Consider the following 72,089-nt stretch of genomic DNA (forward strand, 5'->3'; position numbering starts at 1 on the left):
GTCGAACATGAAGACCGAGGATTGTGGATGGTATAAGTCAATAATTTCTCCTCTATATTTTCGACCACAAAATCCCCCTTTTGAAAAGGTGATCGTGCAAAAACACCCCTGCCTGTTCAAAGTAGTAAGAGTTACAAAAAAAAAAAATATGCTAGTGCTCAAGAACAGCTCATGAAACACTTCTCTATATGGCTCAAGGAATACTGCTGAATACTGCTAGGTCTAACAAATGGGGTGCAGTGTTGCCAGATTGGGTTGACTGATTTCTGCCAATCACCCTGCCGTCTTCAGCAAAAAACCGCCCGATGACGTTTTTCTCATAGAGAACCATTGAACTCAAAATGCTATTTACCCGCCTACAGCTTATTTTCCCCCGCCGAACGATATAAAAGAAGCCCAATTGGGCTGGCAACACTGATTGGGTGGCATTTCCTCACTGCTAGCTTGCCTTCTTATGATAACTCGTTTGAGCTGAGGGATTTCATATTCTAGATCTTCAGTGCTGAGCCGGCAGTCTGTCTTTTACTGTTTTGCATGCGTTGTACCTACATGCCCATCGTGTCTCTATAAGTCTTTGTAATTCCCGTGTCTGCCCGATACATCTCCTGACATAAAAACATATTGTAGAGCTTCTGTAACAGACAAAAGAAACATCGGCTTCAGGAAGGCATTTCACACTGTCAATCAAAACTAAATTTAAGCAATGTGCATTACAATGGATATAGAAGGCCATTGGTGGCTCTGATTTAATACGTGCCTGCACACCATTGTTTTTATCATATGCCTTAAGGCCCGATCACATTATAGACGGCATGCGCTGCGCTCACCGCTAGGTTGCTCTTGGTTGAGATAACGTTCTACGATTTTTGTTGTTACCGCTCCTATTTCTATGGTTACTGCTGGGCTCCGCGCAAAAGACCATTCACTTACAGCGCGCCGCGGTCAAAGTTCAACATATTTCAACTTTTACCGCGGCAAGCGCAACAGCGGCAAAGCGGCAGAATGCCGCTGGCGCTGCGCTTTGCTGAGCACAGCGGCAGAGCCGCTTTTGCGCTCTCAACCCATTGAAATGAATGGGTTACATAGAGCATGCCGCTTATAATGTGATCGGGCCTTTAGGCCCCATCATATGCCTGTCCAACTAAATGGCTTCTGTAGTCCAGACCATTATCTGTATGGTTTTCTGAGAAAGCGATGCAGCATCCAGGCGCTCTGCAGCTTCAAAGGTGAGAACTTTCTAACACAGAGCCATTGTGGTACTATCTAATTACAAAGGACATCTGTTCCTTTTTACCTATGTCTTTGGTCTCATCAACCATAATGCTAAAGCCTCACTTTGAGAAACGTCAGCAATTATTGAGCTACGCACCATTTCAGCCAGGCAATCAAGAATCTCATTTTGTGTTCCATGACCGAGATATGTGCCATTTATTTGGCTCGTCATTTTTTTCTTGACCGTGCTGTCATGCTTTGCAAGCAACTGAGAGAAACGTTCCTTTACTCTGACCCTCGGATTCATCGTGTCCTCTCTGGGACATGTTTTGTGTCGCTGTGATAAGAAGCGTGCCACAGTTTTAATATTTTATATTGTCTTTAATCAATCTCTGATAGTCTGGCAGAGAGAGAACAATTGTCTTTTTCCAATTTTTTTATAGTCCTTCCAAGTTAACATTCAATTAGCATGTGCTTCTGATTTTGCATGACATGCAAATCCCCCGTCTTTAAATCTCTAGCTCTTTAGCTCTCTTCCAGTGTTTGAATTCCTCTGATGTAAATACTGAATCAACGGCAGACGGCAGACTGGAGTGCCGGCAGGCGTATCAGAAGGCAGCATCTTTTGTTTGCGAATATCCCAGCCATTTATGAGTACTATTCCAGTCTTTCATGAAGCTTCTTCATCGATCACTGTAAAGGATCCGTGGGAAAACCTTCAAATGTGGCTGTGGGTCTCTCTGCCCTCAACTGGGATGCATCTAGGATGAATCAAGAACAGGAGACAAAGCCTAATGAATATAAACAACTTACCTTTGACAGAGTTTATATAGTTGGCAGTTAGTTCTGGCCTGTCTGCTGATGTGGAGATGTATTGCTTCTGCAATGGGGTCTCTATGATGTCGTTTGCTGCGACGCATGTTCTCCTAAAGCAATGCTTACAATGTATAAAATTGTATGATGTATAAAAAGAAGATCAAGGCTTTTTCAAATACCTGCCTAGTATAGTTATAGTTTGCTGAACCATAACATTACAGCAATCCTATAGTGTTGTCTAAAGAGACCAGTGGAAAGTTGTGGGGATATCATCTACTGCCTTAAATCTGAATTATTTTAACTGCACATCTGCATTGTCTTCATTCACACTCAACAGGATATGCACATTTGGCTGGGAAATTATGCAAAATTTGTCCATACCGACAGCTGACTAACTGTGCTTTAGATGTATTAGCATGCTAGGTCTGTTTACAAGTCTACATAGCATGTTTATACTTCAAATGTTGATACCATTACATCATACACGGGTTTTAAAGTTGACTCTCTAGGCAGCCGAAAGCAGCAGGCAATCAATAGGCTAGACTCCCAACCAAATAGACTCCCTAAAAATGCTTCCTGCAAGCCTGCAGTTGTAGGCAATTTTGTCTATGGCACAATAGGCAATATATAAGTGAAAGGTCTGTCGTTAAAGATGTGAATGAACTGTCGTCAAAGATGTGAAAGTCGTACGAAAACTATTTGTGTGTGTTAGCTTAATAACACTAATGTTACATAGGCTACAGTAGGGAATCAGCTAATGCATTAGCATGCTATTCTCCTAAGTATCACGACATCTATGCACTACTATCATCACTGCAAACTATGTTATCTGTGTAGTTGACTAAAATAAAAATGTTTCAATTAAAATATCCGTGACCAATGACACATTTGACATAGTCGAGAGGGGAGCGTACCTATTTTCCCCGGGTCCTATGTTCCCCGGGTCCTATGTTCCCCACTTTGTATGGGACCGGGGAACATAGGACTCTTTTTTTTAAAAAGGGTCCTATGTTCCCCACTGTTCCCAAAAAGGGTCCTATATTCCCCTCTTAGTATGGGACTGGGGAACATAGAACCCCTTTTCAAAAAAAGGGTCCTATGTTCCCCAGTCTATTATTATGACCGCCACACAGTGAAGCGGCGGGTAGGTCAGGTTTAGTCAGATTTTTTTTTTTTTTCTTCACATGCGCAATTTTCCGTCAAGAAGTTCCGGGCTACTGAAAGACCTGGGTGCATGAAACTTGGTGCGCATGTAGCCCCACAAGCATAGCATGGTACCATTGTTTTTCGTTTTGATCCGTCGCCAACTCAACTGGACCCCCGTAAGGAGGGTAGAATGAAGAATATAAATAAACTAGAGAATGTAATTCCAAGGAAATTACGAGTGCATGAAAATGCAAAAATGTACAGATAAATCATGTAGATATGGTTACTAAGGTGTTGCTAGGGTAGACATGGTGGTTTCATAGGTTTTGAAAGTTGATAGTGCGAAGATAGACAGTTTGAAATTGAATTAGCTAACCTGATTACCAGATTAGCTAACCTAACTATGTTAACGAGGTTGATTAGCTAACTTAGTTGATGATTTCTAGCAGTTATGCTAAAAATGTTAACTATGCTAACAATGCTAACTATGTTAACAATGCTAACCAGGTTGATTAGCTAACTTAGCTAATGATTTCTAGCAGTTATGTTAAAAATGCTAACAATGCTAACCATGCTAACTAGCTAACTTGCTAGTGATGACTTATTTTGAAACATTTGTTGCTAGGGTATCCATGGTGGCTACTATCAGGAATAAAGAAGTTACTGCAGTATAATCATGTTGGTTGCTATGGAAACTGTCATAAACGCTTAATTTTAATGGTTGCTATGTTGGTTGCTAGGTACATAGTGGTTTCATATAGTTGACTGGAGGCATAGTTGATGATAACTGACAGTTGGAATGGTTGAACAGTTAAATAGTTGAGTAGTTTCAATGGTTGAATGATTTCATAGTGTTTTATTGCAGTGAGGACTTTTATTTTGAAACAGTTGTGGACAGAGGAAGTAGTGAAACAGTGTATGCCTGAGAGAGAGAGACAGAGAGCTACTGCACCTGGCATGGCCACCTGGCATAAGATTCTAATAGCCCTATTATGATGTCATAATCACAATGTTAAGTCTATGGGGGGAATTTTAATAGTTTTTATTTAATAGTTCAAAAAGTATAAAAGTTACAAAGTTGAAAAATACATAGCTGAAGTCACCTAAGTAAGACCTACGCAGCGCAGTTTGAACGAAGTTTCTACGTGGAACGGTTGAAGCTGAATTGGACGCACAAAAAGCGTTAGAAGAATAATATCACCTATGAAAAATAAGAATAATTCGGATAACAGTACTAGACTGGTGCCAAAATCCAGAATTGTGACACCCTTAGGCATTTTTGAGACAAAGTTGGCAACCAGTCTTACTTTGTCAATTTGGGTGTGCTGAATTCAAATCTGGAATATGCCAAGCTCTATCTGACCTCTGGTGACCTCCAGAGGTCATTGAACTTTGGGGCTGTAAGCGACCCAGCTGAACCCAGTCTCTCAGCTTCATAAGCTTACTGTGCGTGAACCCCTTTGTGTAGAAGCATAATCTTGGTCTCAAATTAAAGGTAACACTCTGAGGTTTCTTGTAGACTTTTTGGCTTGTATGTCAGGTGTTCTGATATAGAGTAACTACACAAAATATGGACTAATTACACAAAAGCATTTACTTTGTTGGTTCAATGGTTGTATATAAGCTTGACTATACATCTGGACAACTAATATTGGATAAAACAACATGAAGATTCAATTTCTATAGATTCTTGTGAATATTTCAGTACCCAATATGTTGCATCTACTTGTTGTAGTGCAGTTACACTGCAGCCAGATGTCATGGCACCAAAAGCGGAGGAGGGCATTTTTGATTAAATTTAATTGAAACATATAGTCCAATCTTTCAAGTTCTAGTTCTAGTTCAAGTTCAAGTTTATCGTCATGTACTCATAAAAAATATTTATAAGTAATGAGATTCATTGTGCTCAAGTGTCCAGAAATAAATTAGAAAGAAAAAATAGATAAATAGATAATAAACAAAGAGGGGTTGGGGAGCACCAAGGGACACCCAGGAGCAACAGGGGCAAGGAAAAACTCCCTTGTCCAGGAAGAAACCTTGGGCAGATCCAAGGGGCCAACCCAACTGCCTGGGGTCGTGCTAGTAGAGGGAGCATGTAAGTGTGTGTGTGTGTGTGTGTGAGTATGTGAGGGCAAGGGAATCCTAAGGGCAGGCATGTGTGATGTCTTGGGTGGAGTGGTAGTGGGTAAAAGGGGGGGGGGGGGGGGTAATAGTGGTGTACTGTATGTATGTAGGGGTTGGAGGGTTAAGGGGCAGCGTATATGTGTAGGGGAAGTGTGCATTTGTGGGGGGGGGGGGCAGTGTATTGTATGTATGTATGTGGCATAAGATGCTGGTAAGGGGCAGTGTGTGTGTGTGTGTGTGTGTGTGTGCTGGGGGGGGGGGGGCGCAGTGTGCTGTGTGTGTGGGGCAGTGGCATACTGATGGTTCAGAGGGGGGAGCAGTGTGTTGTATGTGGGTCATTCCGTGTCAAATCAGATAAGATTGTTGCTGCACCGTCTCAGATTTTGTTCAAACTTTGTGTATATCATCAATGGGTCCTAAAACCAAGGCCTGTGAAATATTTCTGTGGAAATCATCTGTCTTCATATCTTTTTTAGACCTTGAAATTCTTTCATTTTTACAGCTTGAAAAACACATGCCATGTCTGGGCATTAATATCTTGACAAATATGTTCCCTAGCCTCCCCAAATTTTCTAGGGTGGAAGATCAACTCATAATAAGCATGTGTAAACAATTTAAAGTCTGTACTAAATGTCTCTTGACTCTCGAAAGGGCCCTCAATTTTGGAAAAACGTGCATTAAGTGTGATATTTAGGGTATTAAAAAGCTGTTTATCTTTTTCACTTGATATCAGTCACTATTTCCTCTTCAAATACGGCAGTTAATTAATGTTTTCCCACAATTTGAAGTCTCCACAACAAATAACCATGACAATAATAACAATAAAACAAGGCATGTTTGTATTTTGTGTCATTTTCATGTAACTGAAATGCTATGTGGGGTAGGTAGTAGGATCATGAAAATCTATGTGGAAATAGAAAAGTATATGGACATGTAGTGTGTAAAGTTCTAATATTGCATTTAAGCCCCATTCACAGAATAAATGCATGTAGTTACAGGTGTTTTGGTAACACCAGAATAAACATTTACAATAAAAATAAGTGAAGTTTGGCACCCCCCTCTGGCGAAACAGTAGCATTTTGCTACTTTTACAAGGCATTAACTCTGGTTAACATAATTTCAAGTACATAATTCGGTGTATTTGATATACTTTTCAATTTCAAGGTATTAGGAATTTCTGCTTCTTTTTGAATACGAGAAGTAAAATAAAGCCTTTCCATTCCATTCAAATAGCTACCAGAGTTAATGCCTTAATGCTACAAATTGGATCCATTTTCAAAGCTGCAGATTGTAAATGTGATCTAATCAATCTGATACTACTTCTTGTAGTCTCTAGAGGAACATGACAATCACAAGCCAATGTATGACAACACTATTTCACATGAGTAACTCTGTTAAGGCACAAGAGCAATCGTCTCTGTATCCTCGAGAATGCATGTGGTCTCTCTGCTGCAGAGTCTATTATAGCACTGGCCCCGCCTTCTAGATCAACTTAAAATTAGGTCAAACTACAGGGTTCTACGTGCACAGTCTTACTATTTTTTAACAACAATTTTTATGGCTAATTGCTGGCATCTCATGAGAACATTCATGCGACTCAATTTCATGAATCAGAAAGTATAGTGACCTCTTGGTGGAAATCAACATAAAACAGGCATTCTGGATTGTTTAAGGCTTGTGAAACCTTCTCGATGTAAGGAATAGCTTTATACATTTGAGTTAGCATAAAGTTATTTTTGTTGATGTATTTGGCAAGCCTAGGTATTTTAAAACATGTTGAGTGCTACTACCACGTAACGGTGCAAATGCGAACTGTTAGCATGGAGTGCCAGGAATTAGCCTGACCTTAGCGCAGCGTTTCTCAAACTGTGGGGCGCGCCCCACTAGTGGGGCGCAGAGACATGCCAGGTGGGGCGCGAGCTGACGTGAAAAACCGGAGATTTCTTTTTAATCTGTAGCCTGTGCCTTCCTTTATTGATAATTACGAGAATGCACCTCCATCTCACAAAACAAACACAAACAAGGTAATCTTGTAGGCCTATCATTGACCAGATGAAAATGTTAGTCTGTCCTGGAACCATAGTCCGAAAAAAATGATTGATGTCTGAATTTTAATTGCAGCGGAAACAAAAAAAACCCCGTTTATGTTCGAGACGAGCGCAGTAAAATTGAAGGATATCTTGGCTATCTGTCCGACGACACAATTGCTGTTCTGCGATCTCGAAGAACAACTGCTTGACAAACGCAAACACTCATGTTTTGCCTTGCAAATGGACAAGGCCACCGACAGTTACAAAGGTGGTTTAGTTATTGCTTATGTCCGCTTTGTTAACTTGATAGCGGGCGAAGATATTCTATTCTGTGAGTATGCCAAAAGTAGGGCCACTGCAGATTAACTATTCAACATTGATCTCAACAATTAGTCTACCTGGCAGAACAGGACATCAAATGGGAAAACTGTGAGGGACTTTGCTCGGTTGGCGCACAGACGATAGCAGGTAAAAGAAATGCTATCGTCGTGATAAAGAGGGTAGTGCCCGATGCGCAACAGACGGACTGTTTCATTCAGGGAAGCGCTCGCGTCAAGGCTTGACCTGAATAAGATTTTGAACGAGGTTGTGAGAGTGTTGAACTTCATTTATAACACAATGGTAGCATATAGTTGGCCCTTTTGCTGTATTATTGGAAATCAGCTTTTTTTTGAAGCAAGGATTGACACCTTGTCAATGACAAAAAACTGACGTTATTGGTCATTGATTTAGATTTTTATTTTCTCTATTTTTGAACTGATATTTATCTTTAGTAGCCTAACTGTTATTTGTTAGGCCTACTGATGTATATTTAGCAAGTGACGTTATAAATATGAAAATTTTGAGCTTGACCTATACTTTCTATAGAGCGATGATGGACAGGTGGGGCTCGAGAAAGCCCCCTTGATCAAAGTGGGGAATGAAAGAAAAAGTTTGAGAACCACTGCCTTAGCGTAATGGAGATTTCAGCCCAAAAACCGACAAAGACAAAATTGTAGCTTTATTCCTTCCAGATGCCACCAGAGGTCTTATAGATGTTTGCAGTTGAAAAGATTTGAATATTCACCCCACATTCACAAAATGGCAAAGGCAAAACATGCGATTTTTGGTTGTTAAGTTAAATGACCTCTAGAGGTCACCAGAGGTTAAATTGAGTTTTTAAAATGAAGGATTTGAATTCAGCACCCCAACATTACCAAAAACAAGGCCATCTGTTAACTTAATTCATAATTTTAGTGTATTTGAGTGCTTCTGAAGCTTAGGAAGCTAGGTTTAGGTGGGAGGTGCGTCCATATTTTGTGTAGTTACTCTATATCAGAACACCTGACATACAATCCAAAAAGTCTACAAGAAACCTCAGAGTGTTACCTTTAATTTGAGACCAAGATTATGCTTCTACACAATGCAGAGTAAGCTTATGAAGCTGAGAAACTGGGTTCAGCTGGGTCGCTTACAGCCCCAAAGTTCAATGACCTCTGGAGGTCACCAGAGGTCAGATAGAGCTTGGCATATTGCAGATTTGAATTCAGCACACCCAAATTGACAAAATAAGACTGGTTGCCAACTTTGTCTCAAAAATGCCTCGGGCTTCTTAAATAAGCACATTTTTCAATTTTGGCACCAGTCTATACATTTTCATGCACTCTAATAAATATTTTCCTTGAAACACAGGGGGCATAGTGACTTCTATGTTAAATTCCTATAGAAGCAGGAAGATTTTTCATATGTTTTTATTTTTAGGCCTAAAGGCCAGTTATTTCATGGATCCAGGATACTATGCATCCTGATAAGTTTTCCTTTGCCTTTGGAATCAAAATAGCCCCACATCACCACATACCCTTCACCATACCTAGAGATTGGCATGGTGTATTTTCCAGTTAGCCTAGGCCTATTATCCTGCTTGATTTGCATTAAGCTCAATGAGTTATGTGGTGATGTGGGGCTATTTTGATTCCAAAGGCAAAGGGAAACTTGATCCATGAAATAACTGGCCTTTAAAAATAAAAACATATGTCAAATCTTCCTGCTTCTATGGGAATTTAACATAGGAGTCAAATACTGCCCCTGTGTTTTAAGGAAAACATTTATTTATTTATGATACATTCTCCATTCACAAAGAACATTGATTGATGTCCTTAAAGGTTGGATTTGTACTATTTTTTTTAATTTAAGGCATTAAGATACATTTTTAAAAGGATATTTCATATTCCTCTTTTTAGTCAACTTTAGCATGGGGTCAAATACTTATTCTCCCCACTGTATACGTGTGTGTGTGTGTGTGTGTGTGTGCCTGCATGTGTGTGCATGTACTGTATCTTTATGTGTTTATGCGTGCGTGTGCATAGTGTACAGTCGCTAAATGTACACATATTCATTTATTGTATGGTCCCTCAATTACACAAAACTTGGCATACATTCAGAGGGTGTGGTAATTTTCCGTGCAGTTTTGAACCTGTCAACCAAAGATACCTGCAATTACAATGCCTCATTTTTGCTTTTTCATTTTTAACTAGGTGGCTCTATGCATGAAATGAGTGGTTATGGGATGGATTGATATGGTCCTGATGATGGTATGGGGTTTAGAATTCTATTGGCTGGAGTTTTTCGAGCCCTGCCCGTTCCGCAGATGATTGACATGTTTAATGTTCCGTGGCTCACGAGTCACCCTCTTCTTGGCTGTGCAGCCTGCAACTGGCAGCTAGGTGATAGTGACACGTTAGAATCTTTGGTAACGACGGTGGTGCCAAAGATTGTGTGGATACTTTATAACAAGCTTTTGGTGGTACGTGCGGCAGCAGCTCATTTGAAAAAACACTGAAACACACTGAAAAAACAAACAAACAAAAAAAACATATCCAGCAGGTATGGCCAGTGGAGTGGTCAGAGTTCATGGCACAGTGGCCACGGCCACCCCTGACCACCCCTTGATGGCGCCCCTGAGGCAGTGCATCCCAAAATGCTCAATGTTAACATTCAAATTCATTCAGCATGGGCAGAGCTTTCAAAAGTCGCTTGTTTCGTTGAGAGGTGGGTCGGTGTGGCTATGTGTGTGCACTTGGCCTAAAATGGTTGAAATAATGTATACCTCCTTTGTACAGATACAATTTTCATTTTTTCATCACTGTGTGCATTATCCAACACAGCCAAGAAAACATAAAGCAGGTTCTGATTGGTTATCCTGTGGAACTCTTTGTAGAGCTACAGAGAGCTGGGCAGATCCACGGCTCAAGGGGCCAACCCAACTGCCTGGGGTCGTGCTAGTAGGGAGCATGTAAGTGTGTGTGTGTGTGTGTTTGTGTGTGTGGTGTGAGGGCAAGGGAATCCTAAGGGCAGGCATGTGTGATGTCTTGGGTGGAGGTGTGGGGGGGGGGGGGGGGGTAATAGTGGTGTACAGTACGTGTGTAGGGGTTGGAGGGTTAAAGGAACACTTCACCATTGTTTCATATTAAACTATGTTATTCCCTTAACTAAGACGAGTTGATGCATACCTCTCACATTTCAATGCGTGCACTCACTGGGCCTGGCTTGTGGCACTACTTTGATAGCACTTAGCTAGCGCAGTTCATTCATTAGATTCCAAACAGAGATGAATTTAGAAACGACTACACATCTCCATGTTTTCCCTATTGAAATGCAACTTGTGTTACTTGTGTTACTGTATTTCAAAAAACGTTGAAGTGTTCCTTTGAGGGGCAGTGCATGTGTGGGGCTTGAGTTGGGAAGAGATCTGATTGGCCAGCCCCAAACAATTTGACGAATGAAGCGTTTTCTCTTCTTACGCTTGGAGCTAGTTTAGGCTGTGCTTACATGAGTGGATTTAAACACACATTTGCAAAACAGATGTTGGCATGAAGACTTTAATTTGATCAGATTATATAAAATATAGAGGTGGGCATAGATTAATTTTGTTAATCTAGATTAATCTCACTGTAATCTTGAAATTAATCTAGATTAATCTAGATTAATTTTAGGTGCACCAGCGCAAAATTTAGGTGCACCCACATTTTTCATTGCCTCGCCTTTAACGCTAAAAGGTCACATTTGTATTGCTGTCCTTTCATATAATGATTTTTTAACAACAAAAAGTCTAGAAAAACCTTGAAACACAATATTTTACGATTTTTTTCTTTACAAAATTATTTATATAAGCCTATTCTACATACTGAAATGTCTGATATTCATGACAGCACACTTTATGCAGATTGCAGCCTACTATTCATATTACAACTCTGCCTCTTTAATTCAGCTGTCTGCCTGAAACCTCAAAATGTAAACAAAGTAGCATAGTTGGCTAGTTTATCATAGTTTACTAGTTGGACTGCTCAGTTTCCCCACGTGTGTTTACTGTAAGTTTCAATGTGGGCTAATACTTTTTCTCCTTTCGAGTTTTGGAGTTGGAAAACATTGATATTGAGATTATCATCCAACTCATGCAAGAGTGACTTGAATGTAAGGGTTTTAATCAACTTTCTGCAGCAATGATGCTAACCGGAATTTATATCAATTTAGCTAACGTCTTCTATATGCATCATTGCTTTCACGATAGTGAATGTTTTATTTGGAATAAATGTGCATGTCGAGGGGCGGGTCGCGACTCGCGAGTGTCCATTGAGCGCGCACGGGAGAGTGAGGGAGAGGGAGAGGGAGAGGGAGAGCAAGAGAAAGCGGGCCAAGGAGAGGGGGTTACTTCTATTAGGAATGAGCGATCAGGTGCCGATTCGGGAGGGGTCTGAGTTTATCGTCCATGTTGGGAGGAAGTATCATTGGTTACTGTTTGGTAAAGCTGCACGCATAGTCTACAATGACAACTTGTGAAAGAAAGCAGCCGAGCAGCGTCAGGTGCACCAGTGTGACCTAGACTTTTTTCAGGCGCACTCTTAAACATTGGCGTTCGCGCTAAGATATCAATGTGAAAGTGATCATAGCTTGCGTGGTATAGACCCAGCCCCCAGCCCAACTTTGAGAATAGATTAACGCCGATATTTTTTTTATCGCCCGATAAGAGTTGCACGATAACGCAGCACGTTAACGCCGATAACGGCCCACCACTAATAAAATATCAATATTATAACTAATATTACAGTCTAGAAAAGCAATTTCTTGTTTTGCTTGATTCACAAAATCACATCTTGCATATGATAGCCTAGTAGGCTACAATACAGAGGCTAAATCCTCAGTCTCCTTGCAGTGTGGTCAAAGTTTTCAACATGGGTTTTGCTAAAGACAAGCTTGTGATTACAAGTTATAGATGCTTGTGTCACCAGATACAACAACAAAGTGGCAAACTAAAAATTGAACAATAATATACAACATCATGTAATTCATCACATCCAATGAAAAGAACACAGATGGGATAATTTGTACAATTTGAAAGCCTTCTTAAATAAAAGCACATGCTAAACAAATATATGTAAAAACACAGAGACAAAAACTTCATATTTTTTTCAATATTGTTGAAACACACACAGTATGTCGACTACAGAGCAAGATGTACTGTCAAGATAATCTAGCTCAGGCCTATTCAGCAGCCTATAATATTTCAGTGGCCCACAAGATGCCTGCAAATCTGGCTGCCATGTGCAATGCTCTGTGTTGTTTTATTTTCTTCTTACACTATCATATACATTGCATTTGACACACACACTCACACATCACTCTCACACACACACTTACAAATGCATACATTACAAAGAGACCACAACGGAAATAAGCCCTTGGACTTTCTTGTGTTATCCTTTTGTCCTGCTGCACTTTTGTATACCTACCCCTGTGCATATGCATATGGCAATAAAGAATTTCAATCAATCAATAAAACAACAGCGTTGATAGACTGTAACAGTATGCAAGGTCAAGCCTGCATCAACTAAGACATATCGCTATCAAAATCCCCCAAAACTTAAATTGATCAGATAGATAGATAGATAGATAGATAGACTTTATTGATCCCCAAGGGGAAATTCAGGATCAAATGGGCAGTCTAGTAGAAATGGATACACACAATAAGTCATGCACCAATATGTTTACTCGGTTACCCACAAAAAACCCATCTGGCCAAATTAGTACAGAAGTTGAATAGCCTCGATCTAGCTTGTGAAGAAATATGCTTTTTTTCAGATTCAGATTTATATCAGACCAGGACTGGTGATAGATCCTGAATTGACCTGCGAAACAGCAACAAACAAACACACTGGCCCTCATTTATCAAACGAGCGTACGATCAAAAACAGGCGTACGCTTGTTTCCACGCAAAGTATGGCATTTAGAAATGTGAACGTGATCGGTGGCTACGCTCAAATCTCACGTCTAGTCTGAACTCGTGTACGCAAGTTTTTCAGGCAGCATGCATCGCGCAGCAGTAAATCGGCGGTGCATTAGAAAGTTGAATAGTTGAATTGATGGACTATCTCGGACATAACACCTTTCCTGAACATGTGCAGCCTATTTTCTGTAATGAAGCATATTATATTGACACATTTTCATGGCTTAGAATAGCCATAGGCGATGATTACTTTCTCTTTGGCAAACGCAACATTCATGAATTAGGCCTAGACATATATATTTTAAAAGGGCACATTTCAGTGTCGTACGGTTTTGTAATGAATGTATTTATAGTATGATGCGTTCTCTCTGCGAAAATAAAGTCTGTTGCGCTCAAATCGCTCTAGTTTCCCGCCTTCCTTGATGACAGCTTCTAGCTGTCAAAATGAACACGGTTCAGCTGGACATCACTGTGGCTCGAGATCACTAATGATTTTCTTGGACGTATAAAGGCCCGATCAGATTACAGGCGGCATGCGCTATGAAACCCATTCATTTCAATGGGTTGAGAGCGCAAAAGCGGCTCTGCCGCTAAGCGCAGCAAAGCACAGCACCGGCGGCATTTTGCCGCTTTGCCGCTGTTGCGCGTACCGCGGTCAAAGTTGAAATAATTGAACTTTGACCGCAGCGCGCTGTAAGTGAATGGTCTTTTGCGCGGAGCCCAGCAGTAACCATAGAAATAGGAGCGGTAACAGCAACAAAAATCGTACAACGTTATCTCAACCAAGAGCAACCTAGCGGTGAGCGCAGCGCATGCCGTCTACAATGTGATCGGGCCTTAATGCACCTTCATGTCGTAAATTCTAGGGGCGCGAGGCCATTAAAATGAGCATAATATAGGGGCGTAATATTTAAATCACGCTTGTTTCCAGCCGCCACATTTATCAACAAATGTTCATTCTTACGCTGGAATAGGAGTGATACGAAAGTTTGATGAATCACACGTGAGCCCCGTCGTATGATTTCTGCGCTCAGATATACGCTGGTTTCTACGCTCTGTTGATAAATGAGGGCCACTCAGAGCAGCTAACCCACTGACTGACTACCTTTAAACACACACAGAGCAGCTAACCCGACTGACTGACTACCTTTATAGCTCCCCTCCATTTCCACCGAGTGACGTGAAAACACCCATCATAGAGCATGCTCCCAACTTCTCTGGTGCTCCAATGAAATATTTGGAATAGAGCTCCACAGTCCCGCCCACAGCCTTGCCCGGAAGAAAAAATCCAATACAATTTCTCCATTGACAACTGGAGAATAAGCCATAAAATCGTAACCGTCCACGGTAGACTTAAAACCAGCTACGATGTGACTAAGCGATTATACCTGCTCATATACTGTAGATGTCAAAAGTTAACGGGGCATCAACCTTGTTTTGAGAAAACAATGTTTTATTCACGATTTAACGAGAGAGTACTACACTACCCAACACCCTAACGTGTAAAACTGGTGAAAGCAGAGCCTTTGATTGGCAGAGATCGCCGTTGCCATGGCAATCCCAAACAAACTGTACTCAACTTTTCCCGCGCCTATCGTCCGGCTTTTGTCTTGCTGGAACTTCAAAACTTGAAATGGCTGCAGGGCTGTCAGGACCGATGTGTGGTCTTCCGAAAAAGAACGGTTTTCTCATCTTGAAGGTTGAATTTACTCAATGGAAACGGTAGGAAGTAATCTTCCTCTTTTCTTAAATTAATATGGAACCATGTTAAACTACCGTTAGGCTGCAAATGTTGGAAATGTGTGTACGTTTGCAAAGCATCACGGGATTTGAGTTCTCTAATTCGGAATTTAAGATATGTACACAGTCTTGTACCTTTCGCTTTTTTTTTACATTTTCTGTTCATTTTTTCACTCGAAATTATAAGCTATATGCTTATGAGTCACATCGTAGCTGGTTAGCCTAAGGCATGGTCTAAAACTCTTTATATCCGGATTTTTCCAGAAGTCAATGGGAAAGATGAATGAGAAATTCACTTCCGGGCAAGCACCTCTCTCGGAGGAGGGGCGGGACTGTGGAGATCCATTATCCTGACAAATGTCAACCAAGAACATAAGCATAACATTAATCCTGATATAACTGCTCACTTCAGACTGCATGTCGCATTGCAAAAAACATCAGATCAACATTGGACCACATATGGAAGAAGCCCCAATTCAAAATTGGAAAAAGTCAGATTTCACGTAGCTTGTGCTGTTTACACTGTTCAGATCATATATGTGTAAAAAAAAATCTGATTTGACCTCGCAGTAGGAGCCAATCAGTCGTTCAAACATCCTACAGTTCATAATCCTCTCCACTAGATGGGGCCATTTTTTCACTGATTGGATATTTAATGCCGGCCTTACATTATACGATTTTCAAGTGATTTCACAGTCAGCGACTACATTTCCAATTTACTAACTTGAGCTGTCCATACAAAGCCCGCCCAAACAATTTGATTAGATCTTGTTTAGGCATAGATGCTTGTTTCACGACGGAACAAAACCAGTCTAAACTTACCGAATTCAAATTTAGTGAGCGGGGCTAAGTTCAGACTGGATCCAGGCTATCTTCCAGTTGAGCATCGCAATACATTTAAGACATAGACACAATTTACAATAACTGAAATATTCACATACATAAAGAACTATAGACTAATACAAGTATTAATGAATGAATTAGTGTATCAGCCCAAACTGATACATTACTGGTCAAATGTCCACAACCATGGCAACCCGGACAGGGACAACAAGGAGGCGGACAATTGCACTACCCTATCCCATCCATAGTATTCTATTCAATTGCACTACCCTATCCCATCCATAGTATTCTATTCAATTGCACTACCCTATCCCTATCCCATCCATAGTATTCTATTCTATTCTGTTCTATTCAAATACACAGAGGGTGAGGGGGGGGGGGGGGGGGGGGGCATCACAGCCCACTACAAATACACAGAGGGGGGGGGGGCATCACAACCAACTACAAATACACAGAGGGTGAGGGGGGGGGGGCATCACAGTCCACTACAAATACACAGAGGGGGGGGGGGGGGGGCATCACAGCCCACTACAAATGCACAGAGGGTGAGGGGGGGGGGGGGCATCACAGCCCACTACAAATACACAGGGGGGGGGGGGGGCACATTCAAATACCTACCAGGCTGAGCTCGGAGATTGTAAAGGAAGGGTAAAGGACTATAGAGTCGGTGGGCGGGCTTAACATAATGGTGATGGACATGCAACCAGAAGTTGTGACCGTTAAGCATCCTGCTACTTGAAAACAAGAAGATGATTCGTTTTGCCTACGATGAGTTCCCAGACCCTACATCTTGGCGTGGGTCTGGCAGGTCAGGCTAGTACGCCATACCATTCTCTACTACTGTCAATACTGCACTACCTGTCTATACGGTGTACATGACATTGTACTTTTCTGCTTTTTTGCATTTCTGTACTTGTACTCTGCACAATGACAAAAATGTTGAGTCGAATCAACTTTCAGCTGAGCCTTGTTAGCCTAGTCAGTCTTATAATCTGAAGGTTATGAGTTCAGTCATCACACAGGTCATGATGCTTGTTTATCAACTATAGTGATCAAGCGTGGTTATCATGGTTACCCATAAAAAAACATGATAAAACCGTGGTTAATTTCCATAAGGCCTCCACCTTTTTCATCTCACCTCCCGGCCTTATGAGAGTCCAGTCAGACACACCATCAGTGCTGTTCTGCTGGTAAGATCCTCAACGAAGAGGTGCCAGGAAAAAAGTAGGGAAACACTCTCTCTCTGAAAGGATGTGTGATAGTGTGTATATGACTGTTGAGGTCAAGATCAGAGAATGACAGCTCTCCTTTGTCCCAGTCCAGCTTCACTCTGACCCGCTGGACTTTCTGCTCTATCGTGAGGAGAGTGGGGGAATGTGGGATGGTATGTGTTTTATATTCACCATTTTTATAATACACATACCAGTGTCCACTCAAGGAGCTAAAATCTCCTCTCTTCAAGAGGGACTCTGTCATCATACCCAAGGCCCAAAATGGGTTGTCTCCAACCTTCACATTCCAGCAGTGAGTCCCTGAGTCGAAGCCCTGAGAGCCCAGCACACTGTAATATTGATCAAACCTGTTGGGATTATGTGGAAGATATTTCACACTGGTCATGTCTTCAGATATCACAAGATATGGGTGTGCAGTGTTGGGATCCAGAGTCACAGGAGCTGTAGATAAAAGAACACACACATGAGCTGAACACAGCCTGGTATTATGATGAAGATCAATTTAAGTGTATTATTACATACTGTGTTAAGGCTAAAAAAAAATAAATAAATAAGGGATTACTTACAGGGGAGCTACACCAGGCGCGTAACTGAAGAGCTCGCGACGCGTATGTTGCAGCCGGTTGCAGCAGTTAATAATCACTGTAGTCAATGGAAGTAGCTACACCAAAAATTGATTTTACGCATTGCGAACGGAACGCTTCAGTTACGCGCCTGGTGTACAGTTATAGTTTTTCACAATTGCTAAAACACCTATTTCAAACCTTCCACCCTGTTCTCCTTTCTCAAACTACATTCACAGAATGCCAGTTGAAAGTAGAGTTGTCACGATACCAAAATGAGTAACCACAATACCATACCTAATACTATACTTGTTTGAGGGCGTATTCACACCAGGAAGGTCCTTTAGTGCACTTATTTGGTCCGGACCAATTTCTTTTTCTTTTTTCTTTTTTAGTGCGGTTCGCTTTCACACCGTGATTAATTGCAACCGGACCAGAATTTATAAACAAAAGCACATGTGCTAAGGTTGTTCAACCATTGGCTGGTAAACGTGTAGGTGGGGTGAAGAATAGGAAGCCAAAGTCAAAGTTGACCCACGTAAATACTATGTTTGCGTACTGTACTCGTTATTATCCTAGCAATATAGTTTATACAGTTACAGCTTTGCAGAAGTGCTTGAGCGTCAAGACCGTTTGATGCAAGTTTAACAATATCATGCTCGTAATTTTGCAACGACGAAGACGTGCAACAAAACAGCTGAGAAGAGCTCTCATGTGTGTCCAACATGCTAACAGCAGGCCTACGAAAGACGGAACGGGTAGGAGATGCAAAATCAAATTATTGTTGGCAAAAAAGCGTTAGCCCACTGCTGCTTACAGCTGTTGTGCGTCACGGAGCTATCCTACATTTCCCATAATGCGCAAAAACTACAGGAGCTCGTCAAATCCAAAAAAGGTAGATTTCTGTAACTGGGTCGGATCGAGGTCGGTCTGCTTTCACACCATAAAGAACCGCACCAGGGTTCGATAGGAACCGCTCCGAGACCACCTCCTCAGCTGGGTCTCGGTCCGCTTGTTTGGTTCGCACTAGAGTTCGAGTGATTGTATTCACACCAGTCAAAAAGGTCCGAACCAAGCAAGAAACGAACTTGAGTTTGTTTTAATCGAACTAAACAAGGCAGGTGTGAATACCCCCTAAGTGTCCGTTCAAAGTAAGGTTGGCTAGCTTGGAACCTGTAACTAGCTATCATAGCCTGATGAGCGCGAGTGTACCGCGGCAATGTATCACGAGCAGAATCTGCGCCGAGTCTAAGTGCTCCCAATTGTTATTCCGCCACACAATATAGTTATCCCTCTTACCTGCTTAGAATATGGCAAAGCGGTGAAGTGTTCCTTTAATTTGTTTGAGCAGAGTAAATAAGACCGAATCCAGAAAACATATAAATAAATAAATTCATCTGTTTATGGCAGATTACTGTAGGGCATCACTAAATACATCTCCCAATCTGCTGTATCTCTCTCTCTCTCTGTCTGCATTTCTGTGTATATCATGTATATTTACTGCGCAAAATAGGCGTTTTCATCTTCTCCCAGACTCTGAACTTCAGGTTGTCCAGGTGTTTCTCCACATTGATCAGAGGTCCTGAAACCCTCTCTGGATCCTGCAGTGTGCACTGGGCTCTGGAATAACATTCAGGAGTCAGTGCTGCTGTGGGTTTGGGTTCAGAACCACAGAGAAGAGAGAGAGACAGGAGGCAGATCACTCACCTTTCCACAGTGCTCTCGTAGTTCTGAGAAGTAAAGAGTAGATCAATATATTACGCATTGCTTGATCTAGTTAATAAAGCTTCTCCTCTGAGATATCACTACACTGTCTCAGCCATAGTGCAGTTCTCAAGATCAAGGTTTAGTGTGCATGCCCATCCGATACAACTCCCTCTCCCCCTTTCTGTCTGACTCTCTCTCTATGTCTGTTATTATACTGTATATATATATATACAGAAAATAAATGTTAAATAAGTTATTGAGTAGACAGAGACTGTTTATTAATGGGAAATGTTTCTTACCTGCAGGAATGTGATGTCATCAGCTCCCATCTGCTCTTCTATGGCTCTGATTGTGTCTGAAAGAGATGAGATCTCTCTGTTCATCTTCTCAATCTTCTCCTTCATCATCTGACTCTTCCGCTCCTCTTCCTCCTTCAGTGCAGCTATCCTGGCTGCCTCTTCATCTTGTAGAAACTGGTGAAGCCTCTCAAACTCCTCCTTGATCTGCTTCTCTGTACACTGGGCCTGAATCTGGATTATCATAATGCTTTGTTGTCATAGTCTGAACAATGGTCTGATTTTGGTTACAGGATGTTGATATTTAAGTTTCACAACCCTTCACAGCATTCCCCTCTGCTCCTGAAATATGTGTCGATCAGCTAGGACTATATATAGCTTGGTTTGTTTGTATGTACAGTCTACACAGCAAATGCAATTTTATGCCAAATCATTTCTAAGCACTCACATGCAAATATCTCGCCATGATTCGCTAGCACACAATTCTTGGCTCTAAACTAGATGTACCGCAAAGCGATACACAATATGACCGCCGCTCAGTCCTGCACATTCTCTCCGCAAATATCAATCACGCTTGTTTTTCCATCGCCTACTCCATCCCTACTGCAACTTTTATGTATGTAAATGAGTGTGTGCATGTGTGCGCTTGCTTTTGTGTATGAGTGCTTCTCTGTCTAGTGTGAGTGTGTGTCTGCTTGTGTGTGTGTTTAATGTGTCTCTGAGTATATGTTCACTGTGTTCTCTGCCGTCACTGTCACTCCAATATCAGATAACACACACACACACACACACTCACATGCGCGCGTGTGCACACACACACACACACACACACACAAACACACATACACAGGCACACACTTACACACACACACTCGCACACACACACACACACACACACACACACACACACACACACACACACACAGGCACACCCAGAGAGAGAGAGAGAGAAAGAGAGAACACACACAGAATACACACAGATAACACAGACACAGAGAGAGAGAGAGAGAGAGAGAGAGAGAGAGAGAAAGAAAGAGAACACACACAGAACATGCACATACACACATATACACACATGCAAACACACAGATGGGCACACAGAAACGCACCCACACACTATAGTACATCACACACACACTCACTTCTCAGCTCCGGTGGTCTCACAAAATGTACTCAAAGATGTGTGTGTGTGTGTGTGTGTGTATGTAGGTGTGTGTGTGTGTGTGTGTGTGTGTAAGGGTGTATGTGTGCATGCGTGTGGGCGTGTTTGTGCATGTGTTTGTATCATGTTTTATGTACATGTGTGTATGTAGTGGTGCGTGTGTAGGTATGCGTGTGTGTGTGTGTATTTATGTGTGTGTGTGTGTGTGTGTGTGTGTGTGTGTGTGTGTTCCTGCATGTTTGTTGCACCCAGAGCAACCATTCTCTTTTAAAACATATTTGGAAACTAGTTGATTAAAGGTTTCTAATGGTGTCACTTATATGTTTCTAGGACAAAAACTAGCAGAGATTGAGATGTTTGGAACAGTTTTTGAAATCCCCAGGGGGGGATTTAGACTCCAGATAATACCACCATCTACTGGCCGATGGGTATACAGTCCTGAATGTACACATAAATCCATTTATTTTATAGCCCCCCATGGATGAAATTCCACAAAACTTGGCTTACTCCCAGAGGGTGTCAGGTTAATCATACACATGAAATTTGGTGCAGTTCATAACATCTCATCTGAAGATAGGGGCAATTAAAGCAATATTACATTGCATTTTCAATTTTTACGATGGGGGGGCAAATCACAAATGACTGGTTATAAGCTAAGTTGATGCAAGCTCTAGAGAACAACATACCATAAACATTTTGTCATCCTCGGTGCCACGGTTCAGGTAGTTATGTAGGAAAAACTGTCATTTTTGGGCTTCGGGCGGGGGCAGCGCGGGGGTGGAGTGACCCCCGGGGACGAAACGAAAATTTTCCATAGAACTCTACTGGGGCTACATGCCCACCAAGTTTCATGCGCTCCGGTGTTACGGTGTCCCGGGAATCGTTGACGAAAAATGACGGGAAAAAAGAATAAAAAAAAAAAAAAAAAAAAACTTTGACAACAACTATATGACCGCTTCGCTAGCTACGCTAGCGGCGGTCATAATAATACATTGTGCAAAGTTTCTCAAGCCCCATAGAAGGTTGGGATGAGCTTTGTACTTTTTTAGCTACATATCTGAGGCTTTGGATCCCATTGACACACTATGTATTTAAGTATTAAAACTAGATGTACCGCAAAGCGATACACAATATGACCGCCGCTCAGTCCTGCACATTCTCTCCGCAAATATCAATCACGCTTGTGTTTCCATCGCCTACTCCATCCCTACTGCAACTTTTATGTATGTAAATGAGTGTGTGCATGTGTGCGCTTGCTTTTGTGTATGAGTGCTTCTCTGTCTAGTGTGAGTGTGTGTCTGCTTGTGTGTGTGTTTAATGTGTCTCTGAGTATATGTTCACTGTGTTTTCTGCCGTCACTGTCACTCCAATATCAGATAACACACACACTCACATGCGCGCGTGCACACACACACACACACACACACACACACACAAACACACATACACAGGCACACACTCACACACACACACTCGCACACACACACACACACACACACACACACACACACACACACACACAAACACACACACACAGGCACACCCAGAGAGAGAGAGAGAGAAAGAGAGAACACACACAGAATACACACAGATAACACAGACACAGAGAGAGAGAGAGAGAGAGAGAAAGAAAGAGAACACACACAGAACATGCACATACACACATATACACACATGCAAACACACAGATGGGCACACAGAAACGCACCCACACACTATAGTACATCACACACACACTCACTTCTCAGCTCCGGTGGTCTCACAAAATGTACTCAAAGATGTGTGTGTGCATGTGTGTGTGTGTGTGTGTGTAGGTGTGTGTGTGTGTGTAAGGGTGTATGTGTGCATGCGTGTGGGCGTGTTTGTGCATGTGTTTGTATAATGTTTTATGTACATGTGTGTATGTAGTGGTGCGTGTGTGTGTAGGTATGTGTGTGTGTGTGTGTGTATTTATGTGTGTGTGTGTGTGTGTGTGTGTGTGTGTGTTCCTGCATGTTTGTTGCACCCAGAGCAACCATTCTCTTTTAAAACATATTTGGAAACTAGTTGATTAAAGGTTTCTAATGGTGTCACTTATATGTTTCTAGGACAAAAACTAGCAGAGATTGAGATGTTTGGAACAGTTTTTGAAATCCCCAGGGGGGGATTTAGACTCCAGATAATACCACCATCTACTGGCCGATGGGTATACAGTCCTGAATGTACACATAAATCCATTTATTTTATAGCCCCCCATGGATGAAATTCCACAAAACTTGGCTTACTCCCAGAGGGTGTCAGGTTAATCATACACATGAAATTTGGTGCAGTTCATAACATCTCATCTGAAGATATGGGCAATTAAAGCAATATTACATTGCATTTTCAATTTTTACGATGGGGGGGCAAATCACAAATGACTGGTTATAAGCTAAGTTGATGCAAGCTCTAGAGAACAACATACCATAAACATTTTGTCATCCTCGGTGCCACGGTTCAGGTAGTTATGTAGGAAAAACTGTCATTTTTGGGCTTCGGGCGGGGGCAGCGCGGGGGTGGAGTGACCCCCGGGGACGAAACGAAAATTTTCCATAGAACTCTACTGGGGCTACATGCCCACCAAGTTTCATGCGCTCCGGTGTTACGGTGTCCCGGGAATCGTTGACGAAAAATGACGGGAAAAAAGAAAAAAAAAAAAAAAAAACTTTGACAACAACTATATGACCGCTTCGCTAGCTACGCTAGCGGCGGTCATAATAAGTATAAAAGTAAGACTTTCACAAATAACTTTACATTACATTTTAGCCTTTTGAAACCATGCTGGCCTTTTAACATGAATGACTTGGTAGTTGGTACAGAGTGTAGTGTTTTTGATGAGCCTCTCCGCTTCCATTGGTCTCTGCACAGCCAAATGTAATCGTCAGATGGTAAACAACAACACTGTCATGCTGCTACTACACACATTCAGGGGGACGTCACCTTAATGTGTTCGGTTGTTTCATCACAGGAGAGTTTTGCTTCTTCAAAGACCTTCAGCTTCTTCTGCAGGGGCTCTAGTTTATTCCTCAGCTGATCCTGAGGTAAACAAAAACAGCAGTGTTGTGTGTAGTTTTCTTTTTCTAGAGTATAGAGAAAGGGCACTGCCCAGTGGTGTGGAATGTACATTACAGTTATTGGATATAAGGATTTCTCACTTTGTACTCCGATTTTGTACTTCTTCTACACTTGTACGTTTTCTTATGTTCTAAGTATTAATTATTGCAAAGATTCAAAAGTGTGACTCACTTTGAAGTCCGATGTTGCTTCATCTACAGGTTGGAACTTGTGATTGGTGTGTTTTTTTGAGTCTTGACACACCACACACACAGGCTGTTTATCCTCCAGACAGAAGAGCTTGAGTTTCTCACCGTGCAGACTGCAGAGCACCTCAGACCCTGCTGAAGCTCTCTGACTGCGCTCCTGTAAAAAGATCTCACACAAGTTCCGTAGCGCCATGTTAGGAGGATACCCTTGTTTTGAGCACTTCCTCCTGCAGTATGGACATTCTCTTGATCCTTTGCTCTCCCAGAACCGTTCCAGACAGGCTTTACACACACTGTGAGCGCAGGTCAAAAAGACAGGATCCTTGAAGATGTCACAGCACACAGGACAGCAGAGCTCCTTTTCAAGATTTGAAGCCATTTTTACCAGTGAAAAACTTGACTTGTCTGGTTATCGATGGTTTTCACTCCAATACACTCACAAGGTGGAAAATGTGTGGCAATTTAAATGACCGTTGTGTGTACCATTTCCTGGCGTAAATGATCCACCTCAAATACTTCTCTTCCACATCCGAGTTTACATCTATACTTTACAAATGACTGCTGACCAAAGAAAAAGCTTTAGGAAAGTTGCGAGTGAAAATAACTTGTACACGGATGCTCACTTCCTCGTTCAGGGAGCTGCAAGAGGAGGGGCGGATCTCTTCTCCTATTACTCCTGTTGATATTAGCCATTCAAGTTCAGACAAGTAATGTGTGTGTTACTGGCTGTGCCTATCTACACAGGCTGTGCTTATGTCAGAGAACTGTTGCTTATGTCAGAGAACTGTCCTCTCAAGTTTGCTCAAGCTTTACGTCTTTTTGGTGTTGGCAATCGTTGATCAGAAATCTGCCAAATGCCACAGTGGGTTTCTGTGTTGATGTCCTCTGCTTTCATGCTCAATGAATTAGTCACATGATTAATGCCACATGACAAGTATAACTGGTCAGCAAATACCAGTTAAGAGCACATGCTACATTATGACCGCCATGTGAATAGCAAATTTCTGTCAAGGATTCCCGGGAGACTGAAAGACCAGGGTGCACAGAACTTAGTGGGCATGTAGCCCCAAAAGCATTGCATGTCGCCATTGTTTTTCGTTTTGATCCGTCACCCGTGTGTGAGAGCAACCGACAAGATACTCATCTTGCACTGTATCATCTTCCTGAATCTGAATATGATCACAAGTCCGTGTAAATTATGAATCAAATTATTTTTTCATTATGTTACTTTAGGTGATCTATGGGGCTACTTGTTGCAGGGCAACCACATCCCAGTTCCATGCGTTCCAATTGCATGATTAAAGTTAGGATCTAATTGCTGTCTGGGATTATTCAGTGATACTCAGTTTACTGCCTAAAGGTTTATGTTAAGTCTAAGCGTGAACAAGCTGCATCAATGTGTTTTGTCAAAGCAAGCATTAGTCTAAGACCTCGATTCTAGGTGTAAGCATGTTCCGACTCAGACTGCTGTGATTGGCTCTTACTGTTTAAACTGTGTTCTTCTGCTCCGCCCTTTTCTAGTTCTGCAGACTCCAATGCTAGACGTGGACACAACATGAGAAAGTCTACGCTTTCATTCCTTTGGCCCAGAAAAACAAACTTGGTCATTCACAGCAGATCCACAACATACACTTTAAAGTTTTATTCAGATCCATAGATCTTAATTGTAATATGACTATCCCACTACTATCATATTACAGTTCATGTAAAAAGTATTTATCCACATCAGATGTTTCCCCTTTTTTGCGTTTATAAATTAAATCTTAATCAATTTAATTTGCCCTTTTTAACAATAATTTACAGCAATCCCCTCTTTAATGTCAAAGTGAAAGCAGATTTCTACAAAGTAATGCAGCTTATTTGAAAACATGCACAGTCATGTTCCTCTATAAAACTCACATGGCTGAGACACTGGCAGATTCCTCTGTATAAGTCCCAATGTCAGATTAGGGGCAACGGTCAAATGCACATAATTGCACTGACTCCCTTATAAGTCACATTTACAGACTGAATATTACAAAGGTATGTGTTCAGTTAACTTAATTCAATATTTTTGTAGAAGAAATTCCAGAAATATGTGTTGCAGATGAAGAATTTACCCTGATTTTTTACACATTTTTACACTTTCAAATGTGTTATTTTCAACCATTGTGTAACAAATAACAAAAACAATGGAAACAGCACAAACGGTGTTGTCCCTATCTGGACACAGAGATGTGCCGTTTTCAACACATTCATTTTATACTAGGAGTGTAAAATATATCAGAAAAAAAAACAAAAACAAGTCAGAGACATTTGAAACCCTGGATGATTATAGTGTTATGTGAATACAACATTTTATAGCTTTATTATCAAGCCACAAAGACCCATATCATTAGGCTGCTATAAATAACACAGGTCACTAACATTAACCTGAGAGCTATTTGTTTACTCCTCACTACCTATTCTGCCCTATCTGCCCTCCCCCCTCATCATCACACATACTGGCCTTATGGGAGTCCAGTCAGAGACACCATCAGCTCCATCAGTGCTGCTCTGATCTTACTGAGGACTCACTGGTAGGATCCTCAGAGGAGAGAGACTGCATCCAACATTAAAGTATGGAAACACCCTCTCAGTAAAAGTGTGTGTGAGAGAATGTAGGTGTGTGTTATTATCAGGGTCAGAGAATGACAGCTCTCCTCTGTCCCAGTCCAGCTGCACTCTGATCCTCTGGAGTTTCTGCTTCACTGTGAGGAGAGTGGGGGGCTGTGGTGGAGCATGTGCTCCATATTTACTGTCTTTATAAAACACATACCACAGTCCACTCATAGAGGTACAGTTTCCCTTCCTCTGGGAGGACTCTGTCAGCACACCTACACCCCACCATGTGTTCTCTCCAACCTCCACATCCCAGCAGTGAGTCCCTGAGTTAAAGTTCTCAGAGCCCAGGACACTACGTTGCTTATCAAACCTCTCTGGATTATCCTCAACGTATCTTGCACTAGTCAGATCCTCAGACAGGATGAGATCTGTGTGTGCAGTGTTGGGATCCAGAGTCACAGGAGCTGCAGATAAATTAGTGTAGGTATTAGATATGAAGGCTATACCTGAAAAGGAAAAAAAGGGCAAGGTAACAAGACACTGTGTGTGTGTGTGTGTGTGTGTGAGAGAGAGAGAGAGAGAGAGTGTGTGAGACTACTTACTGCACTGTACAATATTGCTCATCTTCTGCCAGACTCTGAACTTCAGGCTGCCCAGGTGCCTTTCCCGATTGATAAAACCCCAGTAAACTCTCTCTGGATCCTGCAGTGTGCACTGGGCTCTGGAATAACATTCAGGAGTCAGTGCTGCTGTGGGTTTGGGTTCAGAACCACAGAGAAGAGAGAGAGACAGGAGGCAGATCACTCACCTTTCCACTGTGCTCTTGTAGTTCTGTAACAAATACATACATATACAATATTATACATAATCCCAGTACTCAAAATGTGATTAAATACAATTAAAATGATTAAATACAGCACAGTATAAGTAAGTCTGACATGATGACAATTACGCCATTTACGTATGTAAATTTAAGTGTAACCATGAACTCCCTCGCAACACTTGATTGTCAAATGTTTATTCTGATTGGCTGAGGCAGACATGCTTTGCTCTGCACTCTTCGAGCCAGGCTGTCAATCAGGGGTGTGTTTCTAGAATGTGTCGTTGGCTAACCTCCACGCTATCTTTAGAGTTAAAACCGTCATTCTTGAATTTGCTGTTTCTTGAAAGGATATTCCCAATGCTCATTGTTCAATCACAAACAAGGGCAGAATGTTTGGTCACTGGAACTACGAGAGTAATTGTTGAAGTGTTGATCATGGATGTTTAGCAGTGGTGAATGTTTTAATCTCAATTCAAAAGCGTTTATTAATGGGAAATGTTTTCTTACCTGTAGAAATGTTATGTCATCAGCTCCCATCTTCTCTTCTATGGCTCTGATTGTGTCTGAAAGAGATGAAATCTCTCTGCTCATCTTCTCAATCTTCTCCTTCATCATCTGACTCTTCTGCTCCTCTTCCTCCTTCAGTGCAGCTATCCTGGCTGCCTCTTCATCTCGAAGAAACTGGTGAAGCTTCTCAAACTCTTCCTTGATCTGCTTCTCTGTGTTTAGGGCTTGAGTCTGAAAAAACACACAAAATAATAAATCATGCGTTGTTAAAGGTTCAGTTTGTGAATGTACCCAAGTGAAACTTTAAAAGCATAATTGCGTCGTAAGTGTCACTTTTAACCCACTGAGCAAGCAACGTCTATGGACATCCAAAACAAGTTGATATCACAGTAGTCTGTCCAGGCTGTGATCTGGATGTGTATTTTACAGTCAAAATCAGTTGATAAATGACACTGGGACAATAGTCCAACCTGACCTGGTTCAGGACGTCAATAGACAACCAACATTAGTTGCAAATAGATGTTCTGCGAGGTCATAATCTGGACCTCTATTTGACAGCCAGAATCAGTTAATAAATGACATTGGGACAATAGTCCAGCCTGACCCCATTCGGGACGTCTATAGACAGCCAAAATTAAAATTAGTTGCAAATAGACGTTCTGCCATTCTGGCTACTCTGAGGACATCTTCTGGATGTTTTAATAATTAAATCTTTCAGGCGTCTTCAAGCGACGCCTATATCACACCCAAAGCAACACATCTATTCAACGTCCAGGAATTACGTCTTAAAAACGTTCATTCTGGCTACTCTGAGGACGTCTTCTGGATGTTCAATAATTCAGTCTTTCAGACGTCTTCAAATGACGCCTATATCACACCCAAAACAACACCTGTCCCCTTTTGACAATTGCTTCAGTATTTATGTGAAATTTCAGGTCTTTATTGAATACTGTGCCTAGGTATTTGTAGGTGTCAACAGATTGGACCTCCTCCCCATGGATGACACTTGTTTTGGGCTCTCCCTTCATTTTCCTAAAATCTATAATGAGCTCCTTTGTTTTGTCTATATTTAAGTCTAAGTAGTTGTTGTCAGATAATTTTACAAACAATGTCAAAGAAAGGCCTAGGCTACATTGTGGTCCTTGTAAAAGTGATAGCAGTGCAGTGTCATCTAAAAAATTAACTAGATACCTTCCCTGTTGAGAGGACCTACAGCTATCTGTGTCACTCTCAAAAGGGATGTGTTGGAAATAACACATCCATGTGTTTAGGTAAGGACAACACAATTGTGTTATTTTCAACACATATTGTGTAACAAATAACACAACTTTTGTTGGAAAACAGCACAAAACTGTGTTGTCCTAATGAACAACAGGGGTGAGTATACGCCCTTGTAGTGAACAAGTATTAGAAGCAATGGCCTGGGACAAGTGCCCATTTACTGAGACCCCCTGAACTCTATCAGTTAAGAAATTTAAGAGCAACAACAGTATCTGATGGGGGTAACTCAAACTTGTCTCTCGATTAAAAGATGTATGATGTATATTTGATGTGTATTTTCATTCAGAAAAACACCCTTTGGGCCAATTTTGCCGAAGTGACACTTCAACTTAGCCCGATCTGAGCCATGTCATTCACAGATTTAAATGAACTGTGACTCTGTCTTGTGGATGTAGATCACATGTCACTTTCACCTTAATGTATTGCGCTGTTTCATCACAGTTGCTTTTTGCTTTCTGAAGATCCTTCAGATTCTTCCATAAGGGCTGTAATCTGATGCTCAACTCCTCCTAGAGTAGACACATAAAGAGATCATCCTTGGTGTGTGTGTGTGTGTGTGTGTGTGTGTGTGTGTGTGTGTGTGTGTGTGTGTGAGTATGATCACCCAGTGCGTACATCAGAATAACACTACATTTTAGGAAATTAAAATGGAGGGAGGTCAATCAGGTTCAGGTTGAGGTTACTTTACGTAATGGTACCCATAGGTAAAACTAGATGTACCGCAAAGCGATACACAATATTACCGCCGCTCAGTCCTGCACATTCTCTCTGCAAATATCAATCACGCTTTTGTTTCCATCGCCTACTCCATCCCCTATTGCAACTTTTATGTATGTAAATGAGTGTGTGCATGTGCGCTTGCTTTTGTGTATGAGTGCTTCTCTGTCTATGAGTGTGTGTGTGTATCTGCTTGTGTGAGTGTTTTATGTGTCTCTATGTGTATACTGTATGTTCACTGTGTTCTATGCCGTCACTTTCACTCCAATATCAGATCACACACTCACACACACACAGGCGCGCGAGTGCACACACACACATACATGTTTGCATGTGTGTATATGTGTGTATGTGCATGTTCTGTGTGTATTCTCTGTGTGTTCTCTTTCTTTCTCTCTCTCTCTGTGTCTGTGTGTGTGCCTGAGTGTGTGTGTATGTGTGTGTGTGTGTGTGTGTGTGTGTGTGTGTGTGTGTGTGTGTTTGTGTGTGTGTGTGTGTGTGTGTGTGTGTGTGTGTGCATGTGTGCGTGTGTGCCTGTGCCTGTGTGTGTGTGTGTGTGTGTGTGTGTGTGTGTGTGTGTGTGTGTGTGCACGCGCGCGCATGTGTGTATGTGTGTGTGTGAGTTTGTACCTGTGTGTGTGTGTGTGTGTGTGTGTGTGTGTGTGTGTGTGTGTGTGTGTGTGTGTGATCTTTTATGGGAGTGACAGTGATGGCAGAGAACACAGTGAACATATACACATAGAGACACATAAAACACACACACAAGCACACACACACACACACACACACACACACACACACACACACACACACATAGACAGAGAAGCACTCATACACAAAAGGAAGCGTTGCAGAAGGGGATGGAGTAGGCGATGGAAACAAAAGCGTGATTGATATTTGCGGAGAGAATGTGCAGGACTGAGCGGCGGTCATATTGTGTATCGCTTTGCGGTACATCTAGTATTAGAGATATTATAGATAGATAGATTTTGGAGGTGCCCAATGCTGATTTACTCCAGTCTAGATTTTTTGACGTAAATCACTTCAATGACATTGCTATTGTTTATCCAAAGGTGCATGTTTTGAAGTTAACTGATGGTGAAATTAACCAAATCTCGGATATTGTTTTCACCTCCAAGTGGTCTGCAACATAAGCGTGTGTGAAAGAATAAAGTATGAGGTAACTGAAAACTCACCTTTAGATCAGATGCAACCTCATTTACAGGTTGGAACTTGTGGTTGGTGTGTTTTCTTGAGTCTCGACACACCCCACACACAGGCTGTTCATCATCCAGACAGAAGAGCTGGAGTTTCTCACTGTGCAGACTGCAGAGCACCTCAGACCCTGCTGAAGCTCTTTGGCTCTCCCCCTGTAAAAAGGTCTCACACAAGTTCCTTAACGGCATGTTAGGAGGATAGTTTTGCTTTGAGCACTTCCTCCTGCAGTAGGGACATTCTCTGGATCCTTTGCTCTCCCAGAACTGCTGCAGACAGGCTTTACAGATGCTGTGAGCGCAGGTCAATAACACAGGGTCCTTGTAGATGTCACAGCACACAGGACAGTAAAGCTCCTCTTCAAGCTTTGAAGCCATTTTTACCTGTGAAAAACTTGACTCGTCTGGTTATCGATGGTTTTCACTCCAGTTCACTGGAAAATGTGTGGTAATCTAAAAATGACCGTTGTGTGTACCATTTCCTGGTGCAAATGATCCACCTCCAATACTTCTCTTCCACATCCGAGTTTACATCTATACTTTACAAATGACTGCTGACCAAACAAAAAGCTTTAGGATAGTAGCGAGTGAAAATAACTTGCACACCGACTCTCACTTCCTCCTTCAGGGAGCTGCAAGAGGAGGGGCGGATCTCTTCTCCTTTGCGGTACATCTACAGTAGTTCCCTTAATAATATACAGTTTTATTGGGTGAGGGGGCTCTCTTATAAATCTTACTCCTGTTGATATTAGCCATTCAAGTTCAGACAAGTAATGTGTGTGTTACTGGCTGTGCCTATCTACACAGGCTGTGCTTATGTCAGAGAACAGGAGAGCTCTGTGCACTTCCAGTGTCTGAATCAACCGATCCTCTGTATCATCTCCCATGTCCTTTGCAATGGCTCTGGTCAACATTATTATCACCACATAACATCACCGTGCAACTTTAGAGAGATTTATTCAGATATCATTTCATTTCAATTTCAACCAAGTTTGTTAAGCTAAATTATGCTGTACCTTTAAATTATGCTAAATTGTATTGTGTATAGATAATATTGGTATAATTCCTCTGTGAATTATTTGTTCATTGCGCATGTATTCAGGAATGTACTACTTTCCACATCACATTGCTCATACAGTGCATTTCTGAGATATCTGCATGTACAGTATGTGGTTGGAGTGTTGGTCATGGAAAGTGGTGTTGTCTCTTGCTAATGGCGGTGGTAGCATAGTGGTTGAGGAGTTGTGCTAGCATGCTGTAGCCAACGTTGTGGGTTCAATTCCTGGCTTACACCGATGTGCCTTTAAGCAAGACATGTAACCCCAAGTTGCTCCAGCGACATGTAAATCCATTGTTATATACAATTGACATTATGGAAATCACCTTGGAGTCAAAAAGTGTCTTCTAAATGAATGAATGCAAATGCTCTTATCTTATCACCACACTCCTGGACCTGAGGGACAAATTACAGATGATCAAGAGCAGCAAGACTATCAGCACTGGACACACGTGGTGACCAAACTACTGCAGGACTCTCAGCACTGGACACACATGGGTGAGAGACCCTTCCAGACTTCTTTATGAAACGCATCTCTATTTCACACTGTCCAAGTTAAGTCCAAATCAAACCAAATGTTCTTAAATCATATATATATATATTTGGCAACACTTTGCGGTAAGGGTACATGAATCATCATGAATTCATACATGAATTCATTCATGATTTATGCATTACTTAATGGCTTAATATCTCATGAATCATCAGGAATTGACATGAGTTCACCATATGTCATTCATGACCTCATGCATGAACAACGCATCAACTAAAGCATTAAGTATGGTGGCTACATCATTATGAACTATGGTTTATTAAGCATGATCATGATGATTATTTTTTCTGTACATGAATCATAATGAATTCATGCATGTCACTTTTAAGCATGATGCTAGCAAGCGAGATGCTAATGGTCTAATCCGTTTCAATGATCTATGCTAGGCTGAAGCTAAATGTTGTATCGCCAGACTCACAGAATGGCTGGATGAACGGGAAAAAGGTAAATATTAATTGTTTTGCTCGAGGGGAGGTGGAAAATTAGCTTATCTCCAAAAATGGCGGAATATTTAAGCAGGGCCGGTTCTCCCTATACGCACACTACGCAAGTTGCGTAGGGCCCCGCAAGTAAATGAAGGCCCCCTCCTCTGTCTTCCCTTGAGCCAAGTTAGTGACAGGTAGGCATATGCAGACACAGCGACAGTGTTTCATAAGCTACATTATAAGAAGATGAACGTGAATCCGAAAAAAGCAGAAACCACAGTCGGGTAAACTTCGTCTCATGGTTTGATGTCTACACACATCTCTCCAGTGCGTGTTGCTGACCTAGCTTAGGTCGACCACACAAGGAAGTGAATCCTCTGAATCTGAAGTGAATCTGTCTGCGGCTTGCTTGCCAGCCTTTCCCAGTCATATATTTTTTTAAAAAATGGTTATATTTTGGCCCTCAGAGTTCAGGTAGTAAGGAGGGCCGCTTAGCAGGATTTTGCCTAGGGCCCCATGGAGGTCTGAACCGGCACTGTATTTAAGTGTCATGTACTACCGCGACCGTGATCCGAAGCATATTGTATGTGACATTGATGCAAAGCTCTGTTTCTCCTGCATGATGCTATTCAATCCAAATATGGACATCTCCTTTGTATTAGAACGGTATCTCAATGTGTTTCAAGGCCGTTTTCTCAAAATGAGTTTTTTCTCACACTCACACCAAACTTTCCAGTTTTATTCTTAAGTATATTGTGAAGACTTCTACAGAGGGGTTTGTTGATTTATCATTCTAAGCCTGATTTGTTTGACATTTTATTCTTAAAAATGAGGCGAAAATGAAATTTTTATGGGTATTGGCAGAATTTTCAGGTTTACTGGAAAACAAAATGAGGTATCCATAACCCCCTCTGTAGATGTCTTTGAATTTACTATATTTACTAAATGAAAAACATAATTTTGGACCTGGCTTTGTCTAATGTTGAGTTTTTGTAGTTTGAAATATATGCAAATCCGCGCATAATTAATTAGATAAAGCCGAATTAGCATATTTACAGAGAGAGAGTGACCATTTCAGTCACCTGCACTAACTATCTGTAAGAATGACACTGTCACACTCACACACACATGCACACATACTTACACACACACACAGATACACACACATTCACAGAATCCACACACGCACACACACTGTCACGCCCTTGCCTGGCTGCTCAGTACTTTTGTGACTTTAAAACTTCTGTGTGGACAGACACACACACACACACACACACAGGCACGCACAGACACACACACACACACACACACACAAACAAACACACACACACACACACACCCACACACACACACTCATACACAAAAGCAAACTCACACGTGCACACAATCATTTATACACATGAGCTGTAAGAGTAGGATATATGCATATAAATTGCACAAACAGTAGATTTTTGTGGAGAGAATGTGCAGAACTGGGCGGCGGTCATATTGTGTACAGCTATTTGGTACATCTAGTTTGACTATTAGATAGATAGATAGATAGATACTTTATTGATCCCCAAGGGGAAATTCAAGAAAAACTCGGCCTAGCAGAGGATGGTTTCGATCCATCGACCTCTGGGTTATGGGCCCAGCACGCTTCCGCTGCGCCACTCTGCTCTAAATTGCCCTTCTATGCTTTTATTTGCTATTACTGTTTGCTTTAGAACAGCACAGTGAATCGCTTCTGTGTATGAAATGTGTTTTATAAATAAACGTGTTCACCAGGCACCACATAGCTTTCAGGTGCTTAGCCAAAACACCACATTCCAGGCATGAGAGTGACTGAGGACTCACTGTAAGATCTCTCTTGCTGTGTGAATATAATGTTCTCTTCCTCATTCTGTGAGGATGACTGAAGGGTAGGAGAGGTGGCCCTGGGGCAAGGACTAATCACAAGTCTGCCAAATGCCACAGAGAATCCCGATCAATTCCATTTGGTCTTTTTGACAATAATTTACAAAAAAATCCAAATTCAATCAAGAATTTTACTTATATCTTATTGTTAACAATTTCACAACACACTGGACAAGAGAGATCTTCAAGTTTAGAAGCCAATTTGTCATTAAAAAACGAGTTCATGTGAAAACTGTTCTCTGTCAAACTTTGCTCGAGCTTTACGTCTTTTTGGTGTTTGACAAATCAAGACAAATTTGCCCTCAAGACAAATCAGCATAAGATGATCTTGCTGTGTGAATGTAATGGAGTCTGTATACACTTCTCTTCCTCATTCTGTGAGAACAATAGGTAGGGTGAGAAGATAACGCTATCAAGCAGTGAGGCAATCGCTGATCAGAAGTCTGCCAAATGCCACAGTGGGTTTCCGTGTTGATGTCCTCTGCTGCATGCTCAATGAATCAGCCACATGATAAATGTAACATGACAAGTATAACCGGTCAGCAAATACCAGTTAAGAACACATGTTACATTATTATGACCGCCGCGCAGCGAAGTCAGATTTTGTTGTGCGGCGCAAGTTTCCATCAAGGATTCCCGGGTGACTGAAAGACCAGGTTGCACGGAAGTTGGTGGTAATGTAGCCCCGCAAGCATAGCATGTCGCCATTGTTTTTCGTTTTGATCCGTCAACCCGCCGCCGGACTGGTGGATGGTGGATGTCTCGAAAACTGCAGAGCCTATAGGAGCCTATGTTGGGCCATGTCATTACATTCCGTAACCAACACTCATTTCATGTATAGTGCCACCACACACACACACACTGTAAAATCTAATAGCTATACTTACTTAAAATGTTAAGTTATTATAACTCGACTTTTATGTTAAATTCATTATGCTGATTTTTCTTTACGAGTACTATCTTAAAATGAGTGTAGTTTAATGTTGAACTGGAAAAGTGAACACGATCATTAAGATCAAGTAAACTATACTTGGATGGCTGAAGTGTTGCCACACTGTGAAGTTACTTAGTCCATTGCTTCTTAGTTCTAACACATGTTAATACAATGATATAGGTGCATACCGGTAAGCAACTTTTTAGGCAACCTTTCTCGTTCACAATGATTCCCTATTCTCTCCAATACATTTACTCATTCAATCATGTTAATATTATGCAGGTGTGTGTGTGTGTGTGTGTGTGTGTGTGTGTGTGTGTCTAGAGGGAGGCTATGTCTGAGTCCAGATAATAGTGCAAGGGATGTAAATATACATTTAAATTAATTTTGCAGAAGCATAAGCAACTGCTCAGGCAACCTTCCCTGTTCACATCCCAATAATACAGTCATCCTGTTCACAATCATTCCCTAATCACTATGATACATTTCCAAATTCAAACCTGCTACTATTTTGGTAAGCACTGCCATCTACTGATGATAAATGGAATAGATGAACCATCAAGTGAACGAGCAGAGCAAGGCAAAACAGAACCCGAGGCCCAAATAAGGAGCTGATCGTAAACTTTTCCTCACAACTGCAACCTTTACGCACACCTAGAGCTGAAGAAGGAAATAGCCTGGGAAAAGCGCTGCCATTTTTTCCTATGGAGGTCTATGGGAGTGTCGCCACTCTGTTTTATCTACCGCTCTGTTGCACACAAAACACAGAGCATATTCCCCCTCTGAAGTGTGAGTGTGTCTCTACAGGGATAAAATGTATGTAAAAAAAACACAATTGCAGTTAGAAATGCAAAGGCAAGTTGATGGATTTTGCATAGGCAACTTTATAGGCAACCTCCCCTTCCCTATTCTCTCCAATACATTTACTCATTCAATCATGTCAATATCTTGGTATATATCATACTGTCATCTATTGGTGATGAATGGAATAGTGAGAGATGCATTAGGCCTACACATGGATCATCACTATTTGTTTTGTGTTTTTATCCAACTTTGATAACATGCAAATGAGACCTGGCGTTATACTGTATTGTTCCGCCTACGCCGTGAGGGATTACCCAAACACATGTATAGTACTACATTAACACTACATAATAGTGTTAATGACCTCAAAATAAGGAGAACAGAGACGTGGATACAAGTACACAAGTTTTATTTAAGATAAGTCAAATTAAGCCCTAAAGGAATTGAAGTGGTTGAACTGCAAAAAAGGGTTAATAATTGAATTAAGTAATTTCAAGTAGCTTTATTGCCCATATTTAATTTGAATACATTTTTCAACCATTCAAAAAGATGAACTGCACAATTATTGCTTGAACCTTGGGTCCTCAGAGGGGTCTAAGAGGGGATTGGCTAGTTTAAAGGGCCTAAGTGTAGCTAAAGCTGGGCATACACTGTGCGATTTTTCCAATCGCGGTATTCAGCTGCTGCTCATACTGTACGAGTGAATTCGCAGGGGCAGCTCACGATTCCTGTTCTCACTCTACACGATCCGATGTTCGGATGCGATCTGACTGCTCACACTGTACGCCCATAGACAACTCGTCGGACTCTTTATCCACTGTGCTGCCATGCGGCCCCGCCCCGTGTTGTCTATTTGCTTTCAGGGTTGCCAGGTCACGTGAGGAGTAATAAGAAGCGAAAATAATCCCAAAAAGTTAGCACCCCCTCCCCGAACCCCTGTTACATGTACATTTCTGGGATGGTCATGTTAGAGAAGCCTTCAGTTACAGCGTAGAGTCTCTGACCTCTCGATCACCTACAGTATGCAAGCCCAGAATAAGCATTATTGCAGGGTAACTACATAATTGTTTCAATGTATTCCAACTTGATGAGTGCAGTTCTCAGGAAATGGATCATTAGATTTCTCAAGAAACTGGAGGTTGGTATGAGGGAGAGTATTGTGTGTGGGAGCAACCTAATCTTGAATGTTGCCGGGCAACTACATAACCGGTTAAATGTGTTCCAATCGAATGATTACAGTTCTCAAGAAACGGATCGTTACATTTCTCATGAAACTGGAAGTTGGTGGTTAACATGTTATTTTCAGCACATATTGTGTAATAAACAATAATAACAAACTGTGTTGTCCCTATCTGGACACAGAGATGTGTGGTTTTCAACACATTCATTTTAGCAGTGTATATCAGGAAAAAAAAACAAATCAGAAACATTTGAAACCCTAAATGATACATAAGTATACATAAGTACAACATTTTATACCTTCATATTGTACAGCAGCAAGCCACGAAGACCCATATCATTGTCTCTGGGCTGCTATAAATGAGACCGGTCACCTTATTAACATGCTTTTAATTTGAATCCTGACCACCTATTCTGCCCTATCTGCCCTCCCCCCTCATCATCACACCTACTGGCCTTATGGGAGTGCAGCCAGAGACACCATCAGCTCCATCAGTGCTGCTCTGATGCTACTGAGGACTCACAGGTAGGATCCTCAGAGAGGAGTCAGTACTGAAGAATGGAAACACTCTCTCAGTGAAAGTGTGTGTGAGTGTGTGTAGGAGTGTGTTACTATCAGGGTCAGAGAATGACAGCTCTCCTCTGTCCCAGTCCAGCTGCACTCTGATCCTCTGGGGTTTCTGCTGCACTGTGAGAGGAGTGTCGGACTCTGGTCCAACACGCACTCCGAACTTATCCCCGTCACAAAACACACTCCACCATCCGCTCCTGGAGTGAATCTCTGCCCTCCTCTTGACCGACTCCATCATCACACCCACATACCAATTATGGTTGGTGTCAACCTCCACATCCCAGCAGTGAGTCCCGGAGTTAAAGCCCTCAGAGCCCAGGACACCGTAATAGTCACCAAATCTCTTGGGGTTGTTTTCAGTGTATCTCACACTGGTTAGATCCTCAGACAGGATGAGATCTGGGTGTGCAGTGTTGGGATCCAGAGTCACAGGAGCTGCAGATAAAAGAACACACACATGAACTTGTAGACTGGGTAAACCAAGACCGATCTGCCGGCAATTGGATTTCGCCTTGCAGCTCAGGCTGGAAACCTGCACATTTATCTCCCCTGCTTCCTTTCCACATTTGCTGGAACCAATCACAAACTAGCTTATCCACCAGGCTCACCTGGATCGTTGGTCTGATTGGTTGAAGGACTATCCAAATGCATACAGAGTCATTTGAACTATGCCTCTTAGTAGAAATACAGCGCAGACTCCCAGGACTAATGTTCAATCTTAAAAGATTGAGCTTAGTCTGGTGATAGCCAAACTAATGAACATGTGCAGGACACTATAATCTATAATCAGAATGGAATATTTTTTCAAAAATAATTGTGTTATATGTATGTATCTGTATGACTCCCTCAGTCTGCGTGTCTGTGAGTTTACTGCAGTTCCATTAGACCTTTACCATATGTATTGAAGAAGAGGAACAGGACACTGTGTGTGTGTTTATTTTACTGACCAATCTTTTGCATCAATTTGTTCATGAGTTTGCCCTCCAGGTTGTCCAGGTGTTTTGCCACGTTGATCTGAACCTTCTCTAGATCCTGCAGTGTGCACTCTGGTGTTGGTGCTGCTGTGGGTTCGGGTTCAGAACTACAGAGAGGAGACAGACAAGAGGTCCAACAATCTCACACATTTTAATGACAACATTTAAATATTATCCATGGAATAGTTCACCATTCTTTTCATTTCATGTAGGGTGAATTTCAGGACGTATAATAAACATAATATGATAATATAATATATAATATAATAAACTCAATGAATGGCCTGGCATCAGTGAATGGTGCATAATATAATACCATAATACAGTATATAATATAATAAACTCAATGAATGCCCTGGCATCAGTGAATGGTACATAATATAATACTAGGCCTATATAAATTGATATAATAAACTCAATGAATGGCCTGGCATCAGTGAATGGTACATAATATAATACTATATAATATAATAAACTCAATGAATGGCCTGGCATCAGTGAATGGTGCATAATATAATACTATATAATATAATAAACTCAATGAATGGCCTGGCATCAGTGAATGGTACATAATATAATACTATATAATGTAATAAACTCAATGAATGGCCTGGCATCAGTGAATGGTGCATAATATAATACAGTATATAATATAATAAACTCAATGAATGGCCTGGCATCAGTGAATGGTACATAATATAATACTATATAATATAATACACTCAATGAATGGCCTGGCATCAGTGAATGGTGCACTGAATTCTGAATGGTTCAGCAATTGTGGTATCCTGGATGAACCCAGATGCATCTGCAAACTCATTTGAATGTGCTCTGGAGACCCTTCCTAGATTAAACTAAATCTTGTTCAGATCAGTCACACTTTCTGAAGTTTCTGAATCACCAAATATCCAGGAAACAATCACAACCACTTATTCGAAAAAGAAGAGAGATTACAGTAGATGATGATTACTCACTCTTTGGATCATTCCGTGTGAAATGACACCGCATCGCCGTGGATTTTCAATGAAACTTGGAAGGCTGATTCGGATATATAAGTAAGCAATGACACTGAAATCGCATGTTTTGGGTCAATGTTCAAGGTGATTTGGGCTTGATTTACCCTATCTCCCTCAATCTCAGTCACAGACAAATTGTTTTCATATTGTTGTAACACTCTTTTCCAGAGGGGTATTTCAAGATATGAAGATATCCAAGATACAGTAAGTGATCAAGTGAGGCTTGACTGCATGTCAAGGCTGTAGCATTGTTGAAACAGTACAGATGATTTCACTAATTAACTGCTGTAAACAAGCTTTAAAACATGAAAGCCATTTCGCTGTGACTAAAATTGAGGAAGTTATTTCAGTTTCATGGCTTTCTTATACATCCGAATCAGCATTCCAAGTTTCATTCAAATCCGTGATATGCGGCCCAAAAGAGTGTTGATTTCAGACGGACTGACCCCTATGCAGTATAGCCAATTTAGATTCATATGTGAATGCGAATACCTTCATTAATTAGTCAAAAGATGTTATATCACTACAATGACCTATCTAAATATGAAAGAATGTTTATCATCAATGGGAAAACATGTTCTTACCTGCGGGGGTGTAACATCATCACTTCTCATCTTCTCTTCTATGGCTCTCATTGTGTCTGAAAGAGCTGAGATCTCTCTGTTCATCTTCTCAATCTTCTCCTTCATCATCTGACTCTTCTGCTCCTCTTCCTCCCTCAGTGCAGCTATTTTTGCTGCCACTTCATCTTGTAGAGCCTGGTCAAATTTCTTATACCCTTTGTTGATCTGCTTCTCTGCATACTTGGCCTGAGTCTAAATAAAACATTTAACAAATCTGAATTACTGTATATGCATGATGGTGTGATGTCAGCATCTAAAATAAGATAGGACTGTAAAAATGCATGTCACATGCAATTCTATAACACACACACACACACACACACACACACACACACACACACACACACACACATATGACTATTTGTCATTGACAACTACATCTTAACAGTCTGATATTTCACCTTAATTTGTTCTTCTCTTTGTTCATAGGCTCGTCTTGCATCTTCAAAGGCCTTCTGCTTCTCCAGCATGGGCTGCAGCTCGATCTTTAGCACCTTCTGCAATGAATGTGGACTTTATTGCTGAGAGTGTCACTTACTTCTCACTTTTCACCTACTCACATGGCAGCCATTGTAAACCAAATGCGGCCATGGGGTACACAAACCATAGGATTGTTGTTTTCTATGCATATGCCAGCACACTGTAAAACACAATTTGTTGTTTCAACTTAAATATTTATGTTTCCATGCTGCAGACAAATTTAATGTCAAGACAACAAAGACAATTGAGTTAACATAAATAAATATTTCTATTTGACACAATTAAACTTCAGTTTGTTTAACTTAAAAGCTTTAGTTGATATAACATGATGACTTTACGGATCCCTTACGGAAATGAACCATGTATTAGGAAAATACTGCCACAGTAGCACTGTTAAAAAAGCAGGAAAACAATGGCAACCCTACTGCCAGGTCTTTACAGTTATTTAATGGGCAAATACAGAGCACACTTGGCTGTAGCGGTGGCTTACCTCCTGTAGGTCATTGGCCATCTGATTGAGATTCATCTGCTTTAAGATGTTAACCACAGTCTTCCCTGCAAATTCCTCAGTATATGTTTGCACTATCAATTCTACGGTATCATCCCGATCAGCTTTCTCAAGCTTTGACAATGGAACATCCTTCATGACCTTCAAATGGTTCTTGAACTTCTTGAAGTCGTCCTCAATGAGGTTTTCCATGGTTTTCCACAATATGACCTGTACCGAGTTTATATTGAACTCTTCCATGTCAACTTACTGTCTCTGAAAACAAAGGTCTGTAAATAGGAATCACATGTGATATATACTCACATTATATATTTTTTTAAAATGACATTTCATATTTCCAATTTCATACTACAATGGCAACATGCCAGATCATATACATGTAGCTTATTTTACTGTATGCCAATATACTGTTTGTTAATACATTGTTATAACTACATGAATTCAACAGAAGGTTCAGGCTCAAGCTGCACTCTTTAAAGTGTCTCAAGACATATTCATATTTGTTGTTGTTATACAACTTCCCTCAACTTCCCTTCCTCATACCTCCTACCTGCTACACCACATTCTACCAATTTCACCTCCCACCACACCTAGTACTGATAATGGTCGGGTTCCCCAGACTTGTTAAGAAGCTCTTAAGTGCTAAGAACTTCTTAGGAGCATTGTTAGAACGTTCTGATAGCGCTCCTAAGAAGTTCTTAGCACTTAAGAGCTTCTTAATGAGTCTGGGAAACCCGGCCAATGTCTGTAACCTTATCCTCTCGTAATAATATCACTGATGCATTAGTAATTCCTAACCAAGGTCTTCCCTGCACTTATTTATTTATACACAAGTGTCTGCTAAATGAATACACGTTAATGTATTTAGATACAACTAAATCGGAATGAAACATCAATATTACAGACATATTTAAATACAACTGAATTGGAATTCAATATCAATCTTACAGACATGTTCCTTTGGGAAAGGAGTTCAACACAGATGCATCATGCCCATTGAAGTAGGGAGCATGTGCCCCCTCGGATTTCCCCCCTTGATCTTTTTAAAATCACAACTTTGTTCCTATTATACACATAATAAGTCATAGCTTACAACGACTCATATGTATTCGTCTGGATGTGTAATAATAAAACACACCAAAATAGCTGAAGACCGATCAGCATCAGCCCTTTTCTTAAAATGTATGTCTGTGTGTATGTTCACATTGCAACTCAGGTGCACATGAGCTACTGTAGCAATGTTTCGCTTGTGTTGTTGAACTGTAGGTTAACAGCTACAGTTAATGGTGTTGAAATGATAGTAGGCTAAGCAATAAATCAGCTTTGAATTAGTTTTCAGATATTATTAAAATGTAGTGGAATTAGTTTTCAGATATTAATAAAACGTAGTGGAATTAGTTTTCAGATAATATTGAAACGTAGTGGAATTAGTTTTCAGATAATATTAAAACGTAGTGGAATTATTTGTGGTTGACCTGGAAATGTTGACTTTAGTCCGGGAGCCAAATGCCATAATTTAGGTGAACCTGGCTTTGTCGGTTAAAGTTTTTTTTTTTGCAGAATCTAGTAGACTAGGGGTACCTCTTTAAGATTTAAGAGGGTGCCCGGTGATATCCCTTGGGCAATTTCATATATTAAGTCTTTCTTGTCCAATGTGTCCAAAAAATTAACAAGCAGATATCACTATGAAACTTCACCAGTTGATTACTTAGATCAATATGAAAAATAAATGTAGGCCTATTACAAGTTTTCTGAAATGTAATGTTTGAATATGCAAATTAGGTATGATGTAATTAAATATGCACTGATTTGCATAAAAGTAAAAATATCAAATCTGAACATTGGACAAAGCCAGCTTAAATTTTTTTCTTTTCATTTTGTTGACATAAGAGATGAAAAGTATTTTAGAGAGGGAATTATGGATATCTCATTTAGTTATTCAGTAAATCAGAAAATACTATACCAGCCTTTAAAAAATCCATTTTCGCCATGTTTTTTGGAATAAAATGTCATGTAAATCAGGCTAAGAATCATATATCAACAAACCCCTCTGCAAAATCCTTCTAAACATGGTTAGGTATAAGACTGAAAAGTTTGGTGTATGTAGATGCTTGTGAAGTGGAGATTTTGTTCTCCGAGTGAGAGAGGAAACTCATCCATATCCGCCTTATATTCAACACATTGGACAAGAAAGGCTTAATATACAAAATTGCCCAAGGGATATCACCGGGCACCCTCTTAAATCTTAAAGAGGTACACCTACTCTACTAGACTCAGAAAAAAAAAAACTTTAACCAACAAAACCAGGTCTGACCTGGGTTGGTTGCAACCTGACCCCATGGCTTAGTGACTGGTCTGGTCTGCCAAAAGCTCACGAGAACCTTAAAGGAACACTTCACTTTTGTCGGTTAAAGTTTTTTTTTTTGCTGAAAAAGTTCCATCTGCACCACCCCATTATTAGGTGATATCTTTGGTGACTGTTGTTTATTCTATAAAAAAAAAAAAAAAAAAAAAAAAAAAAAAAGTTATGGATTTGATGTTGGCCATTAGTTGGTTGTGTTAAGGCTCGCGCACACCGCCATGAAGTCGGCCGTCTAATAGCGTCGGTGGCGTCTTTGAGCGCTGTTACAAGTTGGGCTGTGTCGGCCTAAGGACCTCCCAACGTATTACCAGACAACACTAACAAGTTTTAATTCCAAACACATCAACAACTACAGGCCAAAATGCCTTTTTGCTAATTGAAGAAAGAATTCTAGGTAGATTTTAGTTCAAGATGGCGTCGCAGATCCCAACCCCCTGACCCGGACCCTTCTAACATGGTCCTCTCCCACCCCCCTATACATTACAGCGTCCCTCTCCCACCCCCCTATACAATTACAGCAGCCCTGAGTGTGGCCTCAACTCTCCACAATTTTGGCTCGCATGACACTCCTGGTTCAACAGTAGGTGAGTGTTAGTGACTGACGAGTGATAAGAAATCAGAAGAGGAGGACGAGACTTAAAGTACCTGAGAGCTTCCCTCTTCTCTTCTGTTCTCTTCTGATCCCTGCAGAGGAGATGCAGTACGTTTAATCCTCTCTTATGCTACTAGTCTTTCTCTTTCTCACTTGTTTATCTTGTTGATCAGAGGGAGGAGGGAATTCTGATTGGGTAGTGCTGCATGTGGAATTAGGTGCTCTTTTGGTCCCCAGATTTTTGCTTTTTATGTATGTAGAGAAAGTGTTAGATCTTTGAGTTCATCTCCTGATACATGAGGACAAAAACTACAGTGTTGCGTTTCTAATTTTGTTTTCAGTGTAATTACAATACAAAAGAATGTGCTCAGGGGGATGGGAGAGTTGGCCTGTGTGTTCACTGAGCTGTACACTCACACTCAGCTAGAGGGAGACAGAAGGAGGGGTGTTTATGCTTTATTTCTAGACTTTAACAAATACTCAGAAACTGAAATTAATTCAAACATGCATGTGTATTGAAACACGCATATTTATCACCCAGTTGATGCATGTCTGGTCTACTTGTCACATATTGTACAGTAGGTGAGAGATAGTCAAGAAAGGGAGCCTCGTCCCACACAGATTGAGTCTTCAGACAAGCAGTTTGGCAGGTTAAACTGCATTTCCTGATTCACTTCAACTGTGGAGAGAGAGAGAGAGAGAGAGAGAGAGAGAGAGAGAGAGAGAGAGAGAGAGAGAGACTTATCTGTGAGTAATCAGACCACCTAAAATATGGCAAGTCTCAGTTACAGTATAAGTCACGTTGAGTCGTGATTATAGATGTAAACACACAACAGGTGAAATTAATAAAGGCAGAGACTATTTGCACCCGGGTGTAAATAATGAACATTACTATTTACACCCGGGTGCAAATAATCAACATTACTATTTACACCCGGGTGTAAATAGTGTAATAATCAACATTACTATTTACACCCGGGTGTAAATAGTGTAATAATCAACAATACTATTTACACCCGATGTCTAACATCCATGTTCTCTGTCAATAGGCCTGTGTATTTACCAGCTCTACAGTAGGCTAGGCCTAATTTAGTTTTGAACAGTTTTTAGCTGTTTTGCCATGTCTGGGTTACTTGGAAGTGATTATACAAATATTAGGGTAATGTGTGGTCATGTGGTAGCTTCATCAAAGACAAGCTACTTTAAAGAGTTGTTTTCTGAGTTGTCTTCCAGGCAGCGCTGCCACTGTTGACTTAAAAACACTTAATCCTACTCCTAACCTTAACCCTAACCTTAACCTAACCTTAACCTAACCTTAACCCTAACCTTAACCTTAACCCACGCCTAAGCGCCTTCCAGGCAGCGTTGGGGGCTCAAAGTCAAAACACAACCTTTCTAACAACTACTGAAGCCTACTTCTACTTAACTGTACTCATAACCAGTCAATCTTTGACAGGTTCAAAAAGCACAAACTAAAAAAAGAAGTCATGGTGCGTAGGCTACTTGGCAAAAAAAAAAAACAATAATCATCTGAGATTCGAACCCAACACCTCGAGCATGGTAACCCGGTCACTTTACCGCTGCACTGCGCACCGTCAAAGAATAAGGGGAGAATACTAATTATTGACTCACTTGTTGGGGTTGCTAGGTAACGGTAAACAAAATTAAAAGATCGTGTTTCTTGATTTTGCTTGCAAACGGACGGCTTTACCCGTTCACTGAATAAAGTTTGTGGAAATTTAGCACCACTTTCCCATCTCAAATATAGTTTTAATAATCCTAACTTGTTAGATTTAGGTAGGCCATCTCCTGCCAAGATGGTCCCGCTATGTTGGATAGCACGCATTTCCGGTTTGGGTGCAAATAAGAAAATGCCTCCATTCCACTATTTACACCCGGGTGCAAATAATCACTCCGATTAATAAATTATTTTCTTAAGGTGTTATCTTCAAATCCCAAGATAAGCAGTGCCTAGTTTTCATCAAAATCCCCATTTGTTTTCTAGAAAGTGAGACATATCGTCTTTCATGAAATATGAAGAGCTGCCTGTAACGTTTCCGGTAAGTGATCTAGCGAGACCTGGCGAGACTGCCCCCTAGTGATAGGAACTGGGAATGTTGTCCAGCGCGTCGTCGATGCAAGGGAGGGAGTATCTGGGTCTTTCTGGGTCACCTGGTTGAGGCACCTGTAGTCGACGTAAAGACGCCACCTCTCGCCGTTGTAGCGAGGCAACTTTACACTGGGGTGGCTTTCTGCTGTCGTCGTGAGGATGATTGAAGGGGATTTGAGACCCCAATATTACTTTTTTTGCATAATTGTTTCCTACGGTGGTGTATTGCTGTCACACTAGAAATAAATAAAAGGCTCAGTATCAGGTAATTACGTGAAAGTTTCAAGTAATTACGTGAAAGTTTCTTGTTATAACAAGATCTTTTTCACGTTTTAACAAGATATGTTTCATGTTATTACATGAAACTATCACGTTATTTCGTGATAATGATATTTTCATGTTATAACGTGAAAATATCATGTTATTTCAAGATATGATATTTTCACGTTTTTACAAGATATTTATCACGTTATTACATGATATTATCACGTTATTTCATGATAACGAAACTTAACGAGACTAGGCAGAGCCTATATGGCTGGCATAGGCTGAATGAGAACAGGCTTGTCTGGCTGCTATTGCAGTGCTGCTTGATGAGTGTTTGCTTTTGAGCATGTGTGTACATGTAGGCTACAGTAGGCCTAGCCTACATAGTCGCCATCTGACCAAGTAGCAGGAGCGGGCTGTATATCGGCAAAGAGCCGCTGCGTAGGCGGATAGAGGTGAGCAGGAGTAGCCTGCTCACAGTCTGTGTATCGGCAGAGAGCCGCTAAGGAGGCGGACAGAGAGGTGCAGGAGTAGCCTGCTCACAGCCTGATAGTTCTGCGTCTTCTTCCCATCCACTTAACGCAACTTAACGCAAGACGGAGAAAGGGCCTTGATACATTTGTGAATGTTTACGCAATTTGGGCGCTTTGGCTAGCTTGCATGTCAGGTCATCGTGGTCATTTTTAGGGCTGCGGGGAGAGGCCGCTGGGAGAGCGCTGCAGTCACACAGTGCAGGCTTTTTAAGATCACTTCATCACAGTAATCATCAGCACGGCCCAAAACGCCACACCGGGATTCTTCCCGACTCTCCCGATTGCCACTCCACTGCATACAGGTGCAGAATATTGTAATATTTGTTTCGTGGTCGGAGGAGGAGTCAAATCACACACAGACAGGGAGTCACGTTTTACAATTTATTTAAAGTTGACACACACAACCCAACCTTCCGAATGCACCGACCCTGCATTCATCCGCACACAACCCACCTAAAACAGCCCTCTCTATGGCGGAGTTATGCTAGGGGAACTGGCCATTAACCCCGGCCTGGGGCTAACTATGCCCGCACACACACGCACAATACACACACTCACACAGGCCTGTTAGTTCGTGGAGTCCCAGTTGCCACAGCTAGCCCACAGAGTTCAGGTAATCCACAGTAGCGATAGAGTCCACAATTAGCCACAGTTAGCTCACAGAGTTCAGGTAATCCACAGTAGCGAGAGTCCACAAGTAGCCAAACGCTCCGGCTGGCCGCGCGACTCACACCAGCCCGAGCTCCCTCTCGCACGCCCCAACTCGCAACTCTTTATCCCTGATAATCATCCACAGTCGACAAGCTGCAGGTGTACCACTCCTCAATCAATCAGTCAATCATTCAATTTGTTCAGTGGGGGCACAGCCGTCGTAGCCAGTAAACACCGTTCACTACAATATTCTGGACAATGCTCGGGTGTTTGCATTTATAACAATATCATCCACAAGTTTAATAACTGGAAAATCGCCATAAACCGAGCTTAACATAGAATTTGATTGACTCGTGAGCCATAGTAACCAGCCTTTCTTGCCCCTCCTTCTGTTTAGTTTCATTATCATGAAATAACGTGATAATTTCATGTAATAACGTGATACATATCTTGTAAAAACGTGAAAATATCATATCTTGAAATGACATGATATTTTCACGTTATAACGTGAAAATATCATTATCACGAAATAACGTGATAATTTCATGTAATAACATGAAACATATCTTGTTAAAACGTGAAAAAGATCTTGTTATAACAAGAAACTTTCACGTAATTACTTGAAACTTTCACGTAATTACCTGATACTGAGCCTTTTATTTATTTCTAGTGTGACAGCAATACACCACCGTAGTTTCCTGAAAATAGGGACTTCAATAAAACCAATGAGACTGTGGTACAAACGTTTAATGGTTGAATCTTACTGAGAATATGTAGTCTTCTATTCTAGAGTTTCCATCCAACATAAGGCCTTTTAGAGAATGTAAACAGTCAAGGGCAAAAGACTAACGAGCACATTGAACAAAAAAAATTTACAGGTTTTAATTATGTAATAATTGTGTAAACATTGAGGAAAATCAGAGTCGGTGCAGCAACCATTTTCCTGGATTTTGTGTAATTTCACATGGTTTCAAGGATTTACAGGGAAGGACACAGCAGACTCTAGCTCTTGAGTCAAGTCAAGTCAACTTTATTTACATAGTGCATTTCATTCGCAGAAGATTCCCTCACTGAAGTGCAACTGTCTACGTTCAACGTAGACAGTTACGGCCCGTCATTGGCCTAGTGTCTACGTTGAACGTAGACAGTTGGCCAACCAGAGGGCCAAACTGTCTACGTTCAGCGGCCAACGTAGACTACCAATCAAATGTATGATATGCAAATGAGCAATCAACGCCCCCAGACCGGTCTTTTGACAGCTCCCGTCAAAAAAAAAATACATCGCGGAAAACGATACTTTTCCTGCCCAGACTGATTTTTGCCCCAGAAAGGTGATACATTTTGAGTTTTTCGTACTTTAGTTTTGTCTGGTTTTTCTTCATTACGTTTTTTTACTCTCACGATCGACCTCTTTCTGTCCCTGATCACCTACCGAGAAGGACGTACTACCGATCGAGAGACTAAGCTAGCTAGCTTTTACAACCTTTTGAGGTAAGCAAACTATATATGATTACATTTAAAACATTGAAGACACATAGAAAATGGCTTGGGTTTTAAGTTTAGAGCTACCGATTATTTAGTTTGAATGAAAATCACATCTGTCCATTCATTTTACCGGTAGCGTTAGCTGCAGCTATCTATGGAACACTGGCTTAAAATCACCTCAGAATAGCAAAGGTGGACACTTTAAAATATCAACCACAGCATTTTTGCTATTCTGCACATCGCCATTCGCAGGGGTCAGCACGGCCGGTGTGCAATGGCCGAGCCTCGCCCTGGGCAAACAACCTTCCTGATCATTGTATCACCCCTGCCAGGTAAGTATGCCTGTGGAAGAGCCAAAGAGACCATGGCCTGTCTGTTGTGTCTGTAACTTTTCCAGTGCTACAGAGACATTCAGTGGCACGATCCTAGAGTGCGGACACTCAAAGTATGGAAACACTCTCTCAGTGAATGTGTGTGTGATAGTGTGTAGGTGTGTGTTATTATCAGGGTCAGAGAACGACAGCTGTGCTCTGTCCCAGTCCAGCTGCACTCTGATCCTCTGGAGTCTCCCATGCACACTTAAGGGAGTCTCTCGGTCTGGTGCAGGACATTCGCTAGAGGTATCAGAGCCTACCACGCCTGTACCAAGCCCACTTGTAGTCTTTACTCTAACACCCCCAAGAGTTGAGCCAAGGTGAGGTGTGTGGGACTGCGATGGAGACCGTGCTCCATACTGACCATTGCTGAACCAAATATACCACAGTCCACGCCTGGAGACCACGTCTCCTTTTACCCTCCGGCCAGACTCTGTCATCACGCCCACAGCCCACAGTGTGTTCTCCCCAACCTCCACGTCCCAGCAGTGAGTCCCTGAGTTGAAGCCCTCAGAGCCCAGCACACTGCCAGCCAACTGAAATCTCTCTGGGTTCTCTGGAAGCGGCTGTCTCTCCTCGCTGTATCTTGCACTGGTCAGGTCCTCAGACAGGCTGAGATGCGCGTTTGCAGTGTTGGGATCCAGAATCACAGGGGCTGCAGAGAAAAAGGAACACGCACACATGTTTAAAAATGTTTGCATTTCGATGTGCTGGTCATCTCTCATGTCAACTGACTTCATCATATAGCATTGTATCTATTTTTGGCAAACACTTTGTGTCTGTGTATGCCTGCGTGTACATGATTGACTGTATGAGATGTCTGTACTATATTGAATTAAGTCCTTCATCTTCTCCCAGACTCTGAACTTCAGGTTGCCCAGGTGCTTTGCCACGTTGATCAGAGCTCCTGAAACCCTCTCTGGATCCTGCAGTGTGCACTGGGCTCTGGAATAACATTCAGGAGTCAGTGCTGCTGTGGGTTTGGGTTCAGAACCACAGAGAAGAGAGAGAGACAAGGGGCAGACCACTCACCTTTCCACTGTGCTCTGGTAGCTCTGGGGACAAATAAAAGCATTAATTGATATATCCGTGATATTATTACAGTATGCACCTTGCATTATGACTCTTGCTTCATTGCAATAAGACGAGGTGTCCAGACCAACTTGTGCGCACTGGATGTGCATGAAACCTCTCAAGCGCTAGCTCGAAAAATAATTTAAACGTTTGCCATAGTTATTAGCAGATATTTTAATACAAAACATGTAAGGTAGTAAAAATGCACATTTTAATTTGAGCGTAAAACTGTAGGAGACTGATAAAAAGAGTTCATATATATTTCATTCTTCAGAAAATACACATTATTTCCGACAGGAGTGACTGACTAGCCATTTTCGTTATTTTGGTACACGTTGGCCACAGGAGACAGGGTTGACAGTTGAATGTTGCCCTACCTGTAATAATGTGATATCACTACCCCCAATCTCCTGTATGGCTCTGATTGTGTCTGAAAGAGATGAGATCTCCCTGCTCATCTTCTCAATCTTCTCCTTCATCATCTGACTCTTCTGCTTCTCTTCCTCCTTCAGTGCAGCTATCCTGGCTGCCTCTTCATCTCGTAGAAACTGGTGAAGCTTCTCAAACTCCTGCTTGATCTGCCTCTTTGTGCTTTGGACTTGAGCCTAAAATAACATAACAGTTACAACTATGTCATCTACATACTGAATGCTATTTCAGTGAGCAACGCTTGAAACAATCATCCTTTATCTACTTTTTTCAGTGTATTGCTTGTTGTGTATGAGGTTTAAAGTAGCACTTTAGTTAGATGGATAGATAGATAGATACTTTGTTGATCCCCAAGGGGAAATTCAAGGTCCCAGCAGCTTAAGACACCACACACAACATACACTACAATGTAAACAGGATGATACAATGCAGATCAACAAATCAACACGACTAAAAAGAACAGTAAAATAATGAGATAGTTTAAAGTGTTTTGGTCTAAATTCACACTTAACTGGATCGGAAGTGTGCTAACTGGTGTCCCCTGTCCTATCTGGAACACAGAGGTGCATAGTGCCCTAGATGGCTGGTTTGAGAGATACTGTATAGCAGTACACCATAAAAACTCATCTGCAGATGGCACCATAACTAATTCCATGCCTAATGAAAAGCTCATGTCATTATTGGGGGCAGCCGTGGCCTACTGGTTATAGGGCTTTGAGCTCGTAACCGGAGGGTTGCGGGTTTCAATCCCTGACCAGTCCACAACTGAAGCTAACTCCTCACTGCTCCCCGAGCGCCACTGTTGAGCAGGCAGCTCACTGCTCTCTGGGTTAACTTGTGTGTGCTTCACCTCACTGTGTATTCACTGCGTGCTGTGTATGTGTTCACTAATTGGGATAGATACAAAGACCAAATTTCCCTCACGGGATCAAAAAAGTTACTTATACTTATGTGATACTCTTGCATAGTTTTACTGTCATTTGACATTTCAATAATATTTGATCTGAACCTGCTTTCACCTTAATGTGCTCTGCTGTTTTGTAACAGTTGAGTGTTGCCTCTTCAAAGACCTTCAACTTCCCCTGTGTGAATTGTAGTTCACTCTTGAGGTTCTCCTGCAATAAGATATATAGTTTAATTTATTGGTGATACATTTCTCATTACACAAACACATTGCGTTGTGTGTGTGTGTGTGTGTGTGTGTGGGGGGGGGGGGGGTTGTTTGTTAGAGAGAGAGAGAGAGAGAGAGAGAGAGAGAGAGAGAGAGAGAGAAAGAGAACCACTATGCATTCAACTACATTAATTATCTTATTTATGTCCCTATACATTTCACATTTGTTTTATCATACTCTGTACAATTGAGCATATGGTCACTGGCCCATTGTCAAATAGGAAAGAAAACAGCACCACCTGCTGGTGCAAGATAAACCTCCTGTGGGGCAGAGACTGTAGATCTGAGCAGTCCTGTAGTTCTTTGAAATATCGACAATCATATAGATATAAGTTAACATTGCAGTCTTATTACTGAGCTGTATGGATACTGCTCACCTTAAGGTCAGCTGCCGCTTCATCTACAGGTTGGAACTTGTGGTTGGTGTGTTTCTTTGAAGCCTGACACACCACACACACAGGCTGTTTATCCTCCAGACAGAAGAGCTTGAGTTTCTCACTGTGCAGACTGCAGAGCACCTCAGACCCTGCTGAAGCTCTCTGACTTAATGTCGAAGCCATGTCCTCTTCAGTAAGAATCTGCTGTCTGGTACGCTATATTTCCAATTTCAAGTTGGAGGAAAATACCTAAATTATCCTGCAAGGTTTCTGACTTCTGTCCCTTTCTGATTTCACAACAAATAGTAATATGCAGAAAAGTATGTACTTTACATGTTACTACTATCACTTTTGACAAAAAAACACAACTCACTTGCTCTGTAACTAATGCAGGATAGAATGGCCTGTAGTTTACTCTATCTTAATGTGAGTGAGAGGGCGGGTCTTTGGTAGAGGAGAAATCTGATTGGCCAGCCTTCCTAGCTGACCCTCCGCCTCAGACGTGGCTCAAGGCCAGAGCAGATGGCATGAGGCGATGGGCTCTGACCACGGCCATATCTTCACCAACACATGCTCACACGCAGGGACACGTGTGTTTGTGTGTGTGTGTGTGTGTGTGTGTGTGTGTGTCAGAGAGAAATGTATGCATATACTGTAGTGTCAAATTTACTTTCATGCAACAACAGCATTGAGCTGATATGCTGTACAAAATAAATATGTTTTATGTACAGGTGTATTTTATTTCAACAACACAAATACTGTGCACCCTGTTGGTTAAGATAAAGCATAGGCTATCATCTGACTTTGTGTGTTGACGTCAACATGTGTTCTGATCCGAATCAGTGTCCTGCATGGCCTGGAGGAAAGACCACCATGGCCCACACACAATAAGCGGACCCTTATTGCAGATCCGCACAGCACAGAATAAGCAGACCCGTACCACACATACAGTAATAAGCGGACCCTTATTGCAGATCCGCACCACACAGAATAAGCAGACCCGTACCACACATACAGTAATAAGCGGACCCTTATTGCAGACCCGCACAGCACAGAATAAGCAGACCCGTACCACACATACAGTAATAAGCGGACCCTTATTGCAGATCCGCACCACACAGAATAAGCAGACCCGTACCACACATACAGTAATAAGCGGACCCTTATAGCAGATCCGCACAGCACAGAATAAGCAGACCCGTACCACACATACAGTAATAAGCGGACCCTTATTGCAGATCCGCACAACACAGAATAAGCAGACCCGTACCACACATACAGTAATAAGCGGACCCTTATTGCAGATCCGCACAACACAGAATAAGCAGACCCGTACCACACATACAGTAATAAGCGGACCCTTATTGCAGATCCGCACAACACAGAATAAGCAGACCCGTACCACACATACAGTAATAAGCGGACCCGTATGGCAGATCCGTACCACACACAATAAGCGGACCGTTACCACACACAAGAGGCGGACCCGTATGGCAGATCCGCACCACACACAAGAGGCGGACCCTTACCACACACAAGAGGCGGACCCTTACCACACACAAGAGGCGGACCCGTATGGCAGATCCGTACCACACACAATAAGCGGACCCTTACCACACACAATAAGCGGACCCGTACAGGGTCGCTGCGCGGCGGTCATAATAAAGACACCTGGACTCGGTCAAGACCAAAAACCACATTTGGCAAGACCAGTGGCAGAGTCCGAGACAAGTCCAAATCCAAATACCAGAGTCCGAGACAAGTCCGAGACCATAAAAAGAACGGTCTTGAGACCGGACTCCAGTACCACAGCCCTGCCTCACCTTTTTTCTTTTGTCTTTTTTTGGCTGAACTTATTGCAGCTTTCAAAATATCTCTAGCTTCTACTTCCTCATTCCCAGAAGTAGGCTTGTGCAGAATTTACTGTAACACATGACGACATTACAGCAAACAACACACTTAGCTCCATATCAGAATTCACATTTTCTTTTTTCTTTCTTTGGAAGGAATATATCAGTGAAGATTAAAATTGGCACAATTTCTCATTCACATAAGCAGTCACTTACATTACACCCAAAGTGACATAAGAACTCTATTAGCAGAATGTGTGAGATCATATCTATTACAGATGTAGCATATGGTTAGAGATTCTCTCCACAGTCAGTTCTCAACACAGCCAGAACCATTCGCTACCATACTTGGATATATATATACATCATGTACAAGAGAACTGGATCGCGTGAGAAGACTTGGCATGTGTGAGAGCCACTTAAAAAAGTATTAACCCACAATGATGTGAGCATCAACTCACACCACAACGGCCCCAAAACCGTTAAGGAAGAGTGGTCAGAACACAGGACATTTCAGCTCTATTCATAGTGAGCGTGAGAAACATAACGAAGCTCTCAGCCAAGTGTGGGTGCTGTCCGTGGTGTTGAATTAGCCACTTCCCGTATTTCACAATTCCCCGATTTGTCTATCATTTTCCTTCACTCTCTCTCTCTCTTTATTGTCATTGCCCCTATTGTCATTTGTTTCTTTTCTCTTCATTGGTTGCTCACTCACTTGTTTCAATACCCTCTCTACCTTTACTTTGTGTCTGTACAGTATGTACGTATGTCTGCACAAGAGGAGGTGAGAGGTTGTGGTTCTGGTCTGGTTTCCTCTGAGCTGTGTGTAGGAGTGGCTCACCAGCCATTTCCTCTCTACTGCACATGTTCTAATATCAGTCAACCTTTACCGCACAACACAGTTCAATTAAAATGATGCACCAAAATACAGTCGTAGAAATTAGACATAGTTGATGAATACTTTATATTACACAGAAACTTAAAATGTTAAAGGAAATCAAAGTTTGACCAAGACTAAATAATTTATACTTTTAAACGGCATGCAGTTTCTGAGCAGTGGCGATTCTAGAGATTTGTAACAAGGGTGGCCCTAGTGGGCCACTGGTTAATTCAAGGGTGGCATCTACAGTAGATAAACAGAAACAGGCTCACTTTGTTAAACTAGAAATGCAATTCCAAGGAATTACCAGTGCATGAAAATGCAAAAAAAGATAGATAATGTAGATATGGTTACTAAGGTGTAGCTAGGGTAAACATGGTGGTTGCATCGTTTACAGAGAGTTGATAGTGTGAAGGTAGACAGTTTAAAGCTGAAACATTCCAGTTCTAACTTAACTAATGATTTCTATTCATGTTAAAATGTTGATTAGCTAACTTAGCTAATGATTTCTAGCAGTTGTGCTAAAAATGCTAATTATGTTAGCAATGCTAACTTTACTAACAATGCTAACCAGGTTGATTAGCTAACTTAACCGATGATTTCTAGCAGTAATGCTAAAAATGCTAACTATGCTAACAATGCTAGATTTGCTAACAATGCTAACCAGGTTGATTAGCTAACTTAGTTGATGATTTTTTGCAGTTATGCTAAAAATGCTAGCTATGCTAACAAAGCTAACCATGCTAACTAGATAACTTGCTAGTGAGGACTTTTATTTTGAAACATTTGTTGCTAGGGTATCCATGGTGGCCACTATCAGGAAACAAGAAGTTACTGCAGTATAATCATGTTGGTTGCTATGGAAACGGTCATAAACACTTAATTTTAATGGTTGCTATGTTGGTTGCTAGGTACATGGAGGTTTCATGTAGTTGACTGGAGGCATAGTTGATGATAACTGACAGTTGGAATGGTTGAACAGTTAAATAGTTGAGTAGTTTCAATGGTCAAATGATTTAATAGTGTATTATTGCAGTGAGGACTTTTATTTTGAAACAGTTGTGGACAGAGGAAACAGTTAACAGGATCTGTAGTCTTAATGAGATTGTATGCTTAAAGCCTGAGACAGAAGGTGCCTCTCATATAGCGTTTACGCGTCCTCTCTCGCTCCTCACTGATCTACATAAAGAATGATGGAGCGGCAACAATGGGATAGTCTAGCCCTTCTTCTATCTTTCTTTATGTAGATCATTGAGGATCGAGGAGCGAGGGAGGACATATAAACGCTGCTTGAGAGGGACCCACAGTAAATACTTTAAAAGTTGTATGTAGATAGTCTAATTAATGTTGATAGACAGAATGTTTAATGGATGTTGATAGGCAGATTGTTTAATAGATATTGATTGACAGTTTAATGGTGGATGAGTGAATGGTCTGAAGAAGATGAATGGATAGAAGGTTGGATGGAATGTGCCTTATATTCTTGTTAAGAGAGACACTGATACAGCTCTCTGAGAGTAGTTGACACAGGTGTAATCAATTTAACTGGCTAGTCTTAAGAGAGCCAGAGTGTACTCTTAAAGCCTGAGACAGAGTAAATAATTAAAAAGTTGAATGTAGATAGTCTAATTAATGTTGATAGACAGAGAGTTTAATGGATGTTGATAGACAGATTGTTTAATAGATGTTGATAGACAGTTTAATGGGTGGATGAGTGAATGGTCTGAAGAAGATGAATGGATAGAATGTTGGATGGAATGTGCCTTATATTCTTGTAGAATGGAGAGACACAGCTCTCTACTGAGAGTAGTGGATACAGATACAGGTGTAATCAATTTAACTGGCTAGTCTTAAGAGAGCCAGCCTGAGACAGAGTAGATTGTTTAAAAGTTGAATGTAGAACGTCTAATTGATGTTGATAGGCAGACTGTTTAGAATGGGTGGATGAGTGAATGGTTTGAAGAAGATGAATGGATATAAAGTTGGATGGAATTAGGAGGACTTATTTTGATACTGTTGTGCACAGAGGATACAGGGGAACAGAATATGTAGTCTTCAGAAAGATTGCCTGAGAGAAACTGACAGTTGGTGCCCAGGTGGCTGGCCAGCTGGAGTAAGATTCTAATTGCTGCCGTGATGTCATAATGAGCAATGTTAAGTCTATGGGGGAAATTGTAATAGTTTTTAACTAATAGTTTAAAAAGTATAAAAGTTACAAAGTTGAAAAGTCATAGCACACATGTCCTAAGTAAGACCTACGTAACGCAGTTTGAATGAAGTTTCTACGTTAAACGGTTCTAGCTGATTTGCGTGCGTTAGAAGAAGAACTAGAAATGCAATTCCAAGGAATTACCAGTGCATGAAAATGCAAAAATAGATAGATAATGTAGATATGGTTACTAAGGTGTAGCTAGGGTAAACATGGTGGTTGCATAGTTTACAGAGAGTTGATAGTGTGAAGGTAGACAGTTTAAAGATGAAACGTTCCAGTTCTAACTTAACTAATGATTTCTATTCATGTTAAAATGTTGATTAGCTAACTTAGCTAATGATTTCTAGCAGTTACGCTAAAAATGCTTACTATGCTAGCAATGCTAACAATGCTAACCAGGTTGATTAGCTAACTTAACCGATGATTTCTAGCAGTAATGCTAAAAATGCTAACTATGTTAACAATGCTAAATTTGCTAACAATGCTAACCAGGTTGATTATCTAACTTAGTTGATGATTTTTTGCAGTTATGCTAAAAATGCTAACTATGCTAACAATGCTAACTATGCTAACCATGGTAACTAGCTAACTTGCTAGTGAGGACTTTTATTTTGAAACATTTGTTGCTAGGGTATCCATGGTGGCCACTATCAGGAAACAAGAAGTTACTGCAGTATAATCATGTTGGTTGCTATGGAAACGGTCATAAACACGTTTTAATGGTTGCTATGTTGGTTGCTAGGTACATGGAGGTTTCATGTAGTTGACTGGAGGCATAGTGGATGATAACTGACAGTTGGAATGGTTGAACAGTTCAATAGTTGAGTAGTTTCAATGGTTAAATGATTTAATAGTGTATTATTGCAGTGAGGACCTTTATTTTGAAACAGTTGTGGACAGAGGAAGTAGTGAAACAGGATCTGTAGTCTTAATGAGATTGTATGCTTAAAGCCTGAGACAGAAGGTGCTTCTCATAGCGTTTATGCGTCCTCTCTCGCTCCTCACTGATCTACATAAAGAATGATGGAGCGGCAACAATGGGATAGTCTAGCCCTTCTTCTATCTTTCTTTATGTAGATCATTGAGGATCGAGGAGCGAGGAGCGAGGGAGGACATATAAACGCTGCTTGAGAGGGACCCACAGTAAATACTTTAAAAGTTGTATGTAGATAGTCTAATTAATGTTGATAGATAGAATGTTTAATGGATGTTGATAGGCAGATTGTTTAATAGATATTGATTGACAGTTTAATGGGTGGATGAGTGAATGGTCTGAAGAAGATGAATGGATAGAAGGTTGGATGGAATGTGCCTTATATTCTTGTTAAGAGAGACACTGATACAGCTCTCTGAGAGTAGTTGACACAGGTGTAATCAATTTAACTGGCTAGTCTTAAGAGAGCCAGAGTATCTTAAAGCCTGAGACAGAGTAAATAATTTAAAAGTTGAATGTAGATAGTCTAATTAATGTTGATAGACAGAGAGTTTAATGGATGTTGATGGACAGATTGTTTAATAGATGTTGATAGACAGTTTAATGGGTGGATGAGTGAATGGTCTGAAGAAGATGAATGGATAGAAGGTTGGATGGAATGTGCCTTATATTCTTGTTAAGAGAGACACTGATACAGCTCTCTGAGAGTAGTTGACACAGGTGTAATCAATTTAACTGGCTAGTCTTAAGAGAGCCAGAGTATCTTAAAGCCTGAGACAGAGTAAATAATTTAAAAGTTGAATGTAGATAGTCTAATTAATGTTGATAGACAGAGAGTTTAATGGATGTTGATAGACAGATTGTTTAATAGATGTTGATAGACAGTTTAATGGGTGGATGAGTGAATGGTCTGAAGAAGATGAATGGATAGAATGTTGGATGGAATGTGCCTTATATTCTTGTAGAATGGAGAGACACAGCTCTCTACTGAGAGTAGTGGATACAGATACAGGTGTAATCAATTTAACTGGCTAGTCTTAAGAGAGCCAGCCTGAGACAGAGTAGATTGTTTAAAAGTTCAATGTAGAGCGTCTAATTGATGTTGTTGATAGGCAGACTGTTTAGAATGGGTGGATGAGTGAATGGTTTGAAGAAGATTAATGGATATAAAGTTGGATGGAATTAGGAGGACTTATTTTGATACTGTTGTGCGCAGAGGATACAGGGGAACAGAATATGTAGTCTTCAGAGAGGAGCCTGAGAGAAACTGACAGTTGGTGCCCAGGTGGCTGACCAGCTGGGGTAACATTCTAATTGCTGCCGTGATGTCATAATGAGCAATGTTAAGTCTATGGGGGAAATGGTGATAGTTTTTAACTAATAGTTTAAAAAGTATAAAAGTTACAAAGTTGAAAAATACAAAGCACATATGGCATAAGCAAGACCTACGCAACAAAGTTTGAATGAAGTTTCTACGTTAAACGGTTGAAGCTGAATTGCGAGCGTTAGAAGAAGTTTAACTAGAAATGCAATTCCAAGGAATTACCAGTGCATGAAATGCAAAAATAGATAGATAATGTAGATATGGTTACTAAGGTGTAACTAGGGTAAACATGGTGGTTGCATAGTTTACAGAGAGTTGATAGTGTGAAGGTAGACAGTTTAAAGCTGAAACATTCCAGTTCTAACTTAACTAATGATTTCTATTCATGTTAAAATGTTGATTAGCTAACTTAGCTAATGATTTCTAGCAGTTGTGCTAAAAATGTTAATTATGCTAGCAATGCTAACTTTACTAACGATGCTAACCAGGTTGATTAGCTAACTTAACCGATGATTTCTAACAGTAATGCTAAAAATGCTAACTATGCTAACAATGCTAGATTTGCTAACAATGCTAACCAGGTTGATTAGCTAACTTAGTTGATGATTTTTTGCAGTTATGCTAAAAATGCTAGCTATGCTAACAATGCTAACCATGCTAACTAGATAATTTGCAAGTGAGGACTTTTATTTTGAAACATTTGTTGCTAGGGTATCCATGGTGGCCACTATCAGGAAACAAGAAGTTACTGCAGTATAATCATGTTGGTTGCTATGGAAACGGTCATAAACGCTGAATTTGAATGGTTGCTATGTTGGTTGCTAGGTACATGGAGGTTTCATGTAGTTGACTGGAGGCATAGTTGATGATAACTGACAGTTGGAATGGTTGAACCGTTAAATAGTTGAGTAGTTTCAATGGTTAAATGATTTAATAGTGTATTATGCAGTGAGGACTTTTATTTTGAAACAGTTGTGGACAGAGGAAACAGTTAACAGGATATGTAGTCTTCAGAGAGATTGTATGCTTAAAGCCAGAGAAACTGACAGTTGATACAGGTGTAATCAATTTAACTGGCTAGTCTTGAGAGCCAGAGTGTTACTTAAAGCCTGAGACAGAGTAAATCATTTAAAAGTTGAATGAAGATAGTCTAATTTATGTTGATAGAGAGTTTAATGGATGTTGATAGACAGTTTAATGGGTGGATGAGTGAATAGTCTGAAGAAGATGAATGGATAGAAAGTTGGATGGAATGTGCCTTATATTCTTGTAGAATGGAGAGACACAGCTCTACTGAGAGTAGTGGATACAGATACAGGTGTAATCAATTTAACTGGCTAGTCTTAAGAGAGCCAGAGACAGAGCTTGCTTACTTTGCTTAAAGCCTGAGACAGAGTAGATTGTTTAAAAGTTGAATGTAGATCGTCTAATTGATGTTGATAGGCAGACTGTTTAGAATGGGTGGATGAGTGAATGGTTTGAAGAAGATGAATGGATAGAAAGTTGGATGGAATTAGGAAGACTTATGTTGATACAGTTGATACAGGGGAACAGAAAATGTAGTCTCAAGAGCCTGAGAGAGAGAGAGAGCTGCTGCACCTGGACTGGCCACCTGGCGTAACATTCTAATTGCTGCCGTGATGTCATAATGAGCAATGTTAAGTCTATGGGGAAATTGTAATAGTTTTTTAAATAATAGTTTAAAAAGTATAAAAGTTACAAAGTTGAAAAATACAAAGCACACCTGGCATAAGCAAGACCTACGCAACATCGTTTGAATGAAGTTTCTACGTTAAACGGTTGAAGCTGAATTGCGTGCGTTAGAAGTAGTGGAATAATAATAACTAGAAATGCAATTCCAAGGAATTACCAGTGCATGAAAGTGCAAAAATAGATAGATAATGTAGATATGGTTACTAATGTGTAGCTAGGGTAAACATGGTGGTTGCATTGTGTACAGAGAGTTGATAGTGTGAAGGTAGACAGTTTAAAGATGAAACATTCCAGTTCTAACTTAACTAATGATTTCTATTCATGTTAAAATGTTGATTAGCTAACTTAGCTAATGATTTCTAGCAGTTACGCTAAAAATGCTAACTATGCTAGCAATGCTAACTTTACTAACAATGCTAACCAGCTTGATTAGCTAACTTAACTGATGATTTCTAGCAGTAATGTTAAAAATGCTAACAATGCTAAATGTGCTAACAATGCTAACCAGGTTGATTAGATAACTTAGTTGATGATTTTTGCAGTTATGCTAAAAAATGCTAACTATGCTAACCATGCTAACTAGCTAACTTGCTAGTGAGGACTTTTATTTTGAAACATTTGTTGCTAGGGTATCCATGGTGGCCACTATCAGGAAACAAGAAGTTACTGCAGTATAATCATGTTGGTTGCTATGGAAACGGTCATAAACACTTAATTTTAATGGTTGCTATGTTGGTTGCTAGGTACATGGAGGTTTCATGTAGTTTACTTGAAGCATAGTGGATGATAACTGACAGTTGGAATGGTTGAACAGTTCAATAGTTGAGTAGTTTCAATGGTTAAATGATTTAATAGTGTATTATTGCTGTGAGGACTTTTATTTTGAAACAGTTGTGGACAGAGGAAACAGTTAACAGGATATATAGTCTTCTAAGAGACTGTATGCTTAAAGCCAGAGAAACTGACAGTTGGTGCCCAGGTGGCCGGCCACCTGGCATAAGATTCTAATTGCTGCCGTGATGTCATAATGAGCAATGTTAAGTCTATGGGGGAAATTGTAATAGTTTTCAACTAATAGTTTAAAAAGTATAAATGTTACAAAGTTGAAAAATAGAAAGCACACATCGCGTAAGTAAGACCTACGTAACACAGTTTGAATGAAGTTTCTACGTTAAACGGTTCAAGCTGAATTGCGTGCGTTAGAAGAAGAACTAGAAATGCAATTCCAAGGAATTACCAGTGCATGAAAATGCAAAAATAGGTAGATAATGTAGATATGGTTACTAAGGTGTAGCTAGGGTAAACATGGTGGTTGCATAGTTTACAGAGAGTTGATAGTGTGAAGGTAGACGTTTTAAAGATGAAACGTTCCAGTTCTAACTTAACTAATGATTTCTAATCATGTTAAAATGTTGATTAGCTAACTTAGCTAATGATTTTTAGCAGTTACGCTAAAAATGCTTATTATGCTAGCAATGCTAACTTTACTAACAATGCTAACCAGGTTGATTAGCTAACTTAACCGATGATATCTAGCAGTAATGCTAAAAATGCTAACTATGCTGACAATGCTAAATTTGCTAACAATGCTAACCAGGTTGATTAGCTAACTTAGTTGATGATTTTTTACAGTTATACTAAAAATGCTAACTATGCTAACAATGCTAACCATGCTAACTAGCTAACTTGCTAGTGAGGACTTTTATTTTGAAACATTTGTTGCTAGGGTATCCATGGTGGCCACTATCAGGAAACAAGAAGTTACTGCAGTATAATCATGTTGGTTGCTATGGAAGCGGTCATAAACACTTAATTTGGAAACGGTCATAAACACTTAATTTTAATGGTTGCTATGTTGGTTGCTAGATACATGGAGGTTTCATGTAGTTGACTGGAGGCATAGTGGATGATAACTGACAGTTGGAATGGTTGAACAGTTCAATAGTTGAGTAGTTTCAATGGTTAAATGATTTAATAGTGTATTATTGCAGTGAGGACCTTTATTTTGAAACAGTTGTGGACAGAGGACGTAGTGAAACAGGATCTGTAGTCTTAATGAGATTGTATGCTTAAAGCCTGAGACAGAAGGTGCCTCTCATATAGCGTTTACGCGTCCTCTCTCGCTCCTCACTGATCTTCATAAAGAATGATGGAGCGGCAACAATGGGATAGTCTAGCCCTTCTTCTATCTTTCTTTATGTAGATCATTGAGGATCGAGGAGCGAGGGAGGACATATAAACGTTGCTTGAGAGGGACCCACAGTAAATACTTTAAAAGTTGTATCAGAGACACTTGGTTGTATGTAGATAGTCTAATTAATGTTGATAGACAGAATGTTTAATGGATGTTGATAGGCAGATTGTTTAATAGATATTGATTGACAGTTTAATGGGTGGATGAGTGAATGGTCTGAAGAAGATGAATGGATAGAAGGTTGGATGGAATGTGCCTTATATTCTTGTTAAGAGAGACACTGATACAGCTCTCTGAGAGTAGTTGACACAGGTGTAATCAATTTAACTGGCTAGTCTTAAGAGAGCCAGAGTACTCTTAAAGCCTGAGACAGAGTAAATAATTTAAAAGTTGAATGTAGATAGTCTAATTAATGTTGATAGACAGAGAGTTTAATGGATGTTGATAGACAGATTGTTTAATAGATGTTGATAGGCAGTTTAATGGGTGGATGAGTGAATGGTCTGAAGAAGATGAATGGATAGAATGTTGGATGGAATGTGCCTTATATTCTTGTAGAATGGAGAGACACAGCTCTCTACTGAGAGTAGCCTAGTGGATACAGATACAGGTGTAATCAATTTAACTGGCTAGTCTTAAGAGAGCCAGCCTGAGACAGAGTAGATTGTTTAAAAGTTGAATGTAGAGCGTCTAATTGATGTTGATAGGCAGACTGTTTAGAATGGTTGGATGAGTGAATGGTTTGAAGAAGATGAATGGATATAAAGTTGAATGGAATTAGGAGGACTTATTTTGATACTGTTGTGCGCAGAGGATACAGGGGAACAGAATATGTAGTCTTCAGAGAGATTGTAAAGCCTGAGAGAAACTGACAGTTGGTGCCCAGGTGGCTGACCAGCTGGGGTAACATTCTAATTGCTGCCGTGATGTCATAATGAGCCATGTTAAGTCTATGGGGGAAATTGTAACAGTTTTTAACTAATAGTTTAAAAAGTATAAAAGTTACAAAGTTGAAAAATACAAAGCAGGCATGGCATAAGCAAGACCTACGCAACAACGTTTGAACGAAGTTTCTACGTTAAACGGTTGAAGCTGATTTGGCTGCGTTAGAAGAAGAAGTTTAATAACTAGAAATGCAATTCCAAGGAATTACCAGTGCATGAAAATGCAAAAATAGATAGATAATGTAGATATGGTTACTAAGGTGTAGCTAGGGTAAACATGGTGGTTGCATAGTTTACAGAGAGTTGATAGTGTGAAGGTAGACAGTTTAAAGATGAAACATTCCAGCTCTAACTTAACTAATGATTTATATTCATGTTAAAATGTTGATTAGCTAACTTAGGTAATGATTTCTAGCAGTTACGCTAAAAATGCTAATTATGTTAGCAATGCTAACTTTATTAACAATGCTAACCAGGTTGATTAGCTAACTTAACCAATGATTTCTAGCAGTAATGCTAAAAATGCTAACTATGCTAACAATGCTAAATTTGCTAATAATGCTAACCAGGTTGATTAGCTAACTTAGTTGATGATTTTTTGCAGTTATGCTAAAAATGCTACCTATGCTAACAATGCTAACTATGCTAACCATGCTAACTAGCTAACTTGCTAGTGAGGACTTTTATTTTGAAACATTTGTTGCTAGGGTATCCATGGTGGCCACTATCAAGAAACAAGAAGTTACTGCAGTATAATCATGTTGGTTGCTATGGAAACGGTAATAAACACTTAATTTTAATGGTTGCTATGTTGGTTGCTAGGTACATGGAGGTTTCATGTAGTTGACTGGAGGCATAGTGGATGATAACTGACAGTTGGAATGGTTGAAGAGTTCAATAGTTGAGTAGTTTCAATGGTTAAATGATTTAATAGTGTATTATTGCATTGAGGACTTTTATTTTGAAACAGTTGTGGACAGAGGAAACAGTTTATGTGTAGTCTTCTGAGAGACTGTATGCTTAAAGCCAGAGAAACTGACAGTTGGTGCCCAGGTGGCCGGCCACCTGGCGTAAGATTCTAATTGCTGCCGTGATGTCATAATGAGCAATGTTAAGTCTATGGGGGAAATTGTAATAGTTTTTAACTCATAGTTTAAAAAGTATAAAAGTTACAAAGTTGAAAAATACAAAGCAGGCATGGCATAAGCAAGACCTACGCAACAACGTTTGAATGAAGTTTCTACGTAAAACGGTTGAAGCTGAATTGCGTGCGTTAGAAGAAGAATAATAATAAGAAGAAGAAGAAGAAGACCGAGGAAGAACAGTACAGTGCATTTTCATGCACTGTAATAATAACTAGAAATGCAATTCCAAGGAATTACCAGTGCATGAAAATGCAAACATAGATAGATAATGTAGATTGGTTACTAAGGTGTAGATAGGGTAAACATGGTGGTTGCATAGTTTACAGAGAGTTGATAGTGTGAAGGTAGACAGTTTAAAGATGAAACATTCCAGCTCTAACTTAACTAATGATTTCTATTCATGTTAAAATGTTGATTAGCTAACTTAGGTAATGATTTCTAGCAGTTACGCTAAAAATGCTAATTATGCTAGCAATGCTAACTTTATTAACAATGCTAACCAGGTTGATTAGCTAACTTAACCGATGATTTCTAGCAGTAATGCTAAAAATGCTAACTATGCTAACAATGCTAAATTTGCTAATAATGCTAACTATGCTAACAATGCTAAATTTGCTAATAATGCTAACCAGGTTGATTAGCTAACTTAGTTGATGATTTTTTGCAGTTATGCTAAAAATGCTACCTATGCTAACAATGCTAACTATGCTAACCATGCTAACTAGCTAACTTGCTAGTGAGGACTTTTATTTTGAAACATTTGTTGCTAGGGTATCCATGGTGGCCACTATCAAGAAACAAGAAGTTACTGCAGTATAATCATGTTGGTTGCTATGGAAACGGTCATAGACACTTCATTTTAATGGTTGCTATGTTGGTTGCTAGGTACATGGAGGTTTCATGTAGTTGACTGGAGGCATAGTGGATGATAACTGACAGTTGGAATGGTTGAACAGTTCAATAGTTGAGTAGTTTCAATGGTTAAATGATTTAATAGTGTATTATTGCATTGAGGACTTTTATTTTGTAACAGTTGTGGACAGAGGAAGTAGTGAAACAGGATCTGTAGTCTTAATGAGATTGTATGCTTAAAGCCTGAGACAGAAGGTGCCTCTCATATAGTGTTTACGCGTCCACTCTCGCTCCTCACTGATCTACATAAAGAATGATGGAGCGGCAACAATGGGATAGTCTAGCCCTTCTTCTATCTTTCTTTATGTAGATCATTGAGGAGCGAGGGAGGACATATAAACGCTGCTTGAGAGGGACCCACAGTAAATACTTTAAAAGTTGTATGTAGATAGTCTAATTAATGTTGATAGACAGAATGTTTAATGGATGTTGATAGGCAGATTGTTTAATAGATATTGATACAGTTTAATGATACAGTTTAATGGGTGGATGAGTAAATGGTCAGAGGAAGATGAATGGATAGAAGGTTGGATGGAATGTGCCTTATATTCTTGTTAAGAGAGACACTGATACAGCTCTCTGAGAATATTTGACACAGGTGTAATCAATTTACCTGGCTAGTCTTAAGAGAGCCAGAGTACTCTTAAAGCCTGAGACAGAGTAAATAATTTAAAAGTTGAATGTAGATAGTCTAATTAATGTTGATAGACAGAGAGTTTAATGGATGTTGATAGACAGATTGTTTAATACATGTTGATAGACAGTTTAATGGGTGGATGAGTGAATGGTCTGAAGAAGATGAATGGATAGAATGTTGGATGGAATGTGCCTTATATTCTTGTAGAATGGAGAGACACAGCTCTCTACTGAGAGTAGTGGATACAGATACAGGTGTAATCAATTTAACTGGCTAGTCTTAAGAGAGCCAGCCTGAGACAGAGTAGATTGTTTAAAAGTTCAATGTAGAGCGTCTAATTGATGTTGATAGGCAGACTGTTTAGAATGGGTGGATGAGTGAATGGTTTGAAGAAGATGAATGGATATAAAGTTGGATGGAATTAGGAGGACTTATTTTGATACTGTTGTGCGCAGAGGATACAGGGGAACAGAATATGTAGTCTTCAGAGAGGAGCCTGAGAGAAACTGACAGTTGGTGCCCAGGTGGCTGGCCACCTGGCGTAAGATTCTAATTGCTGCAGTGATGTCATAATGAGCCATGTTAAGTCTATGGGGGAAATTGTAATAGTTTTTAACTAATAGTTTAAAAAGTATAAAAGTTACAAAGTTGAAAAATACAAAGCCCACATCGCGTAAGTAAGACCTACGCGTCAAAATTTGAATGGAGTTTCTACGTTAAGCGGTTGAAGCTGAATTGCGTGCGTTAGAAGAAGAATAATAACTAGAAATGCAATTCCAAGGAATTACCAGTGCATGAAAATGCAAAAATAGATAGATAATGTAGATATGGTTACTAAGGTGTAGCTAGGGTAAACATGGTGGTTGCATAGTTTACAGAGAGTTGATAGTGTGAAGGTAGACAGTTTAAAGATGAAACATTCCAGCTCTAACTTAACTAATGATTTATATTCATGTTAAAATGTTGATTAGCTAACTTAGGTAATGATTTCTAGCAGTTACGCTAAAAATGCTAATTATGTTAGCAATGCTAACTTTATTAACAATGCTAACCAGGTTGATTAGCTAACTTAACCAATGATTTCTAGCAGTAATGCTAAAAATGCTAACTATGCTAACAATAATAAATTTGCTAATAATGCTAACCAGGTTGATTAGCTAACTTAGTTGATGATTTTTTGCAGTTATGCTAAAAATGCTACCTATGCTAACAATGCTAACTATGCTAACCATGCTAACTAGCTAACTTGCTAGTGAGGACTTTTATTTTGAAACATTTGTTGCTAGGGTATCCATGGTGGCCACTATCAAGAAACAAGAAGTTACTGCAGTATAATCATGTTGGTTGCTATGGAAACGGTCATAAACACTTAATTTTAATGGTTGCTATGTTGGTTGCTAGGTACATGGAGGTTTCATGTAGTTGACTGGAGGCATAGTGGATGATAACTGACAGTTGGAATGGTTGAAGAGTTCAATAGTTGAGTAGTTTCAATGGTTAAATGATTTAATAGTGTATTATTGCATTGAGGACTTTTATTTTGAAACAGTTGTGGACAGAGGAAACAGTTTAACAGGATATGTGTAGTCTTCTGAGAGACTGTATGCTTAAAGCCAGAGAAACTGACAGTTGGTGCCCAGGTGGCCGGCCACCTGGCGTAAGATTCTAATTGCTGCCGTGATGTCATAATGAGCAATGTTAAGTCTATGGGGGAAATTGTAATAGTTTTTAACTCATAGTTTAAAAAGTATAAAAGTTACAAAGTTGAAAAATACAAAGCAGGCATGGCATAAGCAAGACCTACGCAACAACGTTTGAATGAAGTTTCTACGTTAAACGGTTGAAGCTGAATTGCGTGCGTTAGAAGAAGAATAATAACTAGAAATGCAATTCCAAGGAATTACCAGTGCATGAAAATGCAAAAATAGATAGATAATTTAGATATGGTTACTAAGGTGTAGCTAGGGTAAACATGGTGGTTGCAAAGTTTACAGAGAGTTGATAGGGTGAAGGTAGACAGTTTAAAGATGAAACATTCCAGCTCTAACTTAACTAATGATTTCTATCCATGTTAAAATGTTGATTAGCTAACTTAGGTAATGATTTCTAGCAGTTACGCTAAAAATGCTAACTATGCTAGCAATGCTAACTTTACTAACAATGCTAACCAGGTTGATTAGCTAACTTAACCGATGATTTCTAGCAGTAATGCTAAAAATGCTAACTATGCTAACAATGTTAAATTTGCTAATAATGCTAACCAGGTTGATTAGCTAACTTAGTTGATGCTTTTTTGCAGTTATGCTAAAAATGCTAACTATGCTAACAATGCTAACCATGCTAACTAGCTAACTTGTTAGTGAGGACTTTTATTTTGAAACATTTGTTGCTAGGGTATCCATGGTGGCCACTATCAATAAACAAGAAGTTACTGCAGTATAATCATGTTGGTTGCTATGGAAACGGTCATAAACACTTAATTTTAATGGTTGCTATGTTGGTTGCTAGGTACATGGAGGTTTCATGTAGTTGACTGGAGGCATAGTGGATGATAACTGACAGTTGGAATGGTTGAACAGTTCAATAGTTGAGTAGTTTCAATGGTTAAATGATTTAATAGTGTATTATTGCAGTGAGGACTTTTATTTTGAAACAGTTGTGGACAGAGGAAACAGTTAACAGGATATGTAGTCTTCTGAGAGACTGTATGCTTAAAGCCAGAGAAACTGACAGTTGGTGCCCAGGTGGCCAGCCACCTGGCGTAAGATTCTAATTGCTGCCGTGATGTCATAATGAGCAATGTTAAGTCTATGGGGGAAATTGTAATAGTTTTTAACTAATAGTTTAAAAAGTATAAAAGTTACAAAGTTGAAAAATACAAAGCACACATGGCATAAGCAAGACCTACGCAACAACGTTTGAATGAAGTTTCTACGTTAAACGGTTCAAGCTGAATTGCGTGCGTTAGAAGAAGAATAATAAGAAGTTGCGGAAGAAGACTTGGAAGAACGTTGCGGAAGAAGACTTGGAAGAACAGTACAGTGCATTTTCATGCACTGTAATAAGAAGAAGAAGAAGACCGAGGAAGAACAGTACATTGCATTTTCATGCACTGTAATAAGAAGAAGAAGAAGACCGAGGAAGAACAGTACAGTGCATTTTCATGCACTGTAATAAGAAGACTTGGAATAACAGTACAGTGCATTTTCATGCACTGTAATAATAAAAAGTTGAAGTTGAAGTTGAAGCCTAGGAAGAACAGTACAGTGCATTTTCATGCACTGTAATAAGAATACTTTGGAAGAACAGTATAGTGCATTTTCATGCACTATAATAATAAGAAGAATAGGAAGAACAGTACAG

General features: G+C 40.4%; 4 protein-coding genes and 1 pseudogene across 6 annotated transcripts; all 5 read right to left on the reverse strand.

Annotated features, from left to right (window-relative positions):
* Nucleotides 1–1,544: 1,544 nt before the first annotated feature.
* Nucleotides 1,545–25,026, reverse strand: LOC134079158 (E3 ubiquitin-protein ligase TRIM35-like). 2 transcript variants are annotated; one of them, XM_062535343.1, is made up of 7 exons: nt 24,395–25,026; nt 24,089–24,184; nt 19,972–20,202; nt 19,673–19,695; nt 19,467–19,585; nt 17,750–17,843; nt 1,545–1,973 (listed from the first exon to the last, which is right to left on the reverse strand). In XM_062535343.1, exons 1-7 carry the CDS (start codon nt 24,788–24,790, stop codon nt 1,931–1,933), a joined length of 1,002 nt encoding a protein of 333 aa, XP_062391327.1. In that variant the 5' UTR covers nt 24,791–25,026; the 3' UTR covers nt 1,545–1,930. The 2 variants fall into 2 exon arrangements, with proteins under 2 accessions (XP_062391327.1, XP_062391326.1); XM_062535342.1 differs by lacking the exon at nt 1,545–1,973 and having other exon boundaries at nt 16,778–17,843.
* Nucleotides 25,027–26,189: 1,163 nt separating this feature from the next.
* Nucleotides 26,190–31,628, reverse strand: LOC134079160 (E3 ubiquitin-protein ligase TRIM35-like). The gene is made up of 6 exons (XM_062535344.1): nt 31,519–31,628; nt 30,019–30,114; nt 28,325–28,555; nt 27,803–27,825; nt 27,597–27,715; nt 26,190–27,458 (listed from the first exon to the last, which is right to left on the reverse strand). The coding sequence occupies exons 3-6, from the start codon at nt 28,430–28,432 to the stop codon at nt 26,953–26,955; spliced, it is 756 nt and encodes a 251-aa protein (XP_062391328.1). The 5' UTR covers nt 28,433–28,555; nt 30,019–30,114; nt 31,519–31,628; the 3' UTR covers nt 26,190–26,952.
* A 7,631-nt stretch (nt 31,629–39,259) lies between these two features.
* Nucleotides 39,260–43,070, reverse strand: LOC134079162 (caspase b-like). Of its 2 annotated transcripts, XR_009938884.1 has the most exons (5): nt 42,539–43,070; nt 41,970–42,065; nt 41,530–41,760; nt 39,903–40,036; nt 39,260–39,390 (listed from the first exon to the last, which is right to left on the reverse strand). XR_009938884.1 is itself a non-coding variant. In XM_062535346.1 (4 exons), the coding sequence occupies exons 1-4, from the start codon at nt 42,794–42,796 to the stop codon at nt 40,031–40,033; spliced, it is 591 nt and encodes a 196-aa protein (XP_062391330.1). In that variant the 5' UTR covers nt 42,797–43,070; the 3' UTR covers nt 39,540–40,030. The 2 variants fall into 2 exon arrangements, 1 of the variants encoding a protein (XP_062391330.1); XM_062535346.1 differs by lacking the exon at nt 39,260–39,390 and having other exon boundaries at nt 39,540–40,036.
* A 6,672-nt stretch (nt 43,071–49,742) lies between these two features.
* LOC134079161 (E3 ubiquitin-protein ligase TRIM35-like) lies at nt 49,743–54,368 on the reverse strand. Its single transcript, XM_062535345.1, has 6 exons — nt 53,982–54,368; nt 53,453–53,548; nt 52,382–52,609; nt 51,963–51,985; nt 51,757–51,875; nt 49,743–51,585 (listed from the first exon to the last, which is right to left on the reverse strand). Exons 1-6 carry the CDS (start codon nt 54,162–54,164, stop codon nt 50,876–50,878), a joined length of 1,359 nt encoding a protein of 452 aa, XP_062391329.1. The 5' UTR covers nt 54,165–54,368; the 3' UTR covers nt 49,743–50,875.
* On the reverse strand, nt 50,746–50,896 carry LOC134079381 (U1 spliceosomal RNA; annotated as a pseudogene).
* Nucleotides 54,369–72,089: the final 17,721 nt, after the last annotated feature.

The sequence above is a fragment of the Sardina pilchardus genome, chromosome 4, assembly GCF_963854185.1.
Source record: "Sardina pilchardus chromosome 4, fSarPil1.1, whole genome shotgun sequence".
In the NCBI taxonomy this organism is placed as follows: domain Eukaryota; kingdom Metazoa; phylum Chordata; class Actinopteri; order Clupeiformes; family Clupeidae; genus Sardina; species Sardina pilchardus.

Coding starts and splice junctions, on each gene's coding strand:
- LOC134079162 (XM_062535346.1), bottom strand. CDS start 42,796: ATGGAAGAGTTCAATATAAACTCGGTACAGGTCATATTGTGGAAAACC. Junction 42,066..42,538: donor TGGCCAATGACCTACAGGAG/GTAAGCCACCGC, acceptor CATTCATTGCAG/AAGGTGCTAAAGATCGAGCT. Junction 41,761..41,969: donor AAAGAGAAGAACAAATTAAG/GTGAAATATCAG, acceptor TGTTTTATTTAG/ACTCAGGCCAAGTATGCAGA.
- LOC134079158 (XM_062535342.1), bottom strand. CDS start 24,790: ATGGCTTCAAATCTTGAAAAGGAGCTCTGCTGTCCTGTGTGCTGTGAC. Junction 20,203..24,088: donor AAACAACCGAACACATTAAG/GTGACGTCCCCC, acceptor ATGATAATCCAG/ATTCAGGCCCAGTGTACAGA. Junction 17,844..19,466: donor GAAAACGCCTATTTTGCGCA/GTAAATATACAT, acceptor TTTTATCTACAG/CTCCTGTGACTCTGGATCCC.
- LOC134079160 (XM_062535344.1), bottom strand. CDS start 28,432: ATGATGAAGGAGAAGATTGAGAAGATGAGCAGAGAGATTTCATCTCTT. Junction 27,716..27,802: donor TACAAGAGCACAGTGGAAAG/GTGAGTGATCTG, acceptor ATGTTATTCCAG/AGCCCAGTGCACACTGCAGG. Junction 27,459..27,596: donor GAGCAATATTGTACAGTGCA/GTAAGTAGTCTC, acceptor ATTTATCTGCAG/CTCCTGTGACTCTGGATCCC.
- LOC134079161 (XM_062535345.1), bottom strand. CDS start 54,164: ATGGCTTCGACATTAAGTCAGAGAGCTTCAGCAGGGTCTGAGGTGCTC. Junction 53,549..53,981: donor AAGCGGCAGCTGACCTTAAG/GTGAGCAGTATC, acceptor ATCTTATTGCAG/GAGAACCTCAAGAGTGAACT. Junction 52,610..53,452: donor AAACAGCAGAGCACATTAAG/GTGAAAGCAGGT, acceptor ATGTTATTTTAG/GCTCAAGTCCAAAGCACAAA.